This window comes from Empidonax traillii, unplaced genomic scaffold (genome assembly GCF_003031625.1).
Source record: "Empidonax traillii isolate 1590-97213 ecotype Southwest subspecies unplaced genomic scaffold, ASM303162v1 scaffold286:size1162393, whole genome shotgun sequence".
Lineage (NCBI taxonomy): Eukaryota > Metazoa > Chordata > Aves > Passeriformes > Tyrannidae > Empidonax > Empidonax traillii.
The window spans coordinates 721508-785441 of record NW_020955479.1 but is presented as its reverse complement, the minus strand read 5'-3'; the positions used below and the strand labels follow the sequence as shown (position 1 = coordinate 785441).

At 49.6% G+C, this 63934-nt stretch overlaps 3 protein-coding genes across 3 annotated transcripts in view; 1 reads left to right on the top strand and 2 right to left on the bottom strand.

Moving 5' to 3' along the window:
- ARSG (arylsulfatase G) overlaps positions 1-8196 on the bottom strand; it is a 20380-nt gene extending 12184 nt beyond the window's left edge. The window contains exons 1-8 of the mRNA XM_027890396.1: positions 7985-8196; positions 5726-6475; positions 5230-5417; positions 4367-4414; positions 4176-4287; positions 3730-3867; positions 1491-1684; positions 797-877 (exon numbers count right to left, since the gene is read on the bottom strand). Coding sequence (XP_027746197.1) covers positions 797-877; positions 1491-1684; positions 3730-3867; positions 4176-4287; positions 4367-4414; positions 5230-5417; positions 5726-5970 — 1006 coding nt within the window. The 5' untranslated portion in view covers positions 5971-6475; positions 7985-8196. The remainder of the gene's footprint in view (positions 1-796; positions 878-1490; positions 1685-3729; positions 3868-4175; positions 4288-4366; positions 4415-5229; positions 5418-5725; positions 6476-7984) is intronic.
- A 4283-nt stretch (positions 8197-12479) lies between these two features.
- Positions 12480-20070, top strand: SLC16A6 (solute carrier family 16 member 6). Its single transcript, XM_027890398.1, has 6 exons — positions 12480-12618; positions 14715-14956; positions 15535-15678; positions 16406-16534; positions 17441-18262; positions 18884-20070. The coding sequence occupies exons 2-6, from the start codon at positions 14722-14724 to the stop codon at positions 19141-19143; spliced, it is 1590 nt and encodes a 529-aa protein (XP_027746199.1). The 5' UTR covers positions 12480-12618; positions 14715-14721; the 3' UTR covers positions 19144-20070.
- Positions 20071-38241: 18171 nt separating this feature from the next.
- Positions 38242-63627, bottom strand: GNA13 (G protein subunit alpha 13). Its single transcript, XM_027890388.1, has 4 exons — positions 63297-63627; positions 60827-61053; positions 43445-43495; positions 38242-39853 (listed from the first exon to the last, which is right to left on the bottom strand). The coding sequence occupies exons 1-4, from the start codon at positions 63577-63579 to the stop codon at positions 39281-39283; spliced, it is 1134 nt and encodes a 377-aa protein (XP_027746189.1). The 5' UTR covers positions 63580-63627; the 3' UTR covers positions 38242-39280.
- Positions 63628-63934: the final 307 nt, after the last annotated feature.

The window sequence follows — 63934 nt, the reverse complement described above, 5'->3', positions numbered from 1 at the left end:
AGCAACCCGGGGCCGTCAGCAGGGTTTGTTTACTAGAAAATTAAGGTTACAAATTTCGTTCCCGGGGCCAGCCAGCCAGCCAGCCAGCCAGCCAGCCGAAGGAGGAAGGGCCCTGGGAATGGGGATGGGAATGGGAAGGGCGAGCCAGCCCGCCGGCAGCGCTTGCCCAGGGAAGTGGCCACGGTCGCAAGGCCCGGGTGTCAGGAAGCGGAGGAGGGATGAGGGATGAGGGATGAGGGATGAGGCGCTCCCGCCCCGCTGACCCCGGGCATGGAGGGGAAACCGAGCCTGGCACGTTAAGGCTGCGTAACACAAGCAGAAGTGGGAAACGCCTGACTCATGAATGTTTTCTGGCCGAAATAAACCCGCCAAGCAGATGGCTTGGCCGGAAAAGGAGGAAAGATGGAAAGAAGAAAAAAAAAAAAAAAAAAAAGAATAATAAAAACACCCCAAGAAAACGGCGGAGAGAAAGAAAAGCAAAGTCCCCAGGGGGCGGGGAGGGTGATGGATGGGATGGGGCTGGGGGTTGCAAGACCCTGCTGGAGCTGATGGCAACATCCAGTCCCCAAACCAGCACCAGCCACCTCAAGTCCTGGGGTAACAGAGACTCCAGCCCCCCACCCTCCCAGCAGCAGTTTTAGGGGAAAACTTGACTGTTTTGGGGTGTGTTCAAGCCCAGGGCAGCAGCCAGAGAAAGGCTGGGGGTGGAATGATCCCCATGTCCAAGGGATTTGCGGAGCAACCCCCCTGCACCCCTGGGGACTGGCAGATCCCCCTCCCAACTCTGCCAGGTTACCTCGCTGCCTCTGCCAGGCCCCCACGAACGGCCCCAGGCGTCCTGCCAGCTCACACTTCTGTGCCCAGGGGCCATTGTCACCTGCAAGAGAAAGAAACGCCTCCATGAGTGACACCAGGACCAGAGGGTGGGAGGGGACACCTCCGCAGTGGGGCGGCGGGCAAGGACAAGTGACCCTTCCATGCCTCCTTCCCATCCCTGTGATGCCTCCCCACATGGGCAAGAGCAGCAGGATGATGGATTTTGAATTCTAACAGTTTGTTTCCAAGGGATGAGCCCTGGGTGAGTTGGGGGGGGGGGGGGGGGGGGGGGGGGGGGGGGGGGGGGGGGGGGGGAGAAAAGGGGAGCGGCTGCCACCAGCTTTGGGCGCTAATGAGCGGTTCCTGTCGTCAGGAGCAAGACATCCTCATTAGGGAGGTTGCTCAGCCAGAGCGGATTTGGGCTTCCTAATGAGCGAGGATTTGTGGCTTAATTGGGCACGGCCCCGCAGGTTCAGCCCCGAAAGGGGGGGTGGCAGGGTGAGTGACACCCAGCGGAGTGGCCCTGGGACCCCCCAACCCTGCAAGGTGACCGCTCCCCATCGGCGGAGCAGCGCCAGCATCGAGGGCAGGGGACAAACACAGGTCCTGCCCCCTGGGGCTGGGGCAGTCACCAGTGTCACCCCCAGCCCTGCAGCCGCCCTCTCCTGCCGTACCTGTGAACCACAGCAGCGTGTTGCCCTTCCCGTGGCTGTCGGCCACCTCCTTTATCCGTCCCACCAGGGCATCCATCTCGCTCAGGGAGGCTCCGTAGATGCCACTGCCCGAGGCGGGGGCTGGCTGGGGGTCCCACAGCGGGACGTGCATGTGGGCCAGAGCCAGGTAGAGGAAGAAGGGGCGTCCACTCTTGCTGCACAGGAGAGAGAGGGAGAGTGCTCAGCCTTCAAGGCAAGGCAGTGACAGGAGGTCACTGGGGTGGTGGCACTGCCAAGCCTGGGGACACAGACCTGTGGCCCTTCCACAGCTCCTGGGGGAAAAACACCCCATGTGCATCAGCTGACTGCAAACCCTTGAAGGGGGGGATGCTTGGCCTCTGCTCCTGCTTAAATCTCTCCCAGTGGCCCCCTCTAATGTCAACTGTCCTCCTCTTTGGCACAGACTCGCCCCTTCCTCTATCTCCAGTGTCCAAACACCCTGTGCTGGTGCATCCCAGGCACCCACCTGCTCCCCTCCCCTCTTTCAGGGGCCCATTTTGGCCTTTTGTTCCCCTCTCCAGCAAGTGCCTGGATCTGACAGTGATGTGGGCAGAGGGTGAGCCACAGCAGGACACCCACACCAACCCCAGGCACGGCCTTGGCACTGCCGAGCGGCCCCGGACAGGGAGCGTGGCACGTTCGCCCGCCGTGCGCTGCCCCGCCGCCTGCTCACTCCTAAATCATCAGAGGACATGTCCTGTTTGCTTGTTTACAGCTATATTTATCTCCTCCAACGAGTCCTGCTCTTCCTCAGGGACCTCTGAGGGGAAGGGTGGGATGTCCAGCGGCGGGGAGGGGCCGGATCCCGGGGACGTGTCCCAGCCCGCGCACGCGCCCGGCTCCGGCCGCCCCATCGCTGCCTCCAGAAAGTTTTCAGGGCCCCTCTGACGTGTGTTTCGGCACTTCCTTCCTTTACCCGTCACCTGGGATGGAAAATGAGTAAAACCCTTCCCACCTGGAGCTGCCCCATCCTCCCCCATGGCACTGGAGCCCTGCAAAGGGCCGTGCCCAGCCTCTTGCAAATCGCCGCTGCAAAAAACGCGTGAGACCCTTTCCCGAGGGATGCCAGAGACCCTGGAGCAGGGAAAGCTGCTTCCCCTGGCTTGCATCACACCACTCCAGCATCCAGGTGAACTCATGGCTGTGGTGTTCAGCTGAACATCCTGCTGGCTTATCACAAGGACACCTCAGAATTGTTCCAAACAGAGCAAACGTTTAATCGATAACTGAAGACAGGAGTCCCTGACTTTTGCTCCCACGCTCACTGTGCTCGAGCAGTGCCACGTCTCACTGTCACAAATTACTCAACCTTGCCACGACTGGTTAAAGAAACACCGAGATGGCAAATCCGGTGTTCTTTTGTTGCCCTGTAATGAATGAGTCAGGCAGGGGAAAACTGGAATAAGCCATCAAAAGGAAGGAGAGAAAAGGCAGGCACCTGCTTAATCCTGTTCTCTGTGAACGCAGATAACCCCAAAACACTTCTGGGAGTTTAAAGGTTTTTCCTATTAACCCAAGGCTCACACACTTGGTTTCACAGTCAAACAGCATCCTGGCAGCCCAGGGGGCTTGGACAGGAGGGGGGATTGCTGCTGCCCTACAGCCCAGATCCTGGGTACCCTCAGCATCCTGACCACATGTCCAAGCCATGTCACGGACAATGCTCGGTACCCAAAGGGATAACTATAGGTATTGTGCAACAAAACAGCACCCAGGTCTATAAGGAGCCATTTCACACAGGCTGCTCCCTGCCCATCCCAGCCTTTTGTTCATCCCCATCACACAAACCTAACCCCCAGGACCCACTACTGTGGCCCTTCCCCGGGTCTGTGCTATCCCTGGATGCAGACATGGGATGGGCTGGGACTCGGCTGCCCGGCAGCACTTCCTCTCCTCACACTGCAGGGAGGCATTTTGCAAAGTCACAGCTCGTAATCCGCCAATAACGGGGATTAAAAATTACCCAACCCATCCCCAGGGCTCGGGGACACCATTTGGAGGAGCCACTTTGCTCCTGAGGGATGAGCACACTCGTGTCCTGCGCCCCACCTCCAGCGGGAAGCCAAGCCACGGAGACCCCAGATCTGCCCCCCAGGAACCACGGGGCAACACCCATCTCCCCCAGCACTGCAGAGGACTCCTGCAGCGACCCAGGTGCTCTCCCAGCAAAGGGCACAGGGGACAGCAGGTGTCCCCTCACCTCGCCCGCCGGATGAACCGCGCCGCCTCCTCCGCGTAGCGCCCGGCCAGGCTGCCCAGGGCGACGGGCTGCTGGACGATGGTGATGTTCTCCAAGAGAGGAAGAGCGACCTCAGTGTAACAGTCCTTCCTCGCCACCCTGCTGGGAAGAGTCGCCAAACACTTGTAAATGCAGCAGGGACTGGTGTGGGAGCAGGCACGGAGCCTGGCGGTTTTCCTGGCCTTCAGAAAGCCAAGCAAGGGGGGAAGAAAGGGGGCGATGTAAAGTCTGTGGGGCTGACCCACCTTCCCCAACCCTCACCCTGCTGTGGGGTTGCACAGGGGTGAAACTGGGTACATGGAGTACAAGGGGAGGTGAGCACAGCGAAGGGCAGCTCTCAGGGCTGGGGACACTGATGCCAACACCCACCTCCCCGTGCCGGCCCCCGAATCCCTCCCGCCCCGTACCTGCGAGCCGCGCCGTGCCGCGGGCAGGGCGGGCAGGGCGGCACGTTGTACCCAGGGTTGTCCGTGCAGCCCATGTCGTGGCTGTAGGGGATCCCAAAGTAGTAGTCGAAGCCTGAGAGGCAAGCAAGGGTGTCAGCGGGGTCAAGGTGACCGCAGGGCCCTCAGCTCGTCCCCGCTGGCACAGCCCTTACCGCGGGAGTTGGGGTGATGGCGGCCGTGGTGTCCCAGGTGCCACTTGCCTGCGTGGAAGCCACAGAACATCATTTCAGAGGTTACACAGCCACAGCCACCACCACCACCCATCACCCACGAGGTGCCCGCAGCGCTGGGGCTTTAATCTTGCTACAAGAAAGGCTCCTTGTTTGTGCTGGCCGCGTTTCCAGAACGCCGTCTATTTTTGCAGAAACCCAGAAAAAATGCATAAGGTATCTCATGCCTGTGCAAAGCGAGTGTTTCCAGCCTTAAAAGGCTCTTTCATGTGTTTGTGTTCTGAGCAGACGGCTTTCTAACCCCTCCCAAGCAGCCAGCTTCACCCTCTGACCTTCGGCACGTGCTTGCTCCCACCGAACGCACTGATCCAAGAGGGACAACTCCAAAAACTGGGGGGGAACGGTGAAACCAAGGGATTTTCTGTCAGCACCACGTGTGCTCCAGCAGGAGCTGCAGGTGCAAAGGGCTTGTGCTGGCTGGGGGGACCCCACGGTGACAGAAAGGTGCCCAAAGGGCCAGCAGCACCGACCGTGGCGTGGGATGCAGGATGGCAGAGCTGCCGAGCACAGTCGTGTTTGCCGAGGAAAACCCAGCACATTCCTTGTGAGGTGAAGCAATTAGAGTTCAAATGTTTGAAAAGGAAGATTTTAATCTTGGGATTACGTAATCCAAGGGAGATGTGTGAAATCTCTCACACGTGATCCTTTGGACTCTCCTTTCACTGCCAGCGTTCCACTTGAGTACCTGCAGCCACCCCCCCTTCAAGGGATGGACACGGGTGTCTTTGCCACCCCTTGTCACCTCCCCGCCCTGGCTGCCCCCTTGGCATAATTTTGGGCATTACCTATAGCCCCTGTGCTGTACCCAGCCTCCTGCAGGACCTCAGCCAGGGTGGTCTCGTTCAGGGGGAGGCCGCCGACCGATGTGATGGCGAAGTTGTGGGTGACCCCGTTGCGCACCCCGAGGCGCCCCGTGAGCAGCGAGGCGCGGGATGGGGAGCAAGTGGATGCAGCTGAGTGAAAATCCACGAACCTGTAACGTTAAAGGACCCTTTGCTCACAAGCCCCTGCAGGTTCCAACGCTGCCCCATCTCTCCCTGCTCCCCTGCACGCGTCACCTTCTGCCCCAGGGGATGAGGGTTGGGATGGGGGGATGAAGCTCGCAGGTCTCACCAGGGATGGATGGACCTGCACCCCAAAGTGCTCTGGCAGCCCTCCCCACCCACCCAAACCCACATCCATTAAATCCCTGCCAGTCCCATGGGAGTAAATTCCCCATTGCTGCAGGACAGAGTAACCAGGGATGCTTGGAGAGGGCAGGGAAAGGGGGACAGACATTACCTTGTCCCTTCGGCAGCCAACTGATCCAAGTGCGGGGTCTCCTTGGTCTCTGCCCAGTTAGCCCCGAGGTCCCCCCAGCCCACATCATCTGCCAGGATGACGATGAAGTTGGGCTGCCCGTGCCCCCCACAGGGAGCCCAGAGTCCCACCAGCACCACAACGAGCACCAGCACTGCCCGTGGGGACGGGGTCCCCATGGTGCCACACGTCCCCTCCCACCCACACTGCGGCACCGGTGGCTTCATCCCCCCCAGACTCCCTCCCCTGTGTCCCTGTGGATCCAGCTGAGCTCTCCACAGGCCCCTGCAGTGATGCCAATGTCCCCTCCTCAGCTGGTCCCGTGGGGCTGGGGGTCTGGGTTTGCTCCCTTGGCTGCCGACCGAGCTGCGACACCTCCTCCGTCTTTCACACCCAAGCACAGCTGATATTCCCGAAATCGGCGCCAGCAAAGGTGTTATTCTTGGAAGTCAAAAACACCCTTTGAAGTCACTGTCACCCTATTTATATCTTTCCTTCCTTCCTGGTAAATATCTAATTAGACACCAAACCAGAGCGGTATTTTCCCCTCCAGGAGCGGCTCGATCTGCGGCGGCGGCTCCTCTCCCCTCACCACAGCCCAGGGAGGGATGTTTGTGTCCACCAAACGGCTCCTTCCCTGCAGACTGAGCCCCTCAGCCTGGCCTTCAGGTGGAGAAACAACTGCTGGGGCTGTGTCAGTCCATCCTTCTCCTCGCACGGCTACAGCATCCCCTGTGCAAGAGACACAAGCCACAGTCAGGACGCGCCGAGCGCTCCTGCAGCCCGGCCCGGGGCAGGACGCCTTCTCCACACGCCGAGGCTTTGCCTTTGAAGTTGTATTTTTTTTGCTGCCTGGCTCACGATGGCTCAGCTGGAAAGGGCTGTGAATAACGAGGGCCCCTTTCCCACATCCCTCGCTGGGGCGGGGATGGTTTCTCCGTGCTCCCTCCCGCCCTGCCGAGGGCTGTCCCCTGAGCACTGCAGGGTGCACAGCACCACAGAGGGGGGACATGAAGGGCACTGCCTTCATTTGTGACCACTGATAAGTGTCTGAAGCTCATTTTACAAATTTAGTTCTACTCCTGCTGCCCCTCTGCTGCCACTGCACCCGAGTAGGCAGTGCCAGAGGGAGCCACTCCTGAAAGCAGGAATCCAGACAAACTCAGAGGCAACAAATCCCAGGAATACCCAGGCTTACAGGATTAGGCACATCCAGCTGTTTAGGGCAGGATTTGGCCTCCAGTGATGAAGAGGTTCGAGGATAAACCCCCCAAAGACTGATGGCAGAGATGGAGCTGTGGAACACGACCCCCTGAGCACAAAGTTATGGCCAAAGGGAGATGAAGTTGCAGAGATCTGCCAAAAACCCACTGAGTCCTGTGCCAGGAGCTCTGCACCAACCCATGGGAATGTTGTGGGGCCCTGTGCCTGAGTTGGGGACAACCAGGACCCAGTTGGGGCCAGCACTGCAGTAGCTGTCCCCAGTTGGCACCAGCAACCTTAGGAAAAGAACATGCCATGAAGGATGCAGCTCCCATGGGATGGTCAACACAGCCAAGCAGGACAACATCCATTAAGACAAACCATGAGGGTGAGTAGAGAAGGCAATACTGGGAAACAAAAGAGGACAAAGCAACAAGAGGAGGCAGGAGAGGGAACACAATGAGCCCCATCCGTAGGCCGAGAGGTTTTTGGCTTGCAAAGCAAATCATTCCCAGGTTTTGCTGTTCACATCTTTAAAAGCTTTGGGCTGTCTCTCGGATCAGCAGCTCCAGGGCTGTCAGTGTAGCACTGAAGTGATCAGGGATGTGACTCCATTCATAATTCATAGCTCACAGTGTTAATTTATGAAGCCTGGAGGCTCTTGGTACATCAGCTAATGGGGGTGGGATGTGGTGGGTTGGGGGGCTGAGCCACGGGAGAGGCTGCCCAGCCCTGCCACAACAAAGCCCACGAGCCCAGCTCCTGTTCTGCACCCTCCTGCAAGCCCACAGCTTGTCCCTCATGCTCCAAGGACCAAGATTAGGTATCTGGACATGTCACCCCTGGGATAAGCCCTGGTGCCTGTTCACTGCCACACCAGGACCTGCAGCATCTCTGCCCCCCTCCAGCTTTGCTACAGCCAGACCCTCTCAAGGTCGAAGGACCAACTTTTAGCTATTTCTGCAAAAAAAATAATGACTCAGAAGAGATTCCCCCAGGCCAACTACAGGCGTGAGCACGGCTGTGGCGGCACCTCACCTCATGCCAAGCAGGAAACACCGCACAGGTGGTTTACAGCTGGATGAGCCACCTGGGAGGAATCACTCCAAGGATCCAAGGCCCCGGGATAAGCGGCATTAGCGCCATGCTGGGCATGGCTCCGAGTGGACAGGGCGCACCTGGGACGCACCTTGTCCCAGGGCAGGATTAAACAAACAAGCAAAGAGCGTTTTGCAAGCCAGGCAAGGCGGTTCACAGAAACTCGGGATAAGTCCAAAACCAGACAAACCAGTTTAGAAAAGCCCCAAACCCTCTCCAACCAGGACACCCCGGGGTTGGCCCCGGGGCACAGGAGGGGAGATGGTGTCTCCCCGGGATGTCACCGCTGGTGGTGCCGCTCGCCCGGCGCTGGCAGTATCTGTCATGTATTTATTACACATTAACCAGAAAGTTTACAAATCTTGGGGCCAGCAAGATCATTTTCACATTTTTCACATTCTTTCACATTTTCACGCCTGCCTGGAGAGCAAAGCAGCGGCCTGAGCCCAGAAAAACCTGATGCCCTTTGAAGCACGTCCAGCTGTGCTGTCCCCCCGCTGGCATCCGGGGCTCACACCCCACCCGGGGTGTTACAGCTCTGATCTCCTGCCCAAACCCACACTGATGGCCCTGTTCTCCTGCTGGAAGTCCCAGCAGGCATCTCCATCCTGGCTGCAAGGAGCAGGGAGATAAGGACACAGCAGGGGATGACAAACTCAAACTGGAGCGGGCACCCGCTGTTATCCAGGACCACTGCAGGGGTTTCCCAGCATCGCCCCTTGTGCCAGCCAGGGTCAGGGAAACTGAGGTAGAAGTGATGGTTCAGGCTGTGCACTGACCCCATGGCTGCAGAGTGATGCAGGATGAGGACATGACCCCACGGTGTGGCTCCTGGCAGCGACCATAACCCCGCCGACAATGCCCAACCACAGCCTGGAGAGGATGGACAGTGGGACAGACAGGCTTTCAAAGGGGAGCAAACAAAAAAAATTCCATGTTTGCTTTGCAAACTAAACTTGCACAGATTTTATGTTTGATTCAAGCACAGGGAAGGGCAGCAGGTGCCTCGTGAGGGGTTTATCCATGGGGCAGAGGGTGTAGGAGCTCTGTGCCTGCCTTGTTGGGCCTCCTCAGTCCCAACATGTTTACCAGCTAAGCTCCATTCCCGGTACAACCGTCCTGACAATGCTCTGAGCAGAGTCAGGACTTTATTCCAGGAAGAGGTTTTCTGCTGGAATGGTTTATACTAGTTCCCCTCACAGAATAAGCAGCACCGACAAAAACATACTTCTGCAGATTTACCAGGATTTCTGCCAGCTCCTGGGACAGGAGAATGTTTTTCACCCATCTCGCTGCTGGGTCTTTCAGAGAAAACATTTCACATGCCGAGCAGGGCCGGGCAAACCCCGGCAGAATAAATGAACTGGAAGTCCCGGAGCCATCCGGCGGCACAGCCCAGGGGCCCGTGCTCCCCTTCCCTCCCCTGCCCTCCGCAGCCAGCCCTGCTTTCCAGCTCCTGCCTGATTTATGCCCACCGACAGGAGGCTTGATCTGCTTCCCTGGGGATTACAGAGCTCTCCGACACCGGCCACGCACCCGGGCTGCAAAAGTTCCCCGGGGATGATGGGGAAGCACGTCCTGCTGCAAGCGCTGCCAGGGGTGGGATGGACCCACAAGGGATGTGCCGGGGCAAAGAGCCTCGACAAGACACAGCCAAGCCAAGCAGCAGGGAAATCCCTCCAAAGCGGGCAAACAACTTGGGGGGAAAAGGATCTTACAGCAGGGCTGGGAAGCCCTCGGTTGGAGAGTCTGCAGCCACCATCCCCATTCCCCCCACAGGGCCCCTCCAGCCCCCATCGCTCCCTGAAGCCTTATTGCTCTTGGAAGGCCCAAAGGAAAGGAATGAGAAGGTGAGGCAGAGGCAGATGCAAAGGACTGACAAGAAATACCAAGGAGCAAATCGCTTTGGGTTTTTCATGCCGAAGATATTTGCATTCTTATTTCTCCCCTGGAGGCACAAACCTCTTTTGTTGTCCCACAACCACTTGCACTGTTGATGCCAGGAAGAATTTCAGCATGGGGAGGGTGACCCATTTCCAAGGAAAAGCCTGTATGGACTGGGATATCAGCTCTATGAGGCCAGAGGGGTGGTCACCCTTTATCTGCGCCCCTGAAAGGCAAGATATGGATAAAGGGTAACCACCTCAGAGGAAACCTCAGGTTTCCTTGGAAGAAGGGGTTTTCCTGTGGGACAGGGCGATTCCCAAGGACACACAGGGCACAGTCCCATGGACGAGCACTTGGATTTCAATTTAGGGACTGAGAGGAGTGAAGCTGCTGGAACATCCCTGTGAGCACCAGCACTTGCTCTTGAACCAGCATTGCCACTAGAAACCAGCAGCAGCTTTCCCAAAGTTCCCAAACAAAAGCAGCAGCTGATTTGCCTCATTTTGGGGGACCTGCAGAATTCTGCCCCCACTGCCCTTTGCTGTGCCACCCCACCAGCCATCCCATTGTGACAAAGGAAGGGAAAAGCAGGAGAAGGGACTCTGGCCAAACCAAACACTGCAGCCCTTGCACTGAAGGAACACTCTAACCTGGGTACTCTTTCCAGGGGTGTGAACCAGGATCACCGGGTTCCAACATTAACCCAGCAATCTGTGGTGGGGTCCTGGGCCAGCACAGAGGGCAGACCCCAGGAGGGCAGGTGAGAGGAGTCTGGTCACTGTCCCAGCACTCTGAGCCCTCTGCTATTCCCTGCAGGCAAAAGTCACTGGCCCACAAGCCCCAAGGAACGGTGCAAGACTCCAAAACCTCTTGGCAGCATCCATCTGCTGCAGCAGAAGTGGCTGTGGCACAGAGAGCCCCAGTGCTGTCAGGTTTTTTTCCTTCTTTTTTACTGATTTCAAGGAAATTTAGAGGACTTAAGCACTCATTGCTTTAGTTCCATCCCTCTCTGCCAAGCACTGCTGGGCACAGGAAGAAACCCTGCCCTGTGCTCTCCGTGCCAGATGTGAGGTTGGATCTCAGGGAAAGGTTCTTCCCCCAGAGGGTGGTTGGGCACCACGTTTCCCCTGAAAATGCAACTGAGGGAAATGTTTCTCCCTAAAAATGCAACTAAGGAAAATGCTTTCCCCTAAAAAGTCAACCAAGGGAGATGTTTTTCCCTAAAAAAAATGTAACTAAGGGAGATGCTTTCCCCTAAAAATTTGAGCAAGGGAGATGCTTTCCCCTAAAAGTACAACGAAGGGAGATGTTTTCCCTTAGAAATGCAACTGAAGAACATGTTTTTCCCTAAAAATACAACTTAAGGAGATGGTTTCCTCTGAAAAATGCAATTAAAGGATGTTTTCTCCTAAACGTGCAACTAGCAGAGATGGTTTCCTCTGAAAAATGCAACTAAAGGATGTTTTCTCCTAAACGTGCAACTAGCAGAGATGGTTTCCTCTGAAAAATGCAACTAAAGGATGTTTTCTCCTAAACGTGCAACTAGCAGAGATGGTTTCCCCTAAAAATTCAACCCAGGGAGATGTCTTTCCCTAGAAGTACAACTAAGGGAGATGTTTTCTCCTAAAAACGTGACCAAAGGAGATGTTTTCCCATAAAAATGTAACTAAAGAACACGTTTTTCCATAAAAATGCAACTAAAGGAGATGGTTTCCCCCTAAAAATCCAACCCAGGGAGATGTCTTTCCCTAAACACTTAACCCAGGGAGTCCTTTTTCCCTAAAAATTCAACCCAGGGTGATGTTTTCTCCTAAAAGTACAAGCAAGGGAGATGGCTTCCCCTAAAAATTCAACCCAGGGAGGTTTTCTCCCTCAAAAATGCAACCAAAGAACACGCTTTTCCCTAAAAAAAAACAATTAAAGGCGACTGGTTTTCCCCTAAAAATTCAACCAAGGGAGACACTTTCCCCTAAAAGTACAACTAAGGGAGATGGTTTCCACTAAAAGATTCAACCCAGGGAGATGTGAGTTTTTTCCCTAAAAACGCAACAAAGGGAGACGTTTTCCCTGAAAACACAACTAAGGGACGCATTTCCCCTAAAAACACAACTAAGGGACACATTTCCCATAAAAACGCACCATGCACTGCACCCAAAGGGGACAGGGGCACTCTGGCACCCTCAAGCGCACAGGGGGGGAGGGGGTACTTGCACATCCTGCATCCCCATCCCCAGGGATGCTCCAGCGTGCGGGGATGAGGGGGGACCCGCTCGGGCACCTGCTCCCCGCGGGGAGATGTCCCTGCGGCAGGTGCGGGGCTGGCGTGGAGGGTCTCCTTCTCTCTCTTCTCTCTTTCTCTCGTGGTCCCTGGAGGAGCAGAGGGGGGGGCGAAGGAGCCGCTCCCGCCGCCTGCACCGCCCCTCCCCGCACACGCGGTGCCGCCGCTGGGGCGAGCCGGGCCCGGCGCCGCGCACATGGGCGCTGCGGAGCCGCCGGCGGAGACCGGCTCCAGCCGGTATATAAGGGCTGCGAGCGAGCACCGAGCAGCAGCAGCCGCCGCCGCCGCGGGCAGCGGGAGCAGCAGCGGCCGGCGGGGCAGCGGGGGCCGCCTCCTCGCCCAGGGTCGCCCGCCCGCCCGCTCGCCCTCCCCGTGCCATGGGCAGCCCCTGACCCCGCCGCAGCACCGGGTGAGTGGGGCTCCCTCCCGGGGGGAGCGGGGTGGGGGAGGGCTTTGTTTCTATGTCTCCTTTTCTTTTTTTTTTTTTTTTTTATCCTCCCCATTCTTATTTTTCGCCTCTTTTAAACGTTATTATTTTTTTTCCCCCCCTCCCCTCTCTTCCCCTCGCCCGCATCCCTGTATTTTTAGCCCGCGGCCCCGGCGATGCAGGAATCGAGGGCTGAAATGTTGGGAAAGTGATGCAGGGAAGGGGGGGCCACGCCGGGCCCCTGCGCGCTCCGGCTTCTTAATTTTCAGCTTTTTTTCTCTCCCCTCCCCGCATCGCCATTTCTTTTAATCTTTAAACGTACAAAACGCACGCCCCAGGTCTGCGGTTTCGGGGTTGTTTTTTCTTCCCTTCCTTTTTTCTTTTTTTTTTTTTTCCTCCTTTCTGTCCCTAAGCGTGCTGCTTCCTCCTAAACCTACTCTCCCCCCAATTCCTCGTGCGGTGACACAGGAATTCACGGCAGCCCCGTCCCCCTTCTCGGGGGGGGGGGTCTCCAGGCACTTCCCACAAAACTTCGGGCCGCCGCCGGGGGGTGGGGGGATCCCGCCCGTGCCCCCTCGCCCCCGGCGCGGGGCTGCAGCAGAAGCGGCACCGCAGGGATGGAGGAGCCCACGCCTCGCTGCATCCCCGGGAGAAAGGATCCCACGGGAGCCCGCGCCATGCAGCACCGCACAGTGGGGTCTGCGAGCTGCGGGGACCACCCCCTTGCCCCGCTCGGGGACCCCTCGCGTGGGCTCAACAGCTCCCACCCCTGCCGAGCTCCCAGTGGGCGCCCCTGTCTCGCACTCGCCTGCTCCGCCGAGAGAAGTTGCCCGGGGCTGGGGGGCGGCGTGGCCGGAGCCGCTGGGGCTCCGTGCGCCGAGAACGCGGTGCCGAGGAGATCTGAGCAGAAAATGGAGGAGGGAAATGCCCGGTGGCTGCCGGGGCCGGCGGTGCGGGGGGGAAGAGCGCGCAAAGAGCCGGCGGCCAGCGCGGTGCCCGGGGCAGCCCCCGGGCGGGACACCCATCCCTCCCTCCCCTGGGGTGGCTGCTGGGAGCCAGCGCTGGGGCGTGACCCCGGCACTGCCCTGTGTGTCCCCCCCTCCACCACCCACCCACCCACCCACGCAGGTGTGCGACACGGTGACACTGGCACCCCCCACACGGGTGTGGCAGCGACCCCCGGCACGGTGACCCCGGCGCTGTCCCCGTCCCTGCGCAGGTGTAGCAGCGACCCCAGGACTGTGACCCTGGCGCTGTCCCCCACCCCGTGCAGGCTTGGCACTGGCCCTGGCACTGTCCCCCCGCAGGGTTGTGGCAGCGCAGGAGTTCCTCAAGGAGCTCCGCGTGGGACAGAAGCTGCCCCTGCACACCCACAGCCCCTGGTGACACGGAGAAGGGCTGAAGAGCCCCCCATGTCATATGGGGGGATCCCCTCCAGCTCCTCCTGCCCTGGGGGGGTGTAAGTGGTCCCAAGGGCTGCAGGGGAGCTGGTGGCAGTGGGGGATTGTCCCCATCCCCTGTTTTGAGGTGTGGGCAGCTCTGAGCTGCAGCTCTGGGGGCAGACAAGCTCCCCAGGAGTTACTGTCATCCCAGAGCCAGCGGCTGCGGGATTCTGGTCACCACAGCATGTGACAGTGGGTTCTGTCACTGACTGATCCTGCGGCAAATGGGTGTCACCGAGGTGTCACCGGCCAGGCAGGGGGTGCAGCGGGGAGGGCGGGTGCCCCGAGGGGGTTCCTGCAGCTCCACCAGCCCGCGCCGGGTTCTGCGGTGGATCTTTCACGAACCCACCCCCTCACTCCGATAGACAGATGACAGCTCTCGGGTTTGGCTGCTGCAAACAGCCTGCCCGAGTGCTGAGCTGAGAGTTTCTGGTCCGGGGCTCACCAGGCACCAGCAGGAAGGAGCCCGTGGGGTGGCAGAGGCAGAAACATCAGCCCAGCTCCTCTATTTAATCCCTCAGCAGCACAGGGACTGGCTTGTGGTGCCTTCAGCAATGCTACAGCTCCTAGACTGTGCCTCTTCTAGCAAAATTCAGCCTAAACTCACGCTTGGCTCCCTGTTCCCTTTTTTTCCAGATCCAAAATGACGGTCAAAGCTGTAAAAATGCCGTGCACCTCTGCAAACGTTTATACAAAAGTGCCTGACGGAGGATGGGGCTGGACAGTTGCTTTTGCATTCTTTGTTGTGGAAGCCCTGACATACGGCATCCTAAAATCATTTGGAGTCTTCTTCAATGACCTGATGGAAAGCTTTGACGAAACCAACAGCAGGATATCATGGATAATATCCATATGTGTGTTTGTGCAGACCTTCACAGGTAAGAGGAACAGGCGCTCGGCGCGGGTGAAAGGGGCAGCCGTACTGCTGACTCAGCAAACAAAGACCCGGCACCTGTGACTTTCGTGTCTCTAATGGCTCCACTATAAATTAAGTAACAGCCATAAAGCTCAAAGGCTGCATGAAATGCTAAGAAATGGCTGTCTCACCCTTTGAGCCCTGGCTCGTGTCCTTGCACGGGGCAGGGACACAGTCCGTGTGGTTGGCCTTGGCCTGGCTGTTCAGGTCTCTCCAGCAAGAGGCAAAAACCAGAGCTTTGAAACCAAACTCTGCAGTGAAAAGGATTAGAAGTAGCTGGAGCCTGGGGATGTGGCTGCAGGTTTGCCCCAGGCTTCCATGCACCCGTCTTTAAGTCTCTTGTGATGATTTTTTAGCACGCCCTCAGTGCCACGAGCTGTGCAGCGCTCCAAGGATGGCCCCGGGGTGACACTGCGCTGTGCGGGGAGGTGGCACAACAGGAGGACCTGGGCAGGAGGAGTATGAGAAGAGCCTCTGGAGGAGATGGTAGCTGGTGAGGCTGCTGAGTTGGGTGCTGACCAGGGCTCTCTCCCTCCCCAGCTCCTCTGTCGACGGTGCTCAGCAACCGCTTCGGCCACCGCCTGGTGGTGATGGCTGGGGGGCTGCTCATCAGCACCGGGATGGTCATCGCCGCCTTCGCCCGCTCCGTCGTGGACATGTATGTCACCATTGGCATCATCTCCGGTGAGTCATCCTCTCCCGTACCTGTCAAACGCTCCCCCTGCTCTCCTGCAGCTTCCCGCGAGCCACGGGGGTTTCACTCCCCCGGTGACACAGGGATTGCTTAACGCTGCTGCTCCCCCCCCGAGCTGACCTCGCCCTGCTGGGAGCCCTAAGTTGGGCTCCAGGCTTGGCTTTCTGCTCTCTCTCACCCTGGGACTTGGTCCTGTGCTCGTGCAGCCGTACTGGGCTCTTCTCATGGACTGGGATCGCTGGGGAGACCAAACTGCTCACGGGGTCAAATCCTCTTGACTTCTGCTTCTGTCTCTTTTTTTTTTTCCTTTTCCTGATACTTTTCCCCCTCTCCAGCCTGGCCTTGGTGTCCTTCTCCCAGGCATTTGCCTTGCTTAGGGGAGCAGTTGCTACAGGCTCAAATTCTTTAGGCAGATGAGGTCCTGAAAGTGGACCCCGCTGGCTGCTTTGGAGCAAAGGCATTATCTGGCAGGTTTGGGAGGCTGGGTCTCTTGGGTTTTTACTTTCCTCTTTTGTTTTTCTTCCTCCCCCCTCCAATTCACAAAAAAAAATAACATTCTGGTTTCCCCAATGATTTTCTTCCAGGGTGACTTGCTGAGTTGGCCGAAATGATACTGTGTAAATCACCATCCGGGAAAGCCGAACTTAACGTGTTCTTGCATCGGTGTTTCCCCCTCCTTTACTTGTTGTTATGGCAATTTTTGGCATTTATTCACAGGCCTCGGATACTGCCTCTCCTTCCTCCCGACTGTCACCATTTTATCACAGTATTTTGACAAAAGGCGCTCGCTGGTCACAGCAGTGGCATCTACAGGGGAATGTTTCGCCGTCTTCTCCTTCGCACCAGGTACGGTGCCCGCGTGCTGGGAGTTTACACGTGCGTGCCTAAAGCTCAGCGCTGCTCCCCTCAGCCTGCTAAAGCCCGCAGGTTGTTGCTCATGTGTGCCATGGCACTCGTGCCCTGCAGGCAGGGTGACAAATAATCCTCGGGCCGGGTCTAACGCTGCCCGAGCCGTCCCCAGCAGGATCTGCCAGGGCAGGACATGCCTGGCTGATACGCAGCCCGATGGGCTCCCTATATAGATCTGCCAGGCTAAAAATAAGACAGAGAAACTTCAGCTATTTAAAACACACACAGTACACACATAACTGCTCCTAAAGGTTAGTGGGCTTGTGCTTAAGCACGGGCAGCCGAGCCGCTGCAGCCTTTTGGGGACCTGTCCCCAGGCAGGATGTCCCTGTCACTCCCTGTCCTTGGCTGTTCAGGTGGTCCTGCTGTGCATGTGTGCTCTCAGCTAATCCCCAGTGCAAAGCTGCTTTGGTTGCAAATGAAGGCTGGTAATTCAGCAGTGACGTGCACCTTTTGAGCAGGGCTGAGGGACTTCCTCTAGTAGCTGGTTTCAGGGTGGGGTCAGCGGCGAGAGGAAACTCGAGTGTTGAGTTTGCGCTCCTTCACTAAAAATAACACCCCCTTCACCCCCAAATTCAGAAGGGGCTGCCTAGAGTGTGGCTTCTGCTAGCCAGGTGGTGAACACAGCTTCTAGCTTTTGGCTGCTGCAGCTGAGGGCAGGAAGGTGGGTGCCAGACCCCTGAGCAGGAGGGACCCCCTGCTCAGCCTTTGCGAGAGCCAAGGCGCCTGGAACCCTCCGGTGGTAAAACTCAAGTGACTTCCCCGCCTGTAAATTCAACTGCTTTGGTGTAACTGCAGGCTTTCCTAGTTACAATTTCTTCTTCCTCTGCCCTCTTCACTCAGCAATCACAGCTCTGAAGGAGCAGATTGGTTGGAGGTACAGCCTGCTTTCTGTCGGGGTGCTGCAGCTTGGCATCACCGTCTGCGGATCGCTGCTGCGACCCATCGTCATCAAAGAGCAAGAAGAAGCGAAAGCACAGCCTCCAGAAGAGTCCACGGAGACAAAGTACATGCTTGAAAATGAGCAAACATGCACCTCAATAGAGTCCATAGACTCAGGAGTCGATATAACTACCTCACCCAGCAATGTGCCTGGAAAAACCAAAGCAGAGCCGAAAAGTGAAGAACCAAAGCAACATGGACAGATCCCTGTTGAAAATTACAGCACCCCTCCAGAACCAAAAACCAAACTACTGGACTTCTCTGTGATGAGAGACTATAGCTTTATCTGTTATGCATTCTTTGGCCTGTTTGCAACCCTGGGCTTCTTCGCTCCCTCCCTCTACATCATCCCCCTGAGCCTCAGCCTGGGCATCGGCAAGGACCACTCCGCGTACATCCTGTCGGCCATGGCCATCGCCGAGGTCTTCGGAAGGATCTTCGCTGGCTGGGTGCTCAACAAGAAGCCCATCCGCAAGATCTACATCGAACTCATCTGTGTCATCCTGCTGGCTGTAGCACTGTTTGCCTTCCCTTTTGCCTCCGAGTTCTGGGGCTTGATGACATGTAGCATTTATTTTGGGTTCATGCTCGGCACGGTGGCGGGCACGCATATTCCCCTCCTGGCGGAGGACGATGTGGTTGGCATTGAAAGGATGTCTTCTGCAGCTGGAGTCTATGTCTTCATTCAAAGCTTAGCTGGGTTGGCTGGACCACCCATCGCAGGTAACTCTCAAACTTTCACGTTAATTTGTGTTTTTTTTTAAATGTTTGACGGCTGTTGGTGCTGATCTCTGTCTAGAAAGGGTTCTGGCAGCGCTAATCACGGCACTATCCTAAAAGCCCTGTAACGAGTATTAGGAGACTCTGGGAGCCAGAAGACTGCTGCAATGCAGCTCTGCAGAGTCCCACGGATCAGGCAGTCTCCACTGAGGAACCTCAGAGGGAAGGGAAATACTGCAGTGCTACCCTGATCCTGTGAGAAACCCAAACCTGGCATCACTTCAGGCTCTAGCGACCGGCAGAGGCGAATCCCTCTCGCTGTGCCTGTGTCTGTGCCACACACTGCAGAGAGGGGAAGTCTCTATCAGAACAAACAGATGCTTGATGCATCTCGGGCTCAGAGTCCCTGCGGTGCCCAGAGGCTTCTGACTTGCCTGCAGATGACACCACGAACCCCTGAACACAACGGGTTTACTTTTTAAAGTGGCATCTGTTTATCATCGAGTTCTGCCTGCAGATAAAACGACGCAGAGGCACCAGGATTAAAAATCTGCAGGAAGGATGGCTGGGCAGGGGAGAGGGGGAGCTAGCTGGGACTAACTGCTGTAATTGTTTTTTTTGTAGGTGTCTTAGTGGATACGACAAAGAACTACAGCTCAGCCTTCTACTCCTGTGCTGCTGGCATGGTCCTGGGGGCCGTGTTTCTGGCCCTGGTGAGGCCGTGCAAGACTGGGCTGTGCCACCAGCAGCAGCAGCAGCAGCAGCAGCAGCAGCAGGTGGAGGAGAGCCCGCCAGGGCCCCCACCAGAATTACCAGATGACTTTATAGACATGGATATTGGAAAAGCAGAAAATTCAGGAAAAGGCTCTGACAGCGTGGTATAAAAAAAAAAAAAAAACAACCAACCCTGTTCCTTTCTCCATCTAATGTACTCGGCGTAAGGCTGGGGGAAATGTCAGCTCTGCTCCACGTTTTAAAACTACATTCTAAAGGGAATGTGAAATTTTAAATGTGAACAGTTGCTACCAACGACTTTTTTTTTTTTTTTTTAAATATTAGGCAGAACTTTTTTAACCAACAATGGAAAGCTCCATAGAAAATACGGATAGCCACGTAAAAATAACTCCTGTCTAGCATGAAGATGTGATGCACACTCTTGCTTTCCTGATAACAAGCATAGGTAAAGGTTCAACTGATCCCATAAATACTGACAACAGCAACAGCAGAAGCAGCTCAGCCTCTGACTGTCACCCATTCCCTACCACAAATTCCACACAGACAAGAAACCGATGATACGAACTGGAGACAAGCACTTCATACACCACCAGGAGCCAACTGAATCTTCTTCTGGAGGGATACAGACTCATGTTTTAGCTCTGAGGAGGAGGCTAGGCTAGATAGCTGACACTTAGAAACCATTGCTAATGATCTTAACTTGAATGTCACAAATGCTGGGAAAAATCAAAGGCTCCGTGTGTCTTTATGGCCAGTTTTTACTGCACGTGTTTCCTGAGATCATTTTTCTTCTCCTGACTGGGATCCCTAGAACTGTTTTCTCTTGATAGTCAGATCTGATGTACTGTTTCTAATTTAACTAGTATTTATTAATTTATTCTGAGATTGTTAAGGGAGGTTAGCTTAAATAACTGGAGAGGAAAAATGATCTTCTGCATAACGGAAAGCTGTCTTTACATCATTCTCTTCAATGCCTATCTTGTATTGCTTGTGAAATTGTTGGGAAAATTACTCTTACAGCATAAAGTGTAGCTGTTTTTAATAGGTAAGTCTTAAGTAACCCAGTTATTTAAAAAGGAAAAAAAAAAAAAAAAAACAATAAACTACAGATCCAGCATCTCTTTCCACGGAAAAAGGCTCAGCAGGATTTGGCCCAGCGTGTCTTAACGTACCCAAAACCTTCGCTCACAGGTGCACCAGGAAACCTCTGCCGCATCCCCGATGGAATGTGGGACCCCCCCACATCTGTGGGGTCACGGGGCGGCTGGGCTGAGCTGCACCCCCTCCCCAGCTCTCCCCAAAGGCAGCAAGAGGCTTTTTTTTTTTTTTGCTTTTTTTTTTTTTTGCTGCTGCCATCAGTGAGAAGCGAAGCGGAGCCTGTGCACGTGGATGGTGCGAAGGGAGCGACAAAAGACAAGGGGCGAGCTGTTCATTTAGTCTTAACGGGAGAGATTCCTGCTCACGGTGACACGAGCTTGCTTACCCCACCTATATGCATCTTCTCGCCTCTAGGCAACTCAGGGGGACAAATCAAACAAGTCTGTTCTGGTTTGGATGGAAACCCAAACCACCATTTCTGTGTGTTTTAAGTGGAAGTGGCATCATCCATTAACTGCTACGCTGACCTGTCTGTGTTTTACCAGCCATAAGAAATGTGGGACAATCTGTGTAAAAAAAAAAAAAAAAGGAGAAAAAAAAAAAAAAAGAAAAAGAACAACCTCTTTTTGGGAAGGTGCTTGATTTGTTTTTTTCTGTCTTAGATGTCCAAAAAAAAAAAAAAAAAGGAAAAAAAAAAAAAAAAAAAAAAAAGAGAAACAGGCACTCTTGCAAGTGGCTGGAGCAATTCATCCTCACTGCCCGAGACCCGCGGTCTCGCGTCCTTCCTCTGCCTCAGCACTTTATCACGGCCAGCAGAACCTCGCTGCGTTGCACCCAGGACTGGAAGACCCCCTTACAGAGAACTGAGAGTTGTGTGAATCAGTGATTAATGAACAAATAACCACGTCGCATCGAGATGCGCTTTTTTTTTATTTATTGTTTAATTTATGATACTTCAAGCGTTTTGGTAAACGTTCTGTAGCCTGTCAATTGTAAGGTTATTGAAGTCCTTTGTGACACGAGACCTCACTACAGCACTTTGCTATTACAACTGCTTGGAAGTGGAAATAAGGCCTCCAGGTTTTGCGTGTGTGTGGAAGCTCCCTGTTCTGCAGATTTGCGAGGTTCTACTGTAACTTGGGTTTGGGGTTTTTCGCTTTGCCTTTTTTTTTTTTTTTTTTTTTTTTTTTTTTTTTTTACAACAGTTTCCAATACAGATCAAATAATATGTTTGTCACTGACCTCACAGTCCGTTTCTGTTCCTGTCTGTGTAGCAGCACGAGCAGGGGAGCGAGTGATGAGTATGTGTGTGTGCGGGCGCAGCAGACCCACAAGCAGGATTTACTGATTTGTTTGTAACGTACCCAGTGGACTCTGGAAATACTCTAAACACTGAGATTTGCAATAAACTTCTTTTTTCTTTTTTTTTCCCCTTTCCTTCCTTCTTTTCTTTTTTTTTTTTTAAATAATAAACACAGTGAAGAAACTTTCCTCCTCTCCCTCTTCTCCATCCCTGGGATGTCCCAAGCCTTCGCCCTGCGGGTTCCTTGTGGGATGTGGCCGTTTCACCCCCTCCCAAAGTGCTCTCACAGCCTGGCTGTCACATGCCACTTCTCCAGCCTGAAGTGGCTGTGCTTTCCCTGCACATTGGGCAATCCAACTGCTTTAAATGAGCTGCCTGGAAGCTGTGGATTAGCGCTGACCTCAAGGGTGCTCTTGTAAACTCTTACCCGGGGAGCCCTGATTAGAGGGAGCCTTTTCTTCTCCTGAGTGGTGCCTGAATTGGTGGCACTTAGGAGCATTACCCTCGTGCCTTCAAGAAGCACGCAATCATGTAATTATTTTATCATCTCTGAATTGCTGAATACTTTCCCCATGCCAGGCTGAGCAACTTGTGTATCAGAAAATCTACTTAAAAAAAAAAAAAAAAAAAGCCACTAAATAGCAGAACAGTCGCACTAAGGAGCAATTTTCCCTCCCTCAAACCTAATTTCTTTTTACACCAGAGAGAGAGGCCCTTCCCCGCTTACCCTGCGACTCCCAGCATCACCAAACCCTCCAAGGAGTAGCAGCCACATCCCAAGTATCACTGCATGCATTAGATTTGCAAATGAACTACTTGCAGGAGGAATCATCACAGCCGCTGATGTGTATTAAGTACAATCTGTTTTTCGTTCTGGTTGCAAAAGTCCTAGAACAGAGGTGATCCCTGCGTGCAAGCAGGGCAGGCTCGAGCACAAATACCAAAGTCCCGGGAAGCTAATCTGTCCAAATTTGACTCTGACTCAACTGCAGCAGTGAACAAACATTATTTGCAACAGTTTCCTCAAAAACAACCCCCCAAAAATAAGGCGTTGCAAAGGCTGCACACAGTTCACATAAATAAAAGCACATTTAACTGTGGCACTATCAGATGTCTCTGCCTGCACAGAAAGAGTTCAGAGTCGTTTTTCCCACCTGGTTTAAATTAATTGCCCATGACCTTCTCTGTTATCCTGGCACAAAGGCATTAAGGCCAGAACAAAATAGGATAAGAACATATTTATTCAGTAGCACTGCATGTCTACTTAGTACCACGGTAACTAAGAGGAGAATGTGAGGCAGGACGTGCTTCAGCAGTCCTTGCTATTCCTCTCCAAAAGGGTTGTATAAACTCTTGCAGTCAATGAGGCCAGTGCCAGCCAAATGTAAATAGAGGAAATTACACAAGGTCAGCTTGGGAAAGGCCAGAAGCCCTCAGATCGTAGGCATCTGCCCTTTCTAAAGCAGAAAGGAAGCTGGAAAGTGGGGGGTTGTTTGTTGCTTTGGGGTCTTTTTTTTTAAAAAAAAAAAACCTCTACAAAACAAAATCAAAAAAAAAAACAGAAAAAAAAACAACCAAAAGACAAAATCATTTTTTCCATTTGATATTAAAAGGAGGCAGAGCCTCTTGTTCTTTTTGCACTTATTTTAGCTAAGTTGACACCAGGTTCTTAAAGGGGACAAATGAATCTTTAAAAATAGCTAAACTGGTTCTGGAAAGAAAGCAAAGTAGGTGCTTACAAAACAGCCTGAATGTTTTAACGTGTCCCTTCAGATGTTACTTGTTACCATCTGAGATCATCGTGTTCCAGCTGCCTGTAGTAAACATGACCTGAATTCTCACAGTGATGCAAGCCCAGCAGCAGCCACCCCGTCCTTCCTTCCTCTTCAAAACCCATCCTAAAGATGCTTCACAGCTCGGGTTTAGGAAAAGCTTTGGTTTTAGGAAAGCATCCCCTTAACTTCTGGCTTGGTTTGAGGGCTGGGGGAAGCAAGGGCTGCTGCCCAGAGGGATTGTTTTATACGTGATGTCCACACCAAAAGACTGGACCCTTCAGGAAGAAATTCAGGAAGAATTTCTTCATGGAAAGGGTGGTCAGGCATCAGAAGGGGCTGCCCAGGGAGGTGGGGGAGTCACCATCTCCAGAGGTGTCCAAGAAATGACTCGGACGTGGCACTCAGTGCTATGGTTTAATTGACAGGGCAGCGTTTGGTCAAAGACTTGATGACCTTGGAGGTCTTTCCCAACCTCAGTGATTGTATTCTGTGATTCCATGACCCCTGGTTCCCACTGGGACACTGCACCAGACACACAGGGGAAAGGCTCCTGGGCATTCCAAGCCTGCTGGCTGGTTCCCAAAGCCGGTGTGCAGCCTCCGAGCTTCCCACCCATCCCGGCCTCCCCCGGCCATCCCGGCAGCAAACCACGCACTTTTCCCCTCCCCACTTTCACCCCCGTGGACTTTTACTTGCAGGATCTGCAAATCTGCGGCCGCACCAGCACAAAGCTCACTCTGCAAATTGCAGTAAGTCATCTAATAAATCAAATGCCATCTCCTCCCCCCCCCCCCCCCCCCCCCCCCCCCCCCCAGTCACTGCAGTCGACGAGCTCCAGTTACAACAATTTGTGGTAAAATATTACTCACCAGCACTTTGGCCCGTGCGAGGCAGCTCTGCCTCGGCACAGACAGCCCCTAAATCACAGCTTTGTCACAGAAGCCACAAGCATAACCAAAAGACTTATTACACGCAGCCACTGCGAGGAGAAGGCCAAGGGGACAATAGTTCCCTTCGCTTCCCTTTGTCAGAGCTTTCATTAACGTCGTGAACGTCTTTCTCCGCTTCATCCGCTGCTGGGTGCCTGCCACGCTCAGCCTGGCACAGGGGCAGCCAGGACCAGCCCCAGAGAGCCTGAGAGAGGGCAAAGCAGGGTGCTGAGCATCACCCCGTGCTCCTGCCTCGGCAACCTGCTCTCCCAGCAGGGCTGGTACCTCCAGTCCTGTCCCTCTGATTCCCTTTAATCTCCAGCAGTTTGTCCATGTGCTACGGGAAGTTATGATAATCAGGCATTTTTAGCACTTCAAGGCTTTTGCCTTTTGCTGTGATGTGGCTGATAGGTGTGTTTTTTTTTTCCGATGTTGCAAAATGAGACAAGGACCCAAAATTGCCAGTGAAGAGCAAAGGCCGTTTTTGGGATCATGCCTGGGGTTGGAGGATGGCAGGAGACAGGCACGAGGGGGCACAGGGCAGCACCAGCACTGCCAGGGGTGCATCATTCCCACTGCTGCCCATGCACAGTAACAGGGGGGTATAAACTGTAAATTAATGACAAAATAACGCAGTGACAGATAAAGATACGTGAAAAGGTCCAATCCTGACACCACCACTCAGACAAACCTGCTGCTGGAGCCTTTTATCTGCTGCAGGCACAGCCCTTGGCCAAAGCCACCCAAACCCTACCCCTCACAGGTCCTCAGCCTCCCTTCCTTTGCCAGCAGTGCCCACCCCACGGCTGTGTGTCCCGGCCAGAGCACGGCGGTGACTTGAGGACACCACGAGGCCACTCCTGCTCCAGATGCTGCATCCACAGGCAGGAGCTGGCGCAGCAACTGCATCCCCTCCTGGAGAACCGGGAGCGAAAGCAGGTTCTGGTTTGCACAGAGAGGAGGGAGGAGCAGAGCAAGGTGCCCTCCACACCCTGGCACCAGAAGGGCAGCCAGGCTCACTGCATCCCTGTGGACGCAAGACAGGATGTTCCTCTGCTGCTCCTCCGAAAGCAGCACTTTTGGCACGAGCCAGCCTTTGCCAAGCACTGCAACGTGCACACCAGGGGACTGGAAATTGGAAACGTGGAGCACCAGCTTGGAGCTGAACCCCAGAAGAGCCAGCTCCTTCCCACACACCGCAGGGCTCGCTCCCTGCCTGCCCTGAAATCACTCCCTTCCCCTCCTCCTGCTGCAGCCCCAGGGCCCTGCTGTGAGCCCCAGGTTCTCTGTACCCAAAACTGGCCCCAAACACCCCGTGGCAGTATCTCCCTCACACACATCTTGCGTTGCAGCCACAACACTTATCAGCCCCGGGCAGGCACAGCCCTGCCCTGTGCCAAGCACCCCAGGGCTATCGGGGGCCACAGACCTCCTGCCCCACCACGGGGCACCCAGGGGGTGTTGGGGGCCCTGCTGGACTGGGCTCCTGCCAACTGGTCCCCCTGGGTGAGAGTGGGGACACAGGGAATGTCCCACCCCACCCACCCAGTGCCACGGGAGGGATCTGATCCCAGCCCGCAGTGAGCCCTGGCACAGCACTCAGGCAGCCCTTCCCTGCTGCTCACAAACACAAACAACCCTTTTCTGCTCATAACCCAGTGAGGGGCTTCGCTCTGCCCACACAGAAACCCCCCAAAATCCCCCAACCACACTTCCAGAAAGGCTCGTGTCCTCAGAGAGAGAACTGCTGGCCCTGCACAGCTGCCCCTCCTCAGTCACTCAGAAATTCCCCATCCAGAAGAAACACACATTAAACAAACTGTACCTTGGAAGGAGTCTGCAGGCACAGGAATGTCTCTGTTCCTTCCCCCCTTTGCTGTTCTCCTCCTCCTGCCTCGCTGGTGAGGGGTCAGAGCCCTTCACAGCTTTGGCCAGCACCACAATCACAAAAAAGCAGCAGGTGAACCCACTGCCCCATCAGCACTCACAGCAAACCCTGGTGCAAACAATCACCCAGATTGTTAAACACAAAACCACCGTGGAGGTTCAGTTCATGAAGTGTTTTCACTGAGACAACCCCGGGTCTGCACTGGCAGTGTCGCATCTCAAAGGTTTTTTTTATTCAGCCTCCTTTGCGCAGCTTTCAGTGAGTCAAGAGTTTCAACCTTCAAGGACAAGGCACTGACCCTGCAGCCTGACCCACCTGTGGAGGTCTCCGTGGTTAAAAGCACTTTCAGCACAGCAGAGAGGCCAAACTGGTCGGTGTGGGAAGTGGAAACTGCACATAAACTTTATGTCAAATTCAATTTTATCGGGCAAGGAAGCAATAGAAATAAATATTAAAATACAGAAGTGATTCCATTTCAAAAAAAAAAAAATTTTTTAATGTATACAGATGCACTCTGGTGTGGGCTTTTAGCAGCAGATAATTCACATGCCTTAGAGAATTTAATTGCTCACAGTGTGCAAGGGCAGGAAGGGAGAACAAAAGCAGATCTGTGAAGCAGAGAGGGAAAATTAGTCCTGAAAATTGTGCACAGTGGGAAACTTGGCCCTGTCAGCCCGATTTGGGCCCCAGGTACAGGGGAGCACATTTGCCAGCACAGAGCAGGAAGTGTCCTACCTGGGAGAGGTAAAGAACGGAAATCTACCCAAGCCCTGGTTACAGCAATTACAAACAACATCCTGACACAGGAAATTAAACCTCTCACACAAAGCACCAATTAAAGCTGTGAACCCGATTAAAAAGAATTTAAAAAAAAAAAAAAAAAGAGAGAGAGAGAGAGAGAGAAACAACAAAAATAACCTGGATTAAACTCAAGGCATCTTCTCTTAAACACCATGAAATGTCTTAGATGCAACCAGAGTTGTCTCCTCTCCCTGCATCCCAAACTATGGGCAGATCCTGGCACCTGCAAACGCCCTTTTACTTCTGCACAAGGACTCCCACTCCTGCAATTTTATTATTAGCCTTATAAAATCCAAAGAATTAAGCTGCACCAGTCTCCTGCAGCTGTGTGGGACACAGAACACCCCGGACTCGATTTAGGAGCATTCAAGAGTGATGAAGACAAACATTCCTGGATACAGGCGGCACCAGCACAGACCAAATACTGAGCATCATGTTAGCAACCGGTGTCAGCCAAGAGATACAAACATTAGCTTTTCAGTGAAGAATTTTTAGTGTGCTGGTAGTTCCCTGTCAGACAGTAAATTTTAAAATAGCCCATAGTAAATGGCACAAAGTAACCCTTTAAATAGCTTTTCTGAGCTTTTCTGCATATTTTATACACTCTGCTTATATAATTGAGTCCAGCAGCACCTCGAGGCATTTTAATAACCACCTGTGGTTCTCCTGGAACACTTGTGGGGTTTTGGTGAACACATTCGGGTTCCTGCCACTGTTTCTCTACCATCTTCGTGCACTCCTTGATAATAAGGTTTTCAAGACGTAACACACGAAATGAAAATGAAAAGCGAAAGTTGAAAGGTTTTAATCTTAATGTTGAAAGACCAAAAGCAAAATCCTTCTTCTCTGTCCCCTGTGTTCTGCTTCTTGGGTCTAAAAACAATATGATTAACACTGGCAAGAAGGTTTTCAACCCCCAACCCTCTGAGCAACACAACACTGAATATCCTGACTCTGTAACACCTGCTTCTACTTAGCAAAACAAATAAACAGTCACTAACCACGAGTGTAACTCTCTACCACTGACATTTCTTTGCATGTCTCAGACCACAGTTTCCTTCAGAAACCCTGAACTTATGTGCTCCTACAGTTTTTTTACGTCTGAGAGACCGTAGAAAGATGAGAAAAGCAAGCAAACACTCGCAGGCAGAAGCTGTGGTATCTACAGCAACAGCTGAGACACAAACCAACACAGGGGTTGTGAAACGCATCCTACGGGGAAGTTGGAAACTGGGGCTGACTGGTGCACTGCATGGTGGTGAAATCCAAGCTCAGGCGAGAGGTGATGGCTCCCAGGCAGAGGTGACACCAGCAGGGGCCAGGCAGCTACATCCTCACATCCAGCCAGGCATCCAAGGGAGCAGAGAGGCCAAAAACCTGCCCAGAGCATCCTGCTGATACCACTCTGCTGCTGGACACCCTTGGCTCCAGGAAGCCCTGGGAATGGTGATGCTGTGGGGTTGGAGATGTGTTTCTCACAGCTGTGGCACCGGTTTCTGCAGGGCAGGGGGTCACCTGCAGGGCTGCAGAAGGGGAGGAAGGAAACAGCTGGGAGCAGCTTGTGTGACTGCCCTGCTCTGTGCCCTGAATTTCCTGTCACATCAGAGTCCATGGCAGCCAGCTGTGTCAGGGCAGGTTTAGGCTGGATCTCAGAAGGTTCTCCCCCAGAGGGTGGTTGGCACTGAACAGGCTCCCCAGGGCAGTGGGCACGGCCCCAAGGCTGCCAGAGCTCAGGGAGCATTTGGACAACACTCTCAGGGACAGGGTGGGATTGTTGGGGTACCCTGGGCAGGGCCAGGGGTTGGACTTCAACGATCCCTGTGGGTCCCTTCCAACTCAGGATATTCTATTCATTCTATTCTATTTTATTCCGTTCTATTTCGTACACAGCCTGGGCAAGGTCCAGCGACACCAGTCCCATTCCTGCAGGTGGCTGGAGCCCCACATCCCACTCTGCATCCCCTGGCCGCGACCAGGACCAAAAACCGCTCCCGATTCCCTGAGCCAGGGACTGATGAAGAGCCGGCGTTAGGGAAACCATTCCCACCTGCGTGTCCGCATCTCCCGCGGGACGGGGCCGAGCTCTCTCACCTGGCAGCGGTTCAGAGACGGAGGGTGCAGAGGGGCCATCGGGGCGGGGGGAAGGTGCCCGTGTCCCCCCTCCGGTCCCCTCCGTGTCCCCTCTTTGTCCCTCCCGATCCTCCCCCGCTCCCGCCCCGGCTGCGCGACCCGCGCGCGTCCCCTGCCGGCCCCGCGCGGAACTGCACCGGGACAGCCCGGCACGGGATCGGGATACAGGGATGGGGATATAGGGGATGGGATATATGGGATGGGATATATGGGATGGGATATATGGGATGGGATATATGGGATGGGGATATAGGGGATGGGATATATGGGATGGGATATATGGGATGGGATATATGGGATGGGATATATGGGATGGGGATATAGGGATGGGATATATGGGATGGGGATATATGGGATGGGATATAGGGATGGGATATATGGGATGGGGATATATGGGATGGGATATATGGGATGGGATATATGGGATGGGATATAGGGATGGGATATATGGGATGGGATACATGTGATGGGATACATGTGATGGGATATATGTGATGGGATATATGGGATGGGGAGATAGGGGATGGAGAGATATGGGATGGGATATATGGGATCGGAATACTGAGACCTGTGGGACAAGGATGCACAAGATGGGGACATGAGAGATGGGGACATATGGGATTGGGATATATGGGATGGGGACATACAGGGGATGAGCACACACAGGAAAGGGACAGGCAGGATGGAGACATGGGATGGAGACACGCAGTGGGGACAGACAGGATAGAGACAGGCAGGATGGGGACACATGGGATGGAGAGATGCTGGATGGGGTCACACAGGGTAGGGACATGCAGGACAGGGACACACGGGATGGGGACAAGCTTTTCCAAACATGAGTGAGGCTTGCTGGAAGATAGAGGAAGAATTCAGCCCATATTTCAAATATCTACACATTGACATTCTATTTTTTTCCCTGGTAGTTCCATTATTCTCTCAAGCATTTTCAAGAGACATAAACTAGGGAAAAGAGGGATCCTGAAATTCCTGGGAATCTGAGAGACTGAATTTCACCCCTCCCCTCAGGGCAGAATGATTTGTCCTGTACCTTGTCCTGAAGCAGGGTGGTGTCTGCTGGACCCGAGGCTGCTGAGTGAGCCAGGCTGTTATATTTAGTGCTCAGATGTTCCTGGAATCAGTTCTGGGCTCAGATCATGTCACAGGACCACAAACATGGATCCTGGTTCTCCCTCCACCTCGCAGCTCCTCCACAGCGTTTGATCTGAAGCTTCAAACTGTTATGGGGCTGGAACAACACCAGGTGCAGAGAATAATCTTGCCATGTAAGTCGAAGATCTGCTGATTCTCTTACTAATACATTCAGCTCTGAAGCATTTTTCCTTGGGAGCCCTTCCCAAGCAGTCTGGGACATAAGGATGGGGTGACATTTGTGTTCCACAAACAGAAATCCAGAAGATGGAGGGAAAAAAAAATCAGCCTGTGCTAAAGAAACGTGTGAGCCAAAGAGCTCCAGCTACGGAAATGGGGAATTAAATTTAGTTTTTAGTTCAATTTTGGATGTTTTAGCTGTTCTTTTGCTTTTAAGGAACTGTAAAATACGTGGGGTTGCGTCCCACACGACTGCCAAGATCTGGAGCTGTTTATCTACAATGGCCTGTGACTGTTAAAAAAAAAGTGAACGTGGAGATGGGATGGATGAAATCCTGCCACACAGGGGCCCTAGGGGGCCTTGCAAACCACCCTCAGCAAGAAGAAAATCAGGACCTTTCTTCCAGGGATCTCCAGTTCTCTGCTCTATCTCACTCACACCTGCCTTCCCCTACCAGGGAACTGGAGCACAAAGGTGTGGGGCAGAAGTGGTTTCACTGCTGGGGAGTGACTCATCCCACCACTTCAGGCTGAGGATTGCTCCCTGGAGGTGCTATTTTCTCCCTCCTGGTGACCCTTGAAGTTCCCAGCTCCCAGGAACATTCCCTACATCTGGGCAATGATTCTCATCCCAGGGACAGCACCTGCTCAGGGAACCGCCAAGCTCCACCTCCCAGGAGAGCCAGGGCAGGAAGGGAAGGTGCCAGACTGTGTTTTCCTCCTCTGCTCTCCTTTCTTTGGCATCATCACAGGCATTTGTCTTGCTGCAAGCAAACGATCCGGGGTAGGGAGACGTGGAGTGGGAAGCCTGGCTCCAGCAGAACGGCTGGCTGGCTGCCAGATCCTTTCATATTCCACTCCTGCTCCTGTGGAGAGGGGAAAACAACACTTTACCTTGCTAGCCTTTTAGAGATGAGCTGCCTCTGGCAATTAATTTGAATATCAGATGTCTGAATACCCTCCACGTATCAAACCTACCGGTTCAGGCAACTGGGGTTGCCCTTCTAAAGGGAGAAATCATAGAATGGCCTGAGTTGGAAGGGACATAAAAGATCACCTCGTTCCAACCCCCTGCCATGGCCAGGGACACCTTCCACCAGCCCAGGTTGCTCCAACCTGGCCTTGGACACTTCCAGGGATGGGGCAGCCACAGCTTCTCTGGGAGAGGGGGAAGGAGACTCTGTGTGGGTCATCTGCAGGAATAAAAGAGGAAGTTTTCCCCTTAATTCTAGACAATTTCTAGCAAATGCCAGACGTGATGTAAGAAGGCTGGTGCTGCTGAAGCCTTGCTCAACTCGCCCCCCTGCAAATCCTGATGTCAGTAACTCGTTGAAAATGCTGAATTTCACTGAAGTTCTTTTGTTAGCTTCCCTCTTCTTCAGGGAAAATGAAGGCTACAGCAGGAAAGGGCCATCAGTTCACAGCCACTCCCACCGTTGGACTTTGGATCAATGAAAGAGAATTCAGCTCATAGTGAAAAAGTGCAAAATACTGTGCCCAGGCAACCCCAGAAGGACCTGTGTTGTTTAGAGATACTGCCTTTTCTTCCAGTAAAAGCTGAAAACAACAAGTCCCAGGCACAGACTGGGGGTGCACAGAGGGCTCAGAGTTGAACCTGATGTGGGGGCTGGTGATCCCCCCTCGTGTGGCACTGCAGGGAGTGCTGGAGGTGAGTTACTCACCGGAGGTGAGCTATTCACGGCTGGTGTCATCCCACAGACATCATCTGCACGGCATTTGGTCAACTTGGAAACCGTCACTCATTCCCTATCCAGCACAAAGGCCGTCTGGGGGAGTGGGAATGTTCAAATGGATGTCCTCCTTCTCTTTTTCCACTACTGCTTCCCCTTTGGATCTGATAAAGGGGTGGCTTTCCTCTACATCAGAGAAGTTGACTGTGTTCCAGGCTGCAGACAGCTCAGAGAGGACAGGACAGCACCTGCAGCCTGGCTGAGAGCCACCCAAGGTTGGCCTGGTGCTGCACTGGAGAGAGAATCACAGAATCCCAGAATATGCTGGGTTGGAAGGGACCCCCAAGGATCCTCGAGTCCAACCCTCAGCCCTGCCCAGGACCATCCCCAACAGTCACCCACTGTGCCTGAGAGGATCATCCAAACCCTCCTGGAGCTCTGGCAGCCTTGGGGCTGTGCCCACTGCCCTGGGGAGCCTGTTCAGTGCCAACCACCCTCTGGGGGAAGAACCTTTTTCTAATATCCAACCTAAACCTGCCCTGACACAACTTCAGGCCATTCTCTCAAGTGTCAGGCAGGGATTTGGACTCTAAGTTATGCTGCCTGTCCACGGGGAGAATCCTGGGCAAGGAGTCAGCATCTTTTATATGGGCAAGATCCACTATATTGAATGTTGGAATAGGGAGGGGGAAAAACTCACTTTGGACACTGCTGGATGCATGGGGTCTTGTGCTTCCTCCTGCTCTGCAAGCACTAAATTAATAAAAACCAGTCTGCACTGATCAGCATCATCTTACTGGGTCACCATGTTTCCAAACATCCAGGCAGAGAAATGGGATTTATTCACTCACTGGATCTGCTGACAAACACGTTCCTGCCTTACCCTGCAGCGCCTCAGAGCCCTCTCTGCCCCAGGAACAGCAAACACGACCTGCTGCTCACAGCCAGCGCCTGGGAGGACTCAGCCTTTAAATATTAACCTCCACATGGAGTTGGAAGCACTGCAGCAGAGCTCTGCTGGCAGCAGCCTGCCCCAAATCCAAGTTTGTCAGATCCAGTGCTCAGCAATTAATCAGAGCCTTGGCTCCCTGCACGGAGCAGAGCAGAGGCAGCAGCTCGGCCGCACGCAGGGGCAGGGACTGCGTCTCCCCCTCGCTGCACATCCCACTTGGGATGTTTTGATTCCTTATCCCCGGCCCATCTGCAGCCTGTTCACTGCACTGGGCTAAGGGCTGGCTCTGTGTTTCACAGCCCGGAGCAGGGATCGCTGGGAAGTGGCAGGAGCTTCTCTTAGGAGTGACAGTGAGGAAGAATCCCAGAGCCCAGGGAGCAGCTGCTGGTGGGAGCTGCGCTCCAGCAGGAACCGACGTCTTGCCCATCACATGCATAAAAACACAAAGGAAGAAAGCAGAGAAAGGAATTCCAGCAGTATCTGAAATTAGGCACAAATAAAATACTACTGCAGAACCTTGCAGGACTTGGAATATCTGGATCCTTATTAATTTAATCTAATAATTCCCATTTCATGCACAGTGAAAACATCTCAGCCTCTGTGGGGAACACAACCAGTCAGTGCATTCGGCACCAAAAGAACCTCAACGCCATCACCTTTTTTTGTTTCAGAAGGAAAACCCAGCAGGGTCTGGGCCAGTGCAGATTCCTGTCCCATTTCCAGCTGGATTCCCCAGGGGCTGTGCTTGCCTGGCAGCTGCTCCTCAGCACTTCACCCTCAGCTGCCGCACAGCTCAGTGGCAGCTCCTCTCGGAACGGGACCAGGGTCGGGTCCAGAACCAGCTCCTGCTGCTGACAGGACAGCCAGGGATCCTCGAGTTTTGCCCCCTCCTGTCAGTTGTTGTGCAATCACCGAGTTACTTCAACAGGAAGGAAGAGGCTCGAACAACCAACCTACGCTCGGTACGTGCAGAGAGGTGATTTGTTAAATCAAAGGGGGTGCGAACGTGAGGGAACTCCACTTGCTCACATCAATCCTGGAACACTTCAGCTCTCCCCACCACTCCAGCTGCTGGATGGTCCAACACCACCGACCCATTCCTAAGGAGAGCTTTCATAGGATCATCATACAACCATGGAATGGTGTGGGGTGGAAGGGCCCTTAAAGCTCATCCAGTTCCAGCCCCCTGCCATGGGCAGGGACATCTCCCACCAGACCAGGTTGCTCAGAGTTTTAGCCAACAAGAACTTAACTAGAAGCCCAGGTGAAAGTGATGCAATTAAAAAACCAACTAACACAACCTGTTGAGTTCTAGAGTGCTCAGCTGACATGACTGTTCCGGCATGAAAAGATGGTCAAGAGATGAGGTGGTGATTCCTCAGAAACAGCTTCCCTAGGAAAAGGCAGCACCTGGAATCCAAACTGCATCATGGAGCTGGTCTAAGTTCCAGGGCATTTGGCAGGGTTTAAACTCATTTCAGTGGGCAGAGGAGGCTCCTTCCCACCACACTGTGCATCCAGGTTCCGACCCACCCACAGCAACATTCACACTCCTGAGAATTCCTGCATCCCCACTAGCAAGATGAATGCTAATGCTGAGCACCAACTCCATAAACAGGGATGACTTGGGCCGAGTATTTCCGGGGATTTAGTGTCCACAGCACGTCGGCCAAATGCGAGGGCTGTTGTGGAAAACGAGGCATCTCAGGCCTATAAAAACCAACAAAGGAGAAGTCAATGTTTTGCTGCAAAATACTGCCTCATACTGCAGCCAGTGATCCCTTTCTCCAGGAGGCAGAGGCTGGCTTAGTCAGAGGAGAGCTTAAAAAGAAAAAAAAAACAGTAAAATCAACTCTGCAAGACTGAAATCCATAATTCATGGGGACTCGTCGCAGAGCGCACCCGAGTGCCATCAATATTTTAAATACCGAGCACCAAACTGGCTGTCAAACGCAAGTCAGCGTTTTCCTGGTGCCTCCCTGGCGGGGAGAAAGTCATCAGGCCCAGCAGAACATGGAGGAGCCCTTTTAGCGGCGAGTTTGCTCGACTCTCTTACATATTTTATTTGAAACACAAGATGTGGCAGGAGCCAACCAGCTGGCCTTTGCCAACCACCAAAAAGAGTCAGCTGGCTGCCTCCACTCATTGTTAATCCGAAAAGATGCTTTCACCACACCAACATGAGGCTGTATATGTTTATTCATCGTCAGTAATTTTTGTACACAAGGCAAATATTAATAGCTGAAAGGCAACACTTTTGGAGAGTATGTACAGAGCAATGTACAAGCGAGTGTAAGGTTTTAAACTATGAATCAATTTAACCATTTTATAAAAAGGAAGTGATGCTTTTTCTTCTAAGACCTCCCTTAGAAATAATTTATTGCCAATCTTAAACTAAAGCAAGGAGAAAAAAAAAAATTTACAATAAAAAGTAGTCCCTGGAAAGTTTATAAAAAGTTAAACAACATATAAAATCGTAAGCCACAAACATTTATACAAAGCTAATACAAATCTTGGTTTTGTTAAAGATCTATGAGGTTGTTACAAAATATATTTTTACATAAAGGCTTCACGTAAGGTAAGCTCTCACTGCTACTGAAAGCGCAGGAAAGCGGTTTTAAATAGTCTGCAATTCAACTTATTTTCAAGTACAACGCAAAGAAATTGCAAAAATGGCACTGTATTGCAATGCTGTGAAATTAAAAACTATTGTTAATGGTACCATCAGAGACACGAGACCTGTAAAGTGAAGTGGTGAACAACTGGGCACGGCGTGAGACTTCGGATGGGGTTGGGACAGGAGTGGTGGTGGGAAAGGGACCTTCTGCAAGAGGAATAACCAGGGGGGTGTTCTGCTGTCCATGGGCACCCTGGACACACACCGGGAATACTGTCCACAGTATTCCAGGGTCAGGAAGCTTGGACCACCCACCCAACCTGATCGACCTGCTGATGGGCAAAACTTAAAGCCACTTAAGGGATGAGCCCAATAAACAGCCTTTGAGATCAACCTGATTTCTTTCTAAGAGCAGCTATTCCAGAAGAAAGCTGAAGTTTCACACAAACTGATGGTTTACGCTCCCACATACAAGATATTAAAAAAAAAAAGTAAAAATTTTTCAAGCCCTGATGAACAGCCACAGTTTTTTAGGTATCGATCATCTCATTTAACACCCCGCAGGAGGGAACAGTCACTGAAACACCAATTTCACCTTCAAGTACAGGGAGGTTGTACAAGACAGTGGTTTTATCTCCACAGGGTCAGTGATCTTTTGAAGAGAGCTCACTCTAGCAGAGAACTAAGAAATCTAGGGACACTTGATTTTCTGGAAAACTTGATTTTCTACCTGCTTTCCCACCTTCACCAGAAATGCACCCCAACCTTGTACCACAGACTGGTTTCCATGAGGAAGCTTCACTCTCAACTAGACAACTGTCACTTGTTTGGTTCCTTGTACCAAAATTATGTCCTGCTATAAAGAAATGGTATCTAGAAACAAATCTGAAGGGAAATACAACTGCCCACGCTGTGCTCCATTCAGGGAGCTGATAAAGAGCGAGTCTGAAGGTGGCTAAGGGCAGTGATTTGGGGGTTTTGGCCATATTTTAACACAGGAACCATGTAAACAGGAACATCCAGGAGTGTTGTCTCACTCCCCTCTCAAGAACAGGGAGTGGGAAACCCAAGTGATTTGATTCAGTTATTTCATTAAATCAATTCATTTCTGCCTGAGATTCATATAGTGCTTATCTACCAGGGCCCTACAAGTGACCCAGCCCTGGGGTCCCCCCTGCTCTCTTACAGGCCCTGGGGTTCACAGGGACAGTGATCTGAGAGGATTAAAACCAGGGATTTTCGGGGTGGTTCAGAGGAGAAGCTGCTGAACGTGATCCCTACTTTGGCCAAGGTCAGAAGTTCCCAGTGCCTTGGTGATCCTGGCTGCATCCTCAGACTGACACACCAGTCTGAAAGATCTTCAGTAAATTAAAAGCCCCCTTGACACAGAATTCATCATTATTTTACATAAATTTCTTTAAATAAATCCCTGGTAATCTTCCTATCATCCACTACCAGCCTTTAGTCTTTTCTGCAATCATCTGGCCTGACATCCTCCAAAGCACATTCTGCAGACCTCTCCAAATTAACTGTTTTATTCAGAGATAAGTCTCTTTTTTGAAAAGAAACTTGTTCAGACAACTGTCAGCAAAGGAAAAAGAAACGACCCAACTTCTCATCTTGTTGATAACCAAGGGCATGGATCTGTTCAGCTTCTGCTTTCCAACACTGGACTTGGAGGCCACCAGAGGTTTGTGTCTGCTCATGGAGCACTTAAAACCCAACCAAATCAACCATTATCCTTCCCCAAAGGATGTCCAGTCCTTGAAAGAGCCTCTCTAGTCTTTCCTGACTTTTCCTTCCTCCTTCTTGAATTGCTCACTTATGAACTCACCAAATCAGAAATAATCCATGTCCAGCAAAGAGGCAAAATCTACATTAAATATCCCCATCTAAGAGTCTATTCATCCTCCTGACATCAGTGCTGCAACCAGACTTCAGGATTATGTTTAGATTCTGCACTGTGACTTCTCCCAAGCTCTTTTCCGAGTTCCTTCCTCCCAATATAGTGCCTGATCACCGGAATGGCAGACTAACCTGTGACTATTCATTGGAAGAGGTCTTTCAAAACACCTAACCAAATAAAAATACACTACTCCCCCCCCTGCTGCCAGGAGAACAAGGTACATAGATGTTAATACAACTTCCAATCACAGCAAGTGAAGGCTAAGCTCAGGAGACAGGCAGGCAGCTTTCCTATGTCCTGGCAGGGACACCACGTCCCACCGCTCGCCACGTGCACGGGATGGGAATGACAATTCACTGAGGGATTGGCCACCGTCACGATCCACAGGAATTGGCTCCACGGGGCAAAAGGGGCAGCTGAAACTGCCCCCCACGACACTGCAGCCCGGGGGAAAGGTGGCAGCTGCACTGATTTTGGAAACACAGCGGCTCGCTGTCGTTCTGCAGTGCGGGGTACGTGAGCATTGCTTCGTTTTCGTTGGTTTTTGTTATTATTATTATTATTTCTTTCCATCGCATGGCAACACTAACCACCACCTCCCCCTCCCCCGCCCCCTTAAATAAAAAAATAAACAAAACTGCAATGGAACTTTGGGTGAAACCGTTACAAGCAGCACTCTGGGAGATGCTGTGCAACATATTTGGCTCAAGTACACTTAGGATTGCTTAGACCCCACTAGAAAGTCTCAGAAAGAACCTCATCAGCTGAAGCATGTTCTGCTGGGACACACTTTTTTTTTTTTTTCTTTTTCTATTTTTTTTTTTTTTTCAGAAGAACACATTCATCTCCACGGTGTCAGCTACACAAGGCCTCTGCTGGGAACTCAATAAGGCCACTGAAAATACCAGAGGAGGACAGAACACAAGGAGGCACTTAGGTTTGCAAGTACTTCTCTCCATCACCGAGCCCCACTGGGCTCCGAGGAGGCACCTTGGAAGGAGTTGGGAATTAAAAACAAACCAGTGCTAAGTCGAAGCGCTTCGAGAACAGGTTACCTACGTGGAACATCTGCTTAGTGAAGACATGAAACACAAGCTGAGCTTGCTCCCCACCACTTCCCACATCAGGATGTCCAGAGACCAGACCAGAGTGCTCTGTGCTTCGCCATGGCTCCGAGACGCACCCGGAGTGAATCCGTGTACTGTGCCAACCACCAATCCCTCGTCCCTGGACTCATCACTTCCCGCCAGACACGCCTGGAGCTCCCAATTTTAAGCATCTTTAAAGCATCTCCCATTCAAACCCGAGGCTAAGGTTTATACTCGAACAGGAAGTACGTTACGCCCGGGAATCCGCGCTTCGAACAGGTGATTCCAGCAAGGGATGGAGGGGATTTCTAACCAAAAACAGACCTGAGAAATCATAAGCCAGCTACGGTATCACAGTCATTCGTAATGAAGTTAGATGTGAAAAGTTTCTCCCCCCCCCTCCACCCCCAAATTACTGCCACAGTCTAATAATTGCAACAATTTCACGGAAGTCTGGACTTGGAATTCTGAATTTTCTAGGATGATAAACATGTTTGTAAAAGGTCAAATTTACCACTTTACAGGTAACTCAGACATAGGTCTGCTATAGAATTACAACTTGAGTCAACTTGAAGCTACACTGGAAGAGATTTAAGCCTGAATTTCTGCAGAAATTGGCAATAATGTGTTCAGCAGCAGCTTTTAGCCACATACCAAGAAGTCTGACAGGATCTGGATTTCTCTACTCCTGCTGTAAACTTCTAGTTAAAAAAAAAAAAAACAAAAAAAAAACAAACCAACACACGAGAGTTACTGAAACAAGAATGTCTTTCTGCACATCACTGTAACATGAGCTGCTTGAGGTTGTCGTGCAGGATGGTATCCTTGACATCACGGAACACTAGCCGGATGTTCTCTGTGTTAATAGCAGTGGTGAAGTGGTGGTACAGGGGCTTCTGCTGCTGGTCCCGGCGTTTCGTGCGAAAACAATCCACCAGGAATTTTTGGACATCTGTTAAGCAGTGGGGATCCCCTTCGAACTCTGGGAAATAGTCTTTGATGCTGACTTTCTGTACTTTCTCCTCAAGCAAGTCCGTCTTGTTTAGGAAGAGGATGATTGAGACGTTGCTGAAAACCCGGTTATTGACTATTGTTTCAAAAATGTTCAGGGACTCGGTGAGGCGGTTTGTTTGCCGGTCCTCCATGAGCACCTGGTCGAATTCACTGGAGGAGACGAGGAAGAGGATGGACGTGACGCTGTCGAAGCACTCGAACCACCGCTTCCGCTCCGACCTCTGCCCGCCCACGTCGACCATTTTGAAAGGAACATTTTTGATTTCGAAGTCGTACTCGTGGATCCCTTTGGTGGGTCTTCGTGCCAGCAGGATGTCTTGCTGTGAGGGAAGGTAATCCTAAAAACAAAAGTAAAGGAGAGTTTGCAGATTAGGCCACAATCACGGGCACGGTGGGGCTGCAATGGAGAGAGCAGGTGGCAGAGGAACAACATGAGGTTTTCAATGATCAGTGTATTTACACACTAACACTGGAGCTTTTGGGAAAGATCTGGAGTTCAAAGCAGGAAACATATTAATAGTAAATCAAAATATGTAACCCCAGACAAAATAAGCTCTCCTTGACAAAGATCCTGGAATAACCTGGGAGGTGAACCAGCAATCCCTCATGCCAGTCTCCCCTGTTCTGGATTACTCTGTGCTTCATTCATCCTCTCCTCACAGAGCTGGGGAACACGCTGGCTGCCAACACTGCAATGCAGCAAATGGGTTCTAAAACAGGTTTCCCAAATCAATAACCAGGATCTATCCTGTTCCAACTGCGGGCTCTCCGTTCCTCCCAGGCTCTCCTGCATATTGCACGGCTGCTTCCAGTGAAAAAGAGCTGCTCACTTTAGTGGTTTTAAGGCAATCAATTATGCCTGAAAAGCAACACTTAAGCAGCTTATTTTTGTGTTTGTGCCATGGATGTTTTGCATCCAGCTGTCTCGGTCCAAAAAGGCACTCTGTTAGCTGTGTGCCCCGCCGGTGAGCTCACAGTGCCTGGCTTTGTCCAAAATTTACTGTGCCACGAGCAGAACAGGGGAACCAGGCAGCTGGGGACAGCAGCCTCTGCCCAGAGCACAGCCTGGAGGGCACACAGACAGCTGCACCCTGAACTTCTCCAGCCCACCTCTCCCCAGAATTCAAGAGGCAGGAAAAGTGCTTTTTTACTATTTTTTGATGGTTATATGAACATCATCAATGGATGCAGATGCTACAGGATGAGGAACTCTTATTAGTCAGCTTTTGACAGCATGAAATTCAAGACTTGGACTGGGGATTTCTTCATTCCTAGAATTACACTTTTGCATCTGCTCCAAGTCCTTCTGCTATCTGCAGAGAGCATCTCTCCCAGACAGCTGGCTGTGCTGGTGCTTAAAGCCTTGTTGTTCACTTGTTATGGAAACTCTTCCTCACATTTTTCCAGCATTTCTCACAACTTCAGAGAGCGCTGTTTAGGTTTTGGAATTTCAGCCTCCTCTTAGTGAATGATCTATGATATTCCTTTGACAGTGCCAGTTCCCAGAGACGTGGAGCTTTTATAAAGATGTGTGAGACCGTGGTCCAGAAAGTCTGATTCAACCAGTCAGCTGGGCGGGGGAACAAACACAACTCTGTGGCCATTTCAGTACTTGTATCCCAAGTTTAAGGCAGCTGGGCAAGTTCAAGCCACAAAAATAAAATCTAAAAATCATGGAATGCAACATTACAAAAATTCAAGGATCACTTTGCTTTAGCATGTAAGCTCCAAAGTGAAACCAGAGAGACATGGCTTTGTCTGGGTTCCTTTATCCGAGCTGCCCATGACTAAGTTGCTGATTTTTATCGTGGCACAAATTACAAGGCAGCTCAGACGCACAGGATCCCCACCCTGGGCCTTTGCTGCAGCACTGCCACACATCAAACCCCACACCACCCAAACCTGCAGGAGAGCTCCACTGCTAAAGCAGGACCAAGCTGTCTGCAAACTGAGCAACAGAAGTGCTGCCACTCCCTCGTCTGAGTAAATGAAGCAACTTTGAAGGGTGGTAAGACTTTTCTTTTTTATTAGATTTATCTTTGGTCTTTCCTACCAAAATTGTAGAGAGGAAGACAATCAGAGGAACAGAGCAGTAACTGTATCAAATGTCACTGGGCACACGTGAAGGGATTTTGAGCAAAGCTGACTGTCAACACGTAGGCAAGAGCATCACAGGTTCAACTCTGATTCCAACTTTCAAACGGGAATATGTGTTCTTTTGTTGTTCAGGAAGTTAGTCTCAAGTTCTCAGAACAAAACCAGAAAGTCTTAGGAAAGCTCAGGAGTGACTGAAATTATTAAATCACGTAAATAAATAAAAGCAATTAATATAATAGGCAAAGCCATATTTACCTTCAATAATGAAACAAGAGCACAAAGCAAACCCTCCTGGGAGTTGACCTGTAATGTTTACTCAGTGAAGCTTTCAAGAACAAGGAGCTTATCCCTGGAATTCCTGACAAATTCCCTCTCAAGTACTATTACTCATTGAAAACTCCTACCACACTTGTAACCACAAAGAGAACCCTTTCAAGTTCTACACGCACAGAAGACACACCACGGTCTAAAAAGGTCCCTTCCAACCCCAACCATTCCCTGACTCCATGTTTTATCCTGGATATTGGCTACCCTGATGCAACAGGCAGCAAAAGAGCGCTCTGAAAGTCAAGTGAGGGTATCCAGCCATCATCTGGCTACAGGAAACCAAACAGAACAACTCCTAAGAAACCTCCCAGTATTTTAGTTCTCTCTTTGAAGGATGGTTATGTTTTTCTCTCCCTCCCAGGTCCTTGGGATACTGGCAGCTTGCCACTTGCTAGCCCTTTTCTCTGTGTTGATCCCATTCTCCACATCTGAAGGCTGCAGCATTAAGTGAATATTCTCCTTGGATGGCAGTGAGTATTATTTTCCAAGCTCTTTCAGTGTTTTGCCACTGTCAATCAGTGTTTTTCCTGCAAGCATCCCCATTTAGACATTGATTTGGAACATGTGGCTCCTTCCTGAATTGTGTCCCTCCCCAAATTCACGGCAGTCTGTCTCTTCTAAAGGAGTCCTCTTGGGTATCACATCACAGTTTGCCTAGTTGAAATTACAATTTAAGGCATGACTAAGATCCAATCACAACATGGAAAGCAACATCTCCCTGTGAGATATTTTAAATACATATAGTCTGCACTGGCAGTTGAAACAACAACAAACAGTTGAAAGGAATCCAAGCGATCCCACACACGTATGCCTGTCAGATAATTTTTTTTTTTTTTTTTTTTTTTGCTGATTGATTAAATCTGAACATTAAGCTCTTTTCCCTCAGTGCTGTTATCGGCCCCTTTCCGGCAACAGGCCCATGAATTGCAGATCTGTGTGTTTATAAGCAATTTAGTTGCAGGTCAGGCCAGTTGCATCAGATAAGTACAGTAAAATACTTATATTAATATAGCTTGGGGAAATATTCATTAGACATATATCTTGCATATAGATAAGAATAAACCAGAAGAATCTATCAAATCTTTCACTCAGGAACAAAACTTAGTGCTTTGTTCCTCAAAAATTTAACATTTTCTACAACAGCAGATCCTGATGAGTCCCTCTGATTCCCAACACCACTTGGTCTAACTTGAAGCTGGAAAAGCTGTAATTCAGAGCTCAGCATTCCCACTGCAACATCAGACTATAGTAAGTGTGTGGACAATCATTTGTAACTTGTTTTTCGCTCAATTTTGACAGAACTTTTATTTCCAGAAAGTCTCCTGGCCCTTGCACTGCCCCATGTTTTTGACTTGTCAGAGATGAACTGCTGAGATAATGCAACAGTCAAAGTTAACTAAAGTTATTAGAGTAGACACTGATTACATTTCATCTACTTAAAACCCAGAGATCACAAAGACAACTTAAAACTCAAGACTAGAAAGAAAAATAAAAAAAGAACTTACTTGTTCTCCAAGTTTATCCAAGTTGTCCAAGAAATACTTTACAGATTCCCCCTAAAAACAAATCAAACAGTTATTTAAATAAGCGACGTACTTGATCGCAATAGTTTACATTCTGAAGTCCAGATAATTTACCAAAATCTACATTTAAGTGTTGTAAGCTTTAATCACTGCCATTTTTAAAAGCAGCTAAACTAAGAACCCAACTGATGATTTATTCTTAGGTCAGTTAATATTTAAGCTTAAAAGCATAAGGCACATTTATAATAGTTACATTCTTTCCAAGTTTAGACTTGATAAATAAATCCAAGTGTTATCCACAGGGAGCATCAATGAAGCAGCCACACCTTCGTTATGGAAAGAAACATTCAATCCCTCTAAGGCTTTGCAGAGTGTGCACACACAGACATTCAGGTATGGCGATTAATCACTGGAGAAAGATAATTTATAACTGCAGTGCCACACGATCCATTCCCACAGGTACTTCCCCAGAGCACAGGGAATGACGAGCACAACAGAGGAGGAAAAAACACAGCACACGAAGCCTTTTACTCAAGTTTCCCATCAGACACCAGGCTGGACCAGAATTCCTTCCCCTGGGAGTAACGAGCAGAGCTCCAGGGTGCTGCACTGCATGGGATCCCATCTCCTGTGCAGGTATTCCAGGTTATCTTCTGGATCCAAGCCAGCACTGTCCTGGCAAACCGTGACTGTAGTTTGTAATCCCTCCACTAATGCGGAACTGAAGAGTTTTCCATGGTAAGCTTGAACTACAGTCAACCCTGCAGGAACTCCACTGGGGTGCTGGGATTAGAGAGGAATCCTTGCATAACTGCTGCACCTCTTTAGGGTTCTCAGCATCCTCACAGAAGCACAAACTGCTTCCTTCTGAAAGCTCCTGATGACCAGCTCTAACTTATTTACTTTACAGTAAGTGCAGAAAAGAGACCACCTGTGTTTTCACTCTGCAGATGGAAGAGCAAGAGTTCTGACTGAGTTTTCTTGATGAGAAATTCAAGCAGCATCCAAAACCGGGGTGATACATCTAATCCAGACAAGTGAATTAGGACAGGAGTTACACCCTGATAACGACTTCCCCTCACTTCAATCTGAACTCTGCAAACTTATCTGGGATGAGTATCAAACCTCACTATTAAACTGTGCCATCTAAACATCTACCCTACCTAACTAGGGGAGGGTAAATAACAGGCCAAAAAGGGTTCTGGCAGACACTTAAGCAAGGTATTTTTGCAAGTTTTCCAGGTACTAAAATAAGTTACATAACACAGGTAGATACCACACCTTGAAGTGTGCAATTTGAACACCAACTTTTAATGAGGCAAGACGGGGGCTCTGGTTGAAACATGCCTCGTGCTCGACACACCTGCGGGGAAAGAGTCCAACACACCTCTACTACCTTATTTTACCTTCTGTTTGGCTCAGCTGTCCCAGTTTTCTCTGGGATGACAAACTGCAGCAGTAACACTAAAGAGTTTAGAGGCACTCAGCAACTACTGCTTGCCATGACAGCAGTATTGCACAACTGCATCTTTTTCAGCACCCATTCTAGCCTCAATCCTGTAAGGAAAGTGTACAGGGAAGAGCATTCCTATTTCACAGAAAATAAACAACCTTGATGCACAAATCCATCAAGCTTCCCAAGCAGGAGTAACAGGATCAGAATTTAGGCCTTCCAAGTGCTAAAACCACTGTCTGTAAATTAGTATTAAGGTAAAATAGAATTTAAAGTCAGATTTAATTTCTTTTTTAAGTGTCAGTAGGAGCTGGCAACCTGCCCTTCCCCACAGGGCTACATACAAATCAGCCAGATTTCAGACTCATTAGTGGAGGTATTTCTTCTAAAATACCTGGGCCTCAGAGGCTGTAAGTATTTGTGTGTGTGTAGGCAGATGTATTTTCATCTCAGACAGCTCTTTTTTACACTACTTACAGCAATGTCTACTCCCTAAAGAAGCACTCACTCCACAGCACTGCAACATGTAAGTCACTACCCTTCCTTTAAGTCCCAGGGCTCACTGCTACTGCAATGGCTTGAGCAGTCGGGACAGACAAACTACAGCCTGGAAAGGTCAGAAAACACCCCCCCACAGAAGCAGCTTCCTAAAAGAGGGGATTTCCTGAAACCACAAATGCAAAATACAGGGGCCTGCAGCGACAGCCACGCTCCAGAGCCACGTGTGCCACAGCAAAGTCACTGCCGGGAGGAACGGCGAGAAACCGGCTCTGCTTCCCAGGCTGTCACCAACCAGAGCCAACTGCAGGCAAACACCAGGGTGGCCACGCTGGAACTCAAGAGACTGAACTACAAAATCAATCAGCCACAAGGGTAACACAGCTAATACAGCAGTGACATAGCAGCTTCCTGCCCGCACAGCATCAGCTCCATCGCGGGGTTCTCACCTCAGGAAAATCTATTCAGGCAACAAACCCAGCACACCAAGTGCCATCAACGTGACTCGACTCTGTATCTAAGGACAACAGTTGTTCAGTCATCGGATGTTACCAATTTGTACGGCACCCAGAACCTTGAACAGCTTCAAACTCATCACCTGCTCTTCCACCACACTCCAGCCAGCCCTCCCTACCACAGCTACGAGGCAGGGCCCTGACTAGTGGGGATTTTCTGTCTGCCCTGGCCGTGCTGGTATCAGCAGGCTGAGCTCTGCTAACTACAGACACTGCTGAGCAGCAAACCACCTCGGTGAACTGATCCTTATCAGAATGCACTGCCACAGAACCAAAGAGTTCCGACCCATTTAAACAAGCTTCAAAAAGGCAGCATCACAAAGCAGCCAAGCAAGACTTCCAATCCCTTTCCAGAGGGTGAACCTATGTATTTTATGCAAAAATTAAGAGAAAACACCGAAAAACCCAGAACACAACAACCAAGGAAAGTGTTAATGCCACCAATTTTTAAAAATTGGTAAGAAAATGATCCCTGTAAAACAGGTCCAAAGACTTCTTTTTCTTGGCAGATACAGAACTAGATCTCCCTCAGTAAATTCATGACAGTGAGTGTATTTACATGTATTTACATTCAACAGACACTTGTCACACCAAAAATTTCCCTTCAGACAAACTGTAAACTCTCTGGTTTACCCAAGATGAGCAGAAAAAAAGAGTCTGGGTTTCCCCACTCTGCCCCATTAACTCCAGTGTGGCTCACCACCTCCAGCCCTGCCACGCGGCTGCCCCTCAGTCAACCTGTGGCTGTCACACCAAAAGGGAGCCACACACACACACCAAGGACAAAATCTACACAGAACTCAGAAACTGCAGGATCTGCCCCCAAGAAAAAAACTGCAGCTCTCCATCGCATTCCTGTTGTCTTCACACCCACGTTCTGTGAGCACATAGGACGGAAATTTAAAGATTAGCTAAAAATATATAGTGATGTCCCCAGAACAGGAAGGACCTTGACCTGTTGGAGCGAGTCCAGAGGAGGCCACCAAGATGATCAGAGGGATGGAGCACCTCTGCTGGGAGGAAAGGCTGAGGGAATTGGGATTGTTCAGCCTGGAAATGAGAAGGCTTTGGGAGGACCTAATTGTGGCCTTTCAGTACCTGAAGGAGCCAACTCAAAAGATGGAGAGGAATTATCTACAAAGAACCTGGAGTGACAGGACAGGGGGCAATGGCTTCCCACTGACAGGGTAGATTTAGACTGGATATTAGGAAAAAATTCTTGCCTGTGAGGGTGGTGAGGCCCTGATAAGAAACTGTGGCTGCCCCATCCCTGGAAGTGTTTAGGGCTGGGTTGGACGGGGCTTGGAGCAACCTGGTCTTGTAGAAGGTGTCCCTCCAAACCCTTCTATGATCCCATGTGATAGTCTTTAACTAGTCACAGGTGAACTTTTTTTTTTCTTTTTAAATGCAGGTGAACCCTTTAATTTTTACAGCTGAGCAGTTCTGAACTGCAAACCTCTGTGCCTTGGCTGAAGGTCAGCAGTGACCTATGACACTGCAGAAACCAACCACGCCAAGGCATCCCAACTCATCCCCTGCCCTACCCTTAAAGCACAGCCCAAAGATGCCAATACAAGTGGCAAAAACCAAACAAAGGCTTGAGCACGTGAATACTGATGTACTGCAGTAAAGCAAAGTTCTTGAACACACCCCAGTACAACAGAATGAACCACCTACACATCAGCTCCAAAGACCTTCCGGTGTTACATGAGTTGTGCTTTGGCTGTTTTAAACATTATTGTACCACATTGGGGTATCAGATTTTAAGCAGCCCCTTTAACTGCTTGTAGAAGATGCCCTTTTTTGTTCAGATGGAATATACACATCTCAGCTGCAGCCCTTCAGCCTCCTCCTGATTCAGAAATGCATGTAAACCACAGGAAGTTGACTGTTAAATAGCTTTATTCATAACTGTCAAGTATTCCATTTTCAGAAAGGTTTGAGTCAAACCAGCCTGTGTGCCTCCTGGAGCCTTGTGATCCTTACTGAGAGAGCCAAGGCAGTTCATCATGAATGTGATTTGCAAGAAAACACACCTAAATCATGCTCCTATCAAGGTGATGTTACCACAACAGCTTCCCTTACAACGCTGCATTTATCGTAGCTACTTGCCAGTGCCTGTACGAGGAAATCTCTCCAGTTTTATAACTCACTCTCTCTCCAAAGACATGGTTACAGCACAGTTGGTGATTTACCTGCTGGTAAAACCAGAGCAGGTATATTTTACAGCCAAACCACGGCACAAAGATCACTGTCTAGTTGGCGCGTCAAGCAAAGTAACCACAAAAATATTTTTTTGGGGAGGGGCAAAAAAAAAGAAGAAAAAAAAAAAGTGACTACATGAAATACACACCAGATGAACACATCTTTTAAACCCAGGAAGTGGCACCAATTTATTTGGTTTCCATGAAAACAATGTCAGCAATCTAAATATGACTTGCTGAAACCTTAGCACAGCCAAATGGCTTTTGAGCTGTTTGAGGGGAACAGGGACACTGCATTTTTTCCAAGAGCAATTGCTTAAAAAAGAAAAGGAGGGAGGAAAAAAAAAAGCACCAAATAAAGATTAAGTCATCACAAGGTTTAAAGAAAGAAACACAATTTATCAAGCCATCTACGTTTGGCTGCAAGTTCAGTGGAACATACTGAACTGACAAGGCTTATTAAGTGGCTGAGATAATAATTCAGGTATTTTGAGAAAACAGGAGATATAACTTAGTAACTCTAGATTAGAGTCGTAAGGGCCACCAAACATTTTCTCTTCTTGACCTTACTTGAATTTCTTAGAAAAGAGAAACAAATATTTCCCATTTTATTTAATTAAAAAACCATATAAACACAAACAAACAAAAACAGAACACACAAAAAAAGCTTTTTTACAAGCCTAGTTCAGACTAGGAACAGGCACCTACAATGTTTTTAGGCTGGTGTGTACATGCCTAAATTGACACACAAACCAACCCATTTATAACACGGGAAAAGCAGCGGGAAGGAAGATGATGGAGAAATAAGCAGAGCCTGGAAGTTCTCCCTCTTACAGTACCCTAGAAATGCTCAGAGCACACACTCCATTATGGACAGGTTTTTTTCCTGTGAGAGGCTTAATCCAGAAAAATCCATAGCTGAGGATTTTGGCAAAGAAACTCAACCAATCTTTATCTTCTTGCCACCCCAGCCCAAGCTGACTTAAAAGAAGACTGACTGCAGATCAACAGTGCTGCCACTGGAGCTGCAGCAGATTCTTCTGAAACGTCAGTAATAACCAGAGCTAAGGAGTGGAGCAACGTTTGTCAAATCAATGCAGATTTCCAGTGGGGAGAGAGATTAGAGAGCACAACCTCCTCCCCCCAGACAGGGGATGTCTGTAACGTTGCACAAAAGAGGGAGATGGTCCAGATGATATATTTATGCCATGAATGCATATCCTAATTATGTTAATGAGCTCAATTCCACAATTGTCTTGATCGTTAGACCAGCAGAAGTTTAACCAAGTCTCATGTCGAGACATTGAATTGGTTTGGTTTCTTTTACTGGTCTCAGACTTGGAAAGTAAATAAAATAATCTTGGTTCCTTCACGACTCTCAGGTTTCTATAAATTAATTTCTTATTAGTCTCTCCTCCCAGTGCTTTCTAACGAGTACTTTCAAACATGCCCCACTCAACAGACTAGGACAAAACTCCACAATCATACCTTGTTTACTAAAGGAACTAAATTTTAAAAATATACTTTCCCTATTTCATACCAGCAATCCAGCAATTTGTTTGGAATCTCCTATGACGAGGGGAAACAATTTGTTTCTAAATTGCCGCTCTGTGCTCCAACACTTGATATGACACTCTCTCTTCAAGCAGCATATTAGCAGTGTTTTGGGAGTTTACAATAAGCATATACATTAACTAATTTTTAATAAGGGTGCTGAAGGTATTTAGGGAAAAGTGTGGAGGTAAGCAACAGTGTAATTACTCACCAAACTGCAAATCTGGGTCAAAACATCCGAGTGTGCTAACACAAAACACATTTCCTGGCGAGATGTTTCCTTTCTCTAAGTGTTAATTATGGTCAAAGTTATGTTAAAAACCAGGACAAACTGGCACTCCCACCAAAGCAGAGCAGTCCCCATTTATTCCCACAGGAGCACTACTGTGGCCGTGAGCAGAGCAGCCAATTGCTCCACGTGAAACTAATCCCAAACTCCCCGAAAAGGAAGGGCAAACTGCTGGGAAATGGCACTGCTGCCGGTGGAATCATGAATGGCCCAGCCTTAAAAGGGCTGGGGCACAGACAGTGTGTGTCAAGACCACACATCTCAGATCTCCCCAGCTCCTCTCTCTCCAGCTCAACCATCTGAAAAAGTCGCTTAAACCTGATCTGCCCATTTCAAAGATAAAATTCAGTGCCCTGGAATCAATTCCTGTTTCTTTGCAAGGCTGGAGAGTTCAGACACTTGCTGATCCAGGAGCACAGAATAACGCTGTTCTCCACCAATACACATCACAAATGCGTCACAGCTCGTCCCACCTCTGAGAGCACAAACCTATTTCCTCTTTCCAGCCCTCGAGCTGGGGCTCGAGCCGGGTTTGACTCTTTTCAAAGCCATCAGAACTGCGTCACGCCGGGTAGAAGTGAAACCTGTCTTGTGCTCGGTCACACTAACTGAGTATCTGCCCTGAAAAAAAGGAAAGGCCCAAGTCCTGACTCACAGAAGCAATCTTTTGTAAAGCCTTGTGGCAGCAGAGGAGAATTTGTGTTCAGAACAGCTGGACCACAGCGGGTGGAAGGTGCTCATTTCCAAAAGCACCGAAAGGGAGGAGTCACACCAAGTTTATTTTGTGGCTGACATTTTTATCTTGCATAACAGCATTAACAAAGAAAGGTGAAGGGGTTTAAGAAGGGGTTTAACCCAATAATATCCCTTTAATCTATTATCCCCTATTTACCGTGTAATCCAATTAATCCATAATTCTCAAAATGTGGATAACAAATGGATGGAGACAGAGCACGCCAACCTGGGCTCCTGTGCTCTGACTCCCCAGCAGCATCTGCCACATCCTGGGAGCTGGAAGTGACAGAGGGGACGTCACCAAATCAGCCTGGAACTAAATAATCCAAACGTGCCTCTGGCATCAGCTGCTGCTCCTTCTTGCACCCAGTTCAGCACTGCTCTCCCTTCCAAGTGCCCCTCACTCAGCTCACACTCAGATTTCCTCCCATCAGAACAGCATTTCCACAGTTTCATATGCAACGTGCCATCCTAATTAAACTAATTAAAATACTAAAAAGAATTCTAATCTGCACAGTATTGTATCACAGAGCAAACGTTTTGGGTTTTCATTTGCTGTCCTAAGAGGGAAGAAATCCAGTTTAATTTTCCTTAGCTAGGTGTATTCCCCCCTCTCCCTAAAGGAATTTAACTGACAGATTCTTAACAAGACCTGCTTCAAAATATGCAAATTCACTCCAGCTTTCAGGTATGAAAGAGCATTCCATTAAAGCCTACCAAACTACAATTTCCCCCATGCCAGGCACTCTGTTACCATACTGCTAATTCTGAAAAGACTTCTTGGAAACCAGGATGTGCCATATTCTAGAAACAGCTGAAAAATTTAGAAAGCTGCTGAGATTCTTTCCAACAATTAAAAGCCCTAGGAATGCACAGCATTTTATCCTGGAGTGAAGAAATTCTTTACTGTGAGGATGCTGAGGCACTGGGACAGTGGAAGTGTTCAAGGCCAGGTTGGATGGGACCTGGAGCAATCTGTGCTGGTGGAAAGTGTCCCTGCCCAAGGTAAGGGGTTGGAACAAGATGATCTTTAAGGTCCCTTCCAATCCAAACCATTCTGGGATTCTCTGGTATTCCTTGGGATCACCAATGCTTCCAAACAGGAAGCAAACTCCAGGCTGCTGCAGCCCCTTCTGGAGATCAGAGCCAGGATAAGGAACACAGTAACTGGTACGTGGGACACACCACAGCACCAGAGCATCTAACCAAGAGGCTGCTGTTTGCCAGAACTTCAACAGAAATTAATCCATGGAAGCAAATTAGGATATGCTGTCCACAAGGATCAGGTGCACTTTGTTTCTCCAAAGATCTTTTTAGTCTCACCCTAAGTATTTACAATCCAAACTCGTCTACCAAAAAGTTTACTTTTAGAAAGACACTGATACTGCAACAGATTTTCAAATTTCATTGATGAAACCCTTCTTCCAAGTCACAGAACACACAGTCCCAGAAATCCCATGAAAACACGCACCGACCAAGGCGAAACAGCCACCTCCCAGTTACTATTTACACTCTGGGAAGCATCTATATAAACCTCAAGATGTTTTGCACACAAAACAGACTGGAACCAGACTGTAAACATTTGCTCTTCTTTCAGAGCACTGACCCACTGGCTCCATGACTTCATGTGTTTGCAACTCAAACTGCATTTAATCTAACGCTGGAGCAGTGGTGAGTCTGCAAATCTGCCATCCATCACTGAGAGCTTTACTTGCTTCCAAGTTGTACAAGGCCAGCAAAGGCTCCCAAAAACATGACAAATATTTGGCATGTGGAAGCGTATCAGCACTAAAACTGGCCATACTGAACTTTAGGATGCTTGAAAAGTCCATTATTGCATAAACTCTGCACTAAATCACAGCATTTCAAAAGCAGAACCCTGAACTGGATCCCAGTGCATTTCTCTAGGATTCAGTTTTAAAGTACATTTGGTTCCTATTTCAGCCTCATGAGAAATCCAGATGACCAAATGCTTTTTAGTTCCTTCCTCTGCCTCAATTAGCAGAATCCATTTCAATTAAGTTCTGGTATTTCTGCTGGCAAATGGTGATGCGCTAATAAACCAGCTCCTGTTACAAGACATCTGACAAAACTCAGTGGTAACTTATCGGGTCTTGTGAAAGATCTACCTGTACCATCAGCTGAATGTTGGCATCATTAAAAATTACTACTAATAAAAGCTGTGTCTAAAGAGCTCAAAGTAACAGTAAAGTACACAAGAATTCCTAAACAGCAACAACATCCAGGAGGCTGCAAACGTTTCCTGTCACTTACAGAATTTCATACTGTAAGTTAACTAAAACTAGAAAGAGTAGAAATTAGAAATTAGAGCATCTATATAAGTGTTTGCTAGTGGAAGCCAAAGGTCCTGATACCACCCACATGTAAAATTTTAGTAATCACCCTGTACTGAGTTTTTTTTAACCACAGTTTTGTGTAGATATTTTGCAACACGGCTGGTGTCAGTGTGCTGTGTTTCCACGCCTGGAAATTCTGCATCCCCTTTTTCTGGTCACCAGTGGGTGATCAAATACCATCATGTGCCCAGAGAGAGAAGTGCTCCGGGCAGGCTGCCGAGATCCCATCCGTTTGTTTAACATTATTTCTCTACACCATCAAACAAAGGAAAAAGATACTGAAACTCACGTGTGATCACACACTCCTGCACCCCTCATCCAGAAAACTGGGGGTCTTTTCAGGTCCTTGGTTAAGTCACTGAAGAGGAGTGTGATATTCCACGTGTTGTAATCGAGGAGGCTCTGAAGTACTGGGAAATTTAAGGCATGAATGACCACGATGGAGACGTGTGAAACACAGTACAGTGACTGGAGCGCTGGGAAAGGCACTGCCTATTATAGCCCAAAAATTTCCTTCTCTGTAGTAGCTGAAGTTGTCAGTTATTGCAATGATAAAGGTTCAAGGTGTTTTCTCTATTTGGAATTTCTCAGCTTCTCCAGCTGTATTACCTGATGTTTCTTGTTAACACAGACATGCAAGTGGAGAAGATATTGCAAGTAATTAGGACCTCTTTTAGCTGCTGATGAAGCCTTAAACATTTTCTTGATCACCGTTTAAATTCAACCCATCAGGCTACTTTGGGGTAAAATATAAGGATTAGTCTCCAGGATTATTCACACTTTTATTTGGATTAAATATCTTTATAGTTTGAGGCTGATGAGTTAACTAATAATGTGTTCCATGACCCATTCATTCACCTTAAGATATATCGAAGGCTTCATATTCCAGAGCAATACAAGATACCACTCGGTATCAAGTGGCCTCCATCAGCCTGTTGCCCTGTAAAAGGGCAGGCTCTGCACCTCTGAAATTATTTGTGATGAATGTGGACATCACCAAAGCAAAAAGTGCCACAATGCTGGAGATTACCTTGCTTTCCATGTGAAGTACCAGTAGAGTTACTCTATTGCTTTTCTTACACAGTCAGGTCAGCCGCACTCAGGTTTTCTCACATTTTCTTAAGCAACTTCCTCAGCTGCTACAAGCTGAAGTTTCCTACCCCTTCGCTACTTCTGCGTGAGAGGTGCAGCATGAACCCAGAGCACATAAATAACATTTACCGTTAACTGAAGTTTAGGACAATAAAGAGCCAAAACAGTCACCCAAAACAGCCCGAGTGCAATATGTGCTCCGTGAGACCAGACTTAACGAGCCTCTCAGGCTGAAGTCTCACAGTAAACTCAAATTAAGGGAACAACAGCACAAACCAACACTGCACTTGGCATGGCACCCTCATCCTGAAGGATCCCATATTTACATATGAAAAAGAGCACCCAGGTGCAAAATACAGAGATGGAAGATCCCAGATGCGTTCGCACCACATGTTTTGCCAGCACGGAGATTTGCTGACAGCCACCAATGCTGGGATTGTGCAGGGTTTGTGCTTGGGAAGTCATTCCTAAACGGACAGAGAACGGTGCAGCCACTACTGTGTTGAAATTCCAAAGTCTGTAACGAGGCAGTTCCACAGGTACCAACATGCAGCACCTCGCAGGTGAGTGGCCAGCACGGAAATGAGCTTGGAATGAGTGTTTGTACCGAGGTCTCACATTACACCGTACACAGCAGGAACAGCAAAAGCTCCTCTAACACATTTGCACCGCTTTAAAACAATCTGCTGGGAAGAGGTTCACACACTCAAGATGTGAATGTTCATATTCAGAAGAGCATTTATATTTTGTGCTGATTTAATCAAGGTTCAGTTACAGAAATCCGTTTTTTTGCAAGAAGTAGGTCACCTCTTAGGCTTCTGCAATAAAATGTTTAGGAAACTAAGGCACATGACTATCAACAGGACACAGCTTGTTGGAGACAGAGTATGTACAAGAACACATCTCTCTGCTCCCACACTGCAATTCTTCATTTTAAAAGTAACAGCTCTCCTTAAACAGATCACAGAATCCCAGAATGGTTTGGGGTCAAAAGGACCTTGAGGATTATATAATTTCAACCCCTCTGCCACAGTCAGGAACATCTTCCAGTAGACCAGGTTGTTTGATATCTCAAACGAGTTTGAATTAGGTATCTCATCCTCAGAGACTGCACTGAAACCAGGCAGAAAAGGTACACAGGACTCCAAAAGGCTGCTAGCATTCCTGGTGGGAAAACAGCTCACCATGCTTCTGTCTGGCACGTGTGTGCTGGGATGACATGTCCACACCAAGACAGCTCCTACTGACACCTCTCAGTCAAGAGCCACATCTGGGCTTAAAAATACTAGTAATAAAAAATAAAAATATAAACAAGAAAAATAGTAATATTTAAAAAAAAATATGGCAAAGGTGTTCTTCAGTAAAACCAGACCAGCATCAACTGGCAATACAAGACCAGCCCACTCTCCAAACACTTCAATATTTTGCTGCTGACAAAAGTCAGCAGACAGGAAAGGAGGAGTGGTGGAAAAGGAAGAAGGCAGTCCCAGAAAAAGCCTTTCTAGGCACAGGAACTCACAGAGGCTGAAACAAAAATCCTAATCTCAATTTGGAAAATGATTAAAAAAAAAATGACACTTTGTGTTAAATTAGTCTAAAGGTTCACCTGAAGATCATTCAGCTAAACTGCAATACTACAGTGAATTCCCACTACCAAAGGACTGGTACACACTGAAGGGGTTTTGGCCACAAACCCTGAAGAAGGACACTCAAGTCTCTATTGTTGGACTCCAGAGTTAATCCCTCCATGGAATCTTATTAATACCAACTCAAAGGCAGCATTATCTTGTCACTGGGGCAGGAAAAACAGCAATTCCTCCAAGAACTCCAAGTCTTTTCTGAGGATTTAAATGACTCATTTTCAAGTATAAATTTGTAAAGCACTTTTCTTTCCACAGTTAAGGCAATGATCTTTGATAAATCCTTTTCCCATAAAGACCAAAAGAAGGCAAGTAGCCCTTTCCAAGGGCTTTAAGGAGTCATGCTCACTGTTCACATGTCATCCTGTGGTCTGATCTTTGGCAGAGCTATTGATTAAGGAAAGAGGGGAAAATATTTCAACACATAAAAGCAGCAGCTTTTTGGGTTTCTGCATACACAAATTTAAGCAATATTCGACATAATTACAACACTGTATCTCACTAAAATAGCTCTGAATTACGTGACTAAGTGCCCAAATGGTCAATGCACGTGTTTACAAAAAGGCTTCTGAAAGTCTGCACCACACGGTGCAGACACATTAGGGAATGACAAGACACTCTTCCTGCAGGCCCTGCACTTAGGACTTGAGATGCTGGACCCTCACCTCACAACTGTTCTACAGGATGGGCATCCACCCTCCAAAAGGGGAAGATCTCAACATCTGGAAATCTACCCTGGCTTCACACACAGCTGACCTCTGCAGGATCCTGCTCTATAATCAAGCACATTTCAAAGATGTGCTGCTTGTGCACCTGAAAGGACATTAAACTTCAGTGTCCATTTGAGGACCTGTTATTTCAGCAGAGCAAACTTACTGTGCCCAGCAACACTCCAGGGGCAGAACCCAGAAAAGCCCAAGCAGAAATAAAAATACAACACAGTCTCCCAGTAAACTGAACAACACTTGCCAAAAACACTAGTCTGCAACGGCAGAACGCTACAGGGAAGCTGCAGCAAAGCTACCAGTACAACTTGAAGCGGAACACGCCTTTTCCTGTCTTCAATAATCTGATCTAGCACTTGCAGACATGTCACAGAAGGAGCTGTGATCCAGAAGTAAGTACATATTACCGTACCACCTATGGATGATCTGTGCAGTTCTAACATGGACAAAATAAAGGGTCGCCCCTGCCCTCGCACAACAAAAACCCCAACAATATTCAACATAATTTGCAAGTAGTGCAAAAAGTATCTGTCTGAAGATCAATAGCTGCTGGTAGCAAACATCCAAACCCACCCAAAAGTTATCTTGAACAAGAACAAACCTAGAAAACATCCAAAGCTTATCGTGCATCTGAGTAACTCAGCTCTCATCCTGCTTTTCAGTTCTCAGAGGACAAGAAGACTCCTGGAGACTACTTCAAAAAGGCTTCTCTGTGAACAGCTCTCACAGCAAATTCAAGAAATGCCTGATGTGAGAGGGGGGGCTGTACAAGGCTGCTCTTACCAAGGAGTGGTTTCCTCGGTGTCACAAAGCACCAAACACTGCTGGGCTGCCACAGCGTCACACAAACCTCCGTGGGAACAGCAAACCCTCCCAGCCGCACACCCAGCAGCTCACCGGGATGAGCGACAGAGCTGGGCAGTGCCCAGGTAAGTCAGTTTGCACACTGCAGAATTAAGGTAATGGGGATGTTTATCCAAATCATTTTGGGAGATTTTTACCGGAAATCAAGCAGCGATGAGAGAGGCGAAATGTTAATTAGGTGTCAGAAAGCGCTGGGCTGGTTCACATTAATTCTGTAGCTCATCCGTGTCAGCCACCTGACGAGAGGCCACAGCAGAAAGCAGCTCAGCAGATGAAGGAGAGAAAGCCTGAGATGAGCAGAATCTCCAATGTAAGCCACAGAACCAGGACAGCCTGTAGCTAACTGTGTTAGTAGAACAATCACCTGAATGACTCCAGTTTGTAATAAAATGTGTGGGATTATAACATTAACCACCTGGGAAGTACTGAAGTGGCACATATTGCACTAAGCTGTAATTAGCTCTTTCCAGTTTTAAAGCACTACACAAGCATGACCTAATGAATTTTCATAAATACCGTTGCAAGTGGCCAGAAGGTCCCTATTTTTATACCAAGGAAAATAAATCATACTGACAATCCCATGACCACTTGAGTTAACAAAATGAGGAAGGACACTCCAGTGAACCAGGCATGGAAATGCTGATTTCTGATTCCATTAAAATACAACCAAGTTCTGTTTTTTCCCCTCTCATGCTGCTATAAAAAGACCACATTGTTTCTTCAGGCTCCCACCATCATCTCTGGCATTGTCAGTGAAAGATGGTGGGGAAAAACCAAAAAAGCCAAGAACAGCTCAGTGATCTCTCACAAATGTACAAGTATCTTGAAGTTTTAACAATATACACGCAGAAACTTCAATCTTAAACCTCCTTTCTCTGTACTTCCCATCTGCCCAAGCTACAAATGGTTTCAACACTATGCACTCTTGCTTCCTTTCCTCCAGAATGTCTATGTAAATTTTGACATTTTCACACCTTACCCACCAATTTTCCTTTGCTCACCTCTGCCCCAGAGTGTCCTATTGCCATGACAAACACCTCCCCAGCACTCCTGCCTGTGCTCTCTTACATGTTTTTCAATGCAGTGTCAAACTTAGATCAGTGAAAAAAATTAAACTCATTCAACAGTCTGAAAAGAAGTTGAAGCATATACAGACCAGTAATATTCCTCCACACTGATCACTGTCAGCACTTTACACTGGTTTTGTGGCACTTTCCCCTCTCCTACCCATCTGATAATTGGTGGGATCTCTCCTTCACTACTTTTGCCACAAGCAGTTGAAGTGGAGGCAGAACAGTGTTTTTTCCCTTTATTCCCTATTCTACAGTGTTAACACTTTTCAGTTTTGAGCCTTTACTTCAAGAGTCAGCACTGGACACGACCGATCTGTCTGCGATCTGTCTGAGTCTCTCCCAACTTCCCCCTGCTCTATCTCCTGACTGGGACACGCCTGTCACTCCCTCCTTAACCATTTGTGTCCCTCTTCCTTCTCACAGCACAGCCCTGAACTCTCTGAACACTCTCCTGCGAAGCCTGACAGCAGGTACAGCAAAACCCCACACTGCTTCCAGGAGCTTCCCACCGTCCTGCTGCCCACGTGGAGCTCGGGCAGAACTTCAGCTGCAGCTCACTGGGGTAAAACTGAGACTTCATGCTTGGCCAGCACAGATCACACTGCCTGCACTCAACACAATGACATCATTCAGCTGCCTTTTTTTTTTTTTTTTTTTAATCATGTTTATAACTTGGCATAAATATGTCCGGCTGAGATTTTGAAAGGACTTAGGAAATAAAGCAATGTTTAAGTATAAATAAAGGAGTCACCTTGCTTTCAAAAATTATTAGGGCAGCAGTCAATTATTAAGAGCACTTAAAAAATAGTCTTGGGTTCTGTCTGGAGCACCACACTATTCATACATATTTTTGCAGAGAATTGCACAAATTTAGGGATTCCCAGAAAAAAGCAATAGCTTTTTTTTTTTCATAAGATTCAGAAGAACACATTCTTCACATCCCACTCAAAGTGAAACTCTGCACATGTTTCAGTTATGGAAAGAACCTACTTCTCAGAGACTCAAGGCGACAGAACAGTAATAGCTCCCTCTCCTTTGCTGCACAGCCTCCAGTTACTAAACACGTTTAATCAAAGGCAAAACTGTTTTATTTAACAGATTTTAGAGCAGATCCCTCCAGCACAGCAATTACACCACTAGAATTCACATCTGCACCCGAACTGGATGTTGACTGCAGCGGAGTAATTAATTACCCTTTTATGATCCCTTCACGAGGAGCAACAGGTCTCATTAGAAACTTATTTACAGAGCTGAGCACTGGGCTGAGCAGGTGATAGGCCACCAGAGCACCTGCCCATGCTGCAATCTCCAGAAGACATTCCATGATCAGGGCAATACATATTTATAGCATATTTACACAGCCTCTTTAAGTCAAGAGTATGATTACACAACCATTCATAACAGCTCTACAGGAGACACCATGAGCTATTGTTCAGATTGACACTAACACAAAGGTTATTTTTAAGACATAAAAACACAAAGCCACTTAGGTTTGAGAGACCTACAGGAACAGATTTAATCTATTTTAAGGTTCTCAACCCCCACCCCCACAAAACTCTATGCCACTGGTATACGCAATTCTATGAACCAACAAACAACAAATTTAAGTTTAATTTTTCATTTCCTTCTGCAGCATTTGTATGTAAATGGGGCAAAAGGACTTCAGCTGTCATGGACAGTTAAAGCTCCAGCTCGAGAACCAAGAGGTTTCTTTTTCCTTTCCAGCCCCACTACTGAATTGTGTACTCCACATCCTAACCCTGCTCTTAAACTGTATATTCCATCTTCAGCTGAGAACTTCAATGTAACAAAAATCTCATTACATGAGTATTAACACAGACATTCAAAATTAAACAGGAAGTATACAGAGGGAATGTTTGCTAGATTGCTCAAACTGGAATAGAGAAGGGAGTGGTTTTTAAATTCTTCTCATTAACCCATGCATATCTTTTCTTTAAAAAAATCACATTACTATTAAGTCTGGCTTTACTGCAAATCATTTTTTTTTGGTTTGGTTTTTTAGGTCGATGCACTAGTTAACAAAGGCTGGTAACAAACATACGGTGAAAACATTGTGCAGGTACCAGCTTTGCTAGAGAACATAAAAGCCCTCAGTACCTGGGCTTTCCCACATATGAAATGAGGACAATTACGTCAGAATCTCTTTTTTTATTATTATTAAAAGAAAGGGGGGGGGGAGAGTAGCTAATTTCATCTGTGTGCAATACCACAGAGGAACAGCCAGCCACAGAGGAACGCTTCAGATCCTCAAGGAGGCGGCTCAAGCGGTGCTTTAGGGGGGAAAAGCAACACGGGGACAAGGATCCCACAGACCCAGCGAAAGGCAGCGAGCCCCAAATCTTACCAGCTGGAACTCCCTGCGCCGGTCGTACGCGTGCTGGATGCCACTGTCCGCCCACAGGGCCCGGATGGCCGGCAGGTAGTCCAAGAAAACGTTGGTCTCCACCATGCCCTGCACCACGGTGACCGCGCGGGTGTCGAAAGCCATCACCTTGTCTCCGTTACTCTGGTTGGCGGGATCTCCCCAGGGGATATGGAGTTTCTCCCTGGCATCCACGAGGACTCTCACACCTTGAATGGCAAGGAAGAGCACCGAGATTAGAGTTTCTCAGCGTCTACTGTTTCACCAGCCCGCAGATCCGCACAGAGTCAAACAATGCGCTCCCTTCTGCACAAAGCCCGGTAGGAACATCCAGTCCCTACTGGACTGACTCAAACCACTGCTTTTGCAGGGAATATCAAAACTCAGACATTTGCTACCTGAAGAACATCACCGCAATCGACAGGATAATATCCACAGTGCAAGTTTAACCCTTGAAAAAGTGCTATTTTTAAACACTAATTCCCCAATCTCTGCTACCAAGCTCTTCCACCTGGCACAAAGACAAATGAAGGATGCTTAAGAGTTTACTTCAAAATATGTTAAACCACCTGTTGGCTTATTTTAAAGTTCCCTAATCTTTGTGTTATCAACTTAATCTCTAGTTATATCAAATTATAGAGCGTATCTCTATCACTGAGAGTATTTCCATCACTGCCTTGAACATTTTCAGAGATATGAACACATTTACTAAAATCACCGCGCTTTATAAAAAGAATGTTTTTACAATTTAAGTGCAGAAGGAGTTGTATCACCTAAAGACTTTCCCACACTTCTGTGGTTGTTTTGGAAAATCTTCTCCAGGAGAAAAGGAGTATTTTAAACTTCTTTTTAAAGGCCTTCTGAAGGACTTACACCCACTGTGCTCATACTGATAAGGGAAGTGAAGAGAAATGATCTATAGTACTAAATTAACAGATGAAAAAAATAGAAAGAAAATTCCAGAAAGAAGCAGCAACTGCAAAGGCATGGGGACAGACATAAGGAAATCAAGATGTGGTAACAAATGACTGTACAGTAACATACTTGTTCAATGCCAGAGTGTCTCTCTTGATGATTTTTCTACCTGTCAAAGGCAGGTATTTGTCAAATCTATCTGTGACTGCAGGAAAACAGCTTCCAAAACAGACCTGCAGTTTTTACGTGTATGCTCTCAGAGAGTTCGAAGTACCTTTATTAACAAACTTTAACCTGGCCAACACACATGCTCGTGACTTCTACCGCCTTGCTATTTATAGTTTTTTTCCAGGCTTGATTCATAATCAGGTTTGTAAAACAATTCTCTCCGAGAATCACTGGATTTTCAGGGGCTGAAGTCTGACAAGGCTTTGCAGTTTCGAGAAGGTTCACTATGACTTTGTTCGGCTATTAAAGAGTCCAAACTGAAAAACCTGATGGGCAATTTGGATAAGAGATGGATAAGTGGATGGATAAGTGAGGATGACAGCAGTGAAATCAAGCGTCCGCTCCCGAATCGTGCGCGGAGGTTTTGGCAGAGCATCTATGAAAAGTGGCTCTGCCCCTGGGTTCCTGTTAATTGATGTGTCAGCCGAGTTTCCAGCACGACAGCAGCGATTCTTCCAGGGCCGTGAATCGCTGAGAGCACAGGGCACGGCTCCTCCTCACGCACTTCCAGGTGCATCTTCCCCCTCATCCATTACCGCTCATTACCGTGATGGCATTACCGGGAAATCACAGAATCAAGGAATCAATTAGGCTGGAAAAGACCGCTGAGATCACTGAGTCCAGCCTATGACCGAACATCAACCTTGTCAACCAGACCAGAGCACTGAGTTGCCACATCCAGCCTTTCATTAAGAACCTCCAGGGATGGGGACTCCACCACCTTCCTGGGTAGTCAATTCCAATGTATATTCACCCTTTCTATGAAGAAATTCCTCCTGACGTCCAACCTAACCCTCCCCTGGGAGGGTTAAGCCTATGTCCTCTCATCCTGTCACTTGTTACCTGGGAGCAGAGCCCGACCCCCACCTTGCTACATTCTTTCAGGTGTCTGTAGAGAGCAACAAGGTCACCCCTAAGCCTCCCTTCCTGCAGGCTGAGCCCCGCGCCCAGTCGCTCCTGGTGCTCCAGACCTTCCTCCAGCCAAGGAGCAAATCCCGGGACCTCCCGGGCTCAACCCGCTGCTCCCGGGGCCGCCCCGCGGGCCGCACCCGGGCGGTGACACCCGGCGGGCCCGCGCCCCGACTCCGGAGGGGGGAAGGATGAAGCGCCAGGACAGCGCGGGACGAAGAGGAGAAGGAGGAGGAGGAGAAGGAGGAGAAGGCGGCGGCCCCTTCGCTCCTCCGGCCCGCGGGACCCGCCCGAGCCGCCTCCCCCCGCCCCGGCCCGGCCGGGCCCGGCGCTCGCAAGGCAGGGCAGGGCAGGGCAAGGCAGGGCGGCCCCAGCCCCGCCGCCCTCACCCGCCACCCACCCTTGATCACGTTGCTGTAGATGGTGGCGCGGAACTCCTCGCGGGCCGCGCGGTCCCAGTCCTGCCCGTGGATGATCCGCATCTGCTTCAGGAAGGTGGACTTGCCGCTCTCGCCCGCGCCCAGCAGCAGGATCTTGACGAGGCGCTTCACGTAGGTCTTCTCGCGGTTGAGGCACTTGTCGATCTCCTTGGACTTGCGCTGCTGCTCGGCCTCGCCGCTGGTGAGGAGGCAGCCGGGGAAGCAGCCGGACAGCGCGGAGCGGGACGGCAGGAAATCCGCCATCTTAGCGAGCGCCGCCAGCCAGGGGAGCGCCCGCCGCCCGCGCCGCGCGCGCCCCGCGCCGCGCATGCGCCCCGCCCCGGCCCCGCCCGTGAGGGGAGCCCCGCCCACAGCGGCGCCTCACAGGAAATGGCGGGAGGGGCCGGGCGGGCAGCGGGGTGGGGTTGGAGTGCTGTGTGTGGGGAAGGGACGCGCAGCGATGAGGGATTTCCATCTCAGCAGCCCCGACCGCCCCCGCCGTGTGCCTGAGAGCGTTGTCCAAGCATCCCTTTGAGCTCTGGCAGGCGCAGTTGCCTTTGGCCCAGCAGCACCTCGTCTGTGCCACTTCCAGTCTCTCATTAAACACCTCCAGGGATGG

Bases quoted from the DNA above. Each gene is read 5' to 3' on its own strand.
- SLC16A6 (XM_027890398.1), top strand. From the start codon at position 14,722: ATGACGGTCAAAGCTGTAAAAATGCCGTGCACCTCTGCAAACGTTTAT. The intron at 14,957-15,534 runs GTAAGAGGAACA...CTCCCTCCCCAG, and splicing joins GTTTGTGCAGACCTTCACAG to CTCCTCTGTCGACGGTGCTC. The intron at 16,535-17,440 runs GTACGGTGCCCG...CTCTTCACTCAG, and splicing joins CGTCTTCTCCTTCGCACCAG to CAATCACAGCTCTGAAGGAG.
- GNA13 (XM_027890388.1), bottom strand. From the start codon at position 63,579: ATGGCGGATTTCCTGCCGTCCCGCTCCGCGCTGTCCGGCTGCTTCCCC. The intron at 61,054-63,296 runs GTGGGTGGCGGG...TTGCCATTCAAG, and splicing joins CTACAGCAACGTGATCAAGG to GTGTGAGAGTCCTCGTGGAT. The intron at 43,496-60,826 runs GTAAGATTTGGG...ATTTGTTTTTAG, and splicing joins GGCGCAGGGAGTTCCAGCTG to GGGGAATCTGTAAAGTATTT.